Raw genomic sequence first — 72089 nt, 5'->3', positions numbered from 1 at the left:
ACTGGAATGAAAAAACAGATTCAATCCATGAATAAAAGATATGAATCTAAGCAGAAAGCGTACCGAACCGGGAGTCAAGAGACCTAGGTTCTAGACATGTGTGTTAGTCACTTAGTTGTGTCCGACTCTTTGCAACCCCTTGGACAGTAGCCCACCACGCTCCTCTGTCCATGGGATTCTCCAGGCAAGAATACTGGAGTGGGTTGCCATTTCCTTCTCCGTGGTTCTAGACATAGCTCCATCCAATCAGTTGGGTGATTTGGGTTTCCCATGAGCCCTCCTAAGCCTCAGTTTCCCTTTATAAAATGGGGCTATTGGACCAGATGACTGCTAATGGCTCTCCCTAGTATGGCAATGTGTCCCCAGTTTAAAAACGCATCAAAATCAAGTCTTTGAGGGCAGTTCTGCCTGAACTCAGAGGCTTCACACAGATGACCATGGATTCCTCGATGGGTACTCTCTGTCCTGAACCTAGCGATTCGTTTGGGGGCAGGGGGCAGTCTCCGCATCTGAGGCACCTTCCCCGTTGTTTCTGGTTTTGTCACAGCATGCAGAACTCTTTCATCAGGAGAAAGGGGATTTAGATCTGATGCGGGAGGAGTGTCCCTGGCGAGGGGCAGTGGGTCAGAAGACGCCAACAGCTGGAGGAGGGGGGAGCTGAAGGAAGCGGCGAGTCTGTCCTGTCATCTCCCCCTGTCCTCGGATGGCTCTATCAGAACACTGGGGAGCAGGACAGGACGGGCATGTCATCGCTGTGAGGGGTGTGGGTGTCCCCGCCTTCCTGCTAATCCCCTTTATGATTATCCTCTCCCTAGACAGAAACAAAACCTTGTCGGTTGTTTCTGTCACATCACTCTTCACAATTTGATAGACAAAAAAAAAAAAAAGACATTTCACTGTTACTTTAATTTGTATCTATTTGATCAAGAAAAAGATCTGGGCTTTTTCTTATTTAACTATTTGTAGTTTTACTTTTGTAAATGGATTATTTGCAGCTTTTGCTTTACTTTTTTTTCCTATTAGGAATATTTATCTTTTCTCTTTTGATTTTCTGAGGTTACATACTTAATATGTGGGCTTTCCTGGTTACTCAGTCGGTAAAGAATCTGCCTGCAGTACAGGAGACCCAGGTTCAATCCCTTGGTCAGAAAGATCTCCTGGAGAAGGAAATGGCAACCTACTCCAGTGTTCTTGCCTGGAAAATCCCATGGACAGAGGAATCCAGTGGGCTACAGTCCATGGGGTTGCAAGAGTCGGACACAACTTAGCGACTAAACCACCACCACTTAATATGTGGGCTTCCCAGATGGCTCAGTGGTAAAGAATCTGCCTGCCAATACAGGATACAAAGGTTCGACCCCTGAGGCAGGAAGATCCCCTGCAGAAGGGAATGCCAACCCACTCTAGTGTTCTTGCCTGGAAAATTCCACAGACAGAGGAGCCTAGTGGGCTACAGTCCACAGGGTTGCAAAGGGTCAGACATGACTGAGAATGCATGAATACATGCCCTTAATGTGTAAATATATCTTTTGTTTTGTCAAGCTTTTACAGAATCAAACAAAACTCAGTGTAGCAAGAAAATGTTAATAGCCATTTTACTTCCTCTGTAATAATGAACTCCAGAGGAAGCCACTGATAAATAACATTTGCTGGGTAACTGCTGTTAGTTTTCTGGATTTATACAAATTTATTCAAATATATATATATGTGTGTATCTATAATTTTTTTTATAAAAGTGGAAACCCATTACATCTTTTAATCTGAAAATTGTTTTTAAAAATTCTACATTGTAAAACTAAACTAGCCCTCTCTTAGATTCCTATGTCTCTTCTCTATTTCATAAACTCTTTTGTTATCCCCACTTCAAGAGTTAGGCAAGAATTGTTAGCCAGTGTTACAGATTAGAGAAACTGAGACCCAGGGAGGAAGTATAACTTACGCAGATCCTTCAACAACTCAATATTGGGACTGAGAACCCCAGGATGAAATCCCCTGATTCTGGAGGCAGATGCCTTCTCTATATCTTCAGTGAATCAGAACTTCCATCCCTAAAGTCACCCTCCTGAGGGAGACAGGCTGGAGTTGGGGGGTTAGAGAAAGTGTAGATACTAAGAGAGTCCAAGATAGCAGAGAAGTTCAAATTACCCCCCGAGACTCTACAATTCTTCAAGTACTAGGTGACCTTGGGGCCGGTGGTCAGCCCTCTCTGGGCTCCCTATGCTCAGAATGAAAGCTTTGGCCCAATCGAAGAATTTCAAACTGTGCTCTTTGGGGCACAGGGAGAGCCCCCCACAAGTTACTGTTTCTCAAAAGTGAACACAGGGGTGGGAGGACATGTTCAGAGATGCTCATCACACACCGCATGTGTTGGTGAGAAGTTGGAAGCAATTGCCAGTAGAGGATGGGCTACACGCATCAGATCATGCTTGCATTCATCTTTTCTTTCATTCATAGCTATTGAGTAATACCTGCCAGGCCCTGTTGTAGACACTGGGAATCACCAGAGAAAAGGATAGACCAAGTCTCTGCCCTCTTAGAGCTTATCTGAAAGACTGGACCACCAAGCCGTGAGCTGAACCCCAGTTAGGTGTAATGAGATGAGTCTTTATGTCCCAGCATAGATGGGTTCCCTGGCCACAGGGCTGAATGGTAGAAATGGTACCCAAATCTGGGTAGGCTGATTCCTTTGATATAAATCCCTACCTCCTGCAGAATAAATCTAGATATCTGGCTACAGGTGGATAGATACATAAAAAGGTGCTGAGGAAGGTTTGGGAGGTGAATCTCCAAATGATAGTGCTGCTTCCAGAAAGAAAGGGGAAGTAGTCCAGGACTGAGGGTTATAAAATAAGTTCATAAAATAAACTTGAGTCCAGAGAGAAGGGAAGGACAAAAAGAAACTTACAAGTTTCAGTCTCACAGAGTCCTTCACAATCTAACGTGTTCAGGCTCTACGATCTACCCAAAGCTAGGAAGCATCTTGGTTTGGGGATCAGAGATTTTGAATTAAACGAACCGATGACTATTATTACCTGAATCCAAGACCAAGCCAGCTTCATCACTGAGTCAGCACCCACTGTGTTCAGTGTGTGCAGCCCCAGCTGATTTCCCCTTAGGTATTATATTTAAAATCCCATCTTGGCATTGCTGGATGGGAACACCTCCCCCATGACTTATTTTATAAATGAGGAAACTGAGGCCAGACATTTCTTTTTCTTTACCTTTTTAAAAAATGTATTGAGGTAAATTAATATTAAAAAAAAAGAAAAAATGTATCGAGGACTTCCCTGGTTGGCTCAGCGGTCAAGAATCTGCCTGCCAATGCAGGAGACATGGGTTTGATCCCTGATCAGGGAAGATCCCACATGCCACAGAGCAACTAAGCTCGTGTGCCACAACTACTGAGCCTGTGCCCTGGAGTCCAGAAACCACATCTACTGAAGCCCGTGCACCCTAGAGTCTGTGCGCCACAGTAAGAGAAGCCACCACGACGAGAAGCCTGCGTAGCACAACTGGAGAGCAGCCCTGCTGGCCGCAACTAAAGCGAGGCCCGAGTGGCAGCGAAGACCCAGCACAGCCAAAAATAAATAAATACATTTTTTAAAATGTATTGAATACCTTTGACCTATTACATTATGTAAGTTTAAGGTGTACAACATGTTAAATGATTTCTTTTTTTTGCCAAAGACTCCATTAATGGTAGAGCCCAGATCACAAAGCAGGAAGCTGGCCTGCCCTGCCTCCAGATCATGGGCCCAACTTAGGGGGAGGGAGAGGGTGGGATGGAGGGGGACGCCATCCTCTGAACTCCTACTGGAAGCTCCAATGATGAGTTCTAGTGTCCAGCACATGCTGAAAGGAAGCCTTGTCAACATGGAAAGAGATCAAGGTGGCCTGGGGGTGCTGAAACCTCCTGTCGGGTCCAGCATCTCTGAGGAGATAGGGACACTTGGGACGCTGCCGCTGCCCCCTCCTTGAGCTCTCTCCACTCGAATTCCGAGGGGCTTTGGAATCACTAGACTGTCTCCCGCTCCCAGGAAACCCTAGGCTTCAGTGGAGCCAGGCGACTGGCCATCCATCATCCTTATCTCCCAGCTCTGGCGGCCCCAGGTCCCTGGCCTGGATGGGCCCAGGGGGCCAGGGGGGCGAGGGGGTAGGATGGGGGCAGGGAGGGCCTTGATAACAAGAAAAGCAGCTGTTCCCTGGGGGAACTTCAAAGTGCCCACAGATGAAATTTATGGGCAGAGCTGTTCACATTAGGGGCCAGATGGCCATTCATCCCACAAATATTTATTGAGCACCTACTGTGTGCCAGGCACTGGGTTGGGGAAATCTTATGGGCCCAAAGAGATTTTGCTGTTTGTTAACATGTCTACCTCAGTGGACTAAGTCTGATGAATGGATTGGTTAGTTCATTCATTAAGTATTTATTAAGCACCCACTGTGTGCTGGGGGCTTGCTGGAAATGTTAAATGAATATACCTCCTATTGTCGCCAGAGTCTGAGATCCACTAATTCAGTGGTCCAGAGCTTCAGAGTCAGGCAGATGGGCAAGTTACTAAACCCTCCTGGGTCTGAATTTTCTTAGCTGTAAAACTGGGGTAATAACTGCACTGATCCTGTAGGGTTTGGGAGAGGAGGAACTGAAACAAACAAAAAAAACCTTTGGGTCAAAATCTTCACCCGAGCCTGGTAGATGATCGTCTTGCAGCAAAGGTGGCTATTTTTGTGACTACTGCACGTGACAGGCCCCTCGTTTGTTTATCATGTGTGTGTTGAGTGCCTGTTGTGTGTGCTCAGCAGTTGCTAGTTGGGCAACTGGCATGTGGGTTTGGGAGGGTTTGTCAGAGTCCAAGTCCTCCTCAGGACTCTCCTTGGCTGAGCCTTTGAGATGTTAAAGAGGAGCTTCTGCACGGGGCCCTGAAGAGGCATTTGGACCCCTTAAATTGCTTTCACTCCCAGACTCTAAGGGCTCATGATCTTCCCTCCTGGCAGGGTCATGGATGGGACCTCCCCACCCTCCAGGCAGCCCATGAGGAAGACCTTCCTTCTGCGGAGCTGAGATCTGCCCTCTGGAGATTTCCCCATTAGTGTCCCAGCTCTGTCCTCTGGGGCCTATGCCAAGTCTTTGAGCTTCAGTTTATTCATCTATAAAATGGGACTACCAATTATTCCTATTCTATAGAATTAATGGGGGGTTATAAAATGAGATGAAGATGGTAAAGCACTTGGCACAACGTCTGCACAATGAACTCTGAGACAAGGGGAAGCCTTGTCAACAATCAATAAAATAACAAACATCAACAATCAATAAAATAACAGTAGCTTCTGAGAATCAATAAAAGAAGGGGGTGGGGGAAGAGGAGGAAGAAGAAAGGGTACCAGAGCTGTACTTTCTGGGGTAGGAAGTGGCTCTTGCTTCTCATAAAACTTGAATTTGGCAAAGGAGAGCACATGCGATCTCCAAAGATGTTTCCCAGCTCAGAAAGTCTGGTGAACACGGAAAAGAAAGCACTTGGAGTCAGTGTCCTTCTCCACCCAGCGGGGGCAGTGTTTCCACTTCAACTCGCAGAAGAGCAAGTGAGGGCTCTGGAGGGGACTTGGTTTCCCAAGGCCAGGGGGCAGGGTGCCCTGAGCATTCCCAGAGCCCAGTCTCTTCCCTCACTCCCTGCAAGGCAGCAGCAGAGGAAGGTCCCATGACAGTGCTGTGGGGTGAACTGTATCTGCTCCCTAAAATTCATATACTGAAATCCTAACTCCCAGCACCTCAGAATATGACTTTAGTGGGACACAAGGTCTCTAGAGAGGTAGTAGAGTTAAAATGAGGTCATTAGGGTGGGTCCTTATCCAATACAACTGGCACCCGTATGAGGGGAAGTTTGGACACAGAGTGGTGCAGAGACAGAAGACAGGGAGAAGACTGCCATCCATGACATGGGCGAGAGGCCTGGGACACATTCCCCCACAGCCCATAGAAGGAACCAGCCCTGCCGACACCTCAGGTTTGGACTTCCCAGCCTCCAGGGCTGGGAGGACACATTTCTGCTGTTTAAGGCCCTCAGTCTGTGGCACCTTGTTACAGAAGCCCATGGAGGCATGTGGCATGCCCCCCGGAATGCACTGAGGGCTTCCCTACCTGTCCTGGGGGGGCAGCATCTCTCCAGAATCCTGGGGTATTGGTCAGAAGCTACAAGGCAGGCTTACCTGATCACCAGGCCAAGGCTTTTGCATTGATCTCCCTTCCTCTTGTGGCTCCCTGAGAAGTGAAAACCCATTTTTCTGGTGCCTTGCTGGATTAACTTCTCCCACTGCTGTCCTCAGTGAAGACCCGTCAGGCTTACTCTGGTTTCCTTGGGACTGGGGATTAGTCAGGTATCCTGGGAATTACCGAGCCAGGCGCATCCATTTCCTCCCCTCTCTGTCATCTTTGCCCTCTTCCCGCCTTCCTTCTTTGGCTCCCCTCCTCCTGGACGGTGCTCACTCCACTCCCACCCACATCCCACTGCAAATCTGCTTCCTCCTGATTCCCCATCTTCTAGGACACCTTCACTTGTGACCCTCATCAGAGCAAGGGAGCCCAAGGTTGCTCTGGAGACAGAGACAGGAAAAGTCTAAACTCACTTCTTTGGAGCCGAGAAGAGATTATCCAGAGCTGGTTTCTCCTCCCACCTTCCAGGGAGCCTTGGTCTTGTCCCCGGCCTGGATACATTATTATATTTTGCCTTAATTGCATTAAAGCAAATGACTATGTCACCCTGTGGTTTCGATCAGGTCAGGGATCTGATAATCGATCCTGGCACAGTCTAGACGGGAGTCACTTTGAAGCTGTTTTTAGCAGGATAAGAACAAACAATTTTTCCAACATGGTCCCATTAGGCAAATGGGTTGGTGGGTCATCTCTTTGGGAGGAAGCGTGCCCAGGCTCCAGGCGGCCTGCTGACTGATTCCTAGGCCCACCATGGGAGGAGAGAGGAGGGCACCCCCTAAACAAAAGGAGCTTGAAGTAGAGATGCCGCAGGCTTAGGCCTCCCAAGATGTGAAACTTGGTCCAGTGCCTCTTCCAGGAAGCCAGTCCTGACTGATACCACCTGGCTCAGGGTGGAAAGGTAGCGTAGTGAGGTGTGAGATGGTTGGGTGGAGACGGAAGAAAATGGAATTCATACAGGGCACTGCTAGAGGTGGAATCACGTCCTGCCAAATTATTCTCTCTTCTACTTTCTTGCAATCCTTTGGATTTCATCGAGAGGAAAGTCTCAGTGTGGTCTAGTGTTAATGTTAATCGCTCAGTGGTGTCCAACTCTTTGTGAATCCATGGACTGCAGCCCACCAGGCACTTCTGTCCTTGGGATTCTCCAGGAAAGAACACTGGAGTGTGTAGCCAATCCCTTCCCCAGGGGATCTTCCCAACCCAGGGATTGAACCCGGGTTTCCTGCATTGCAGGGGGATTCTTTACCATCTGAGCCAACAGGGAAGCCCACAGTGTGGTCTAGTCTGTCTCTAATGTGTCTCTAATGATCTCCCCTTTTCACAAGGAGACCAGGCCTTGGGTTCTGTAGATGTGCTAAGATCTGGCTAGATTTCAATAACACTGTTTTGTTTCAGTTTTATTTATTTCCTATAGTCTCTTTCCCTGGTGACTTCCCTGGTGGCTTTCAGATAGTAAAGAATCTGTCTACAATGCAGGAGACCCGGGTTGGATCCCTGGGTCAGGAAGATCCCCAGAGAAGGGAATAGCACCTTACTCCAGTATTCTTGCCTGGAGAATCCCATGGACAGAGGAGCCTTCACTTCACAGTCTCTTTTAAGCAATACTGATTTTCCCTTGACAGAAAGTGAGCCATTTTTCGGACACAATAAGGTGAAGATCCTGAAGGTGGGTGCTAAAGGACTTTGGGAGACAGTGCTGGGGATCTCACACATAGCACCCATGCTAGCTCCACACTCATTTGCTGTGACTTCAGACAGGTGACTTGGCTCTCTGAACCTCGGTTTCTCAGGGTAAAATGGAGTTGATGATGTACTGCTGTGGGGCCATAGTGAGGATTTTCTGAGATTGTATGCATGTAAAGCATCAGATGGTGCTTGGCATGGGGTCTGCCTGGTGGCCTTGTTCCTTACACAAAGCCAGTTTCAGAGCCTTTGCTGGTCCTACAGCCAAAACTGACTTGGTTGAGTAGAAACCTGGAGCCCCTAACCATGCTCTCGCTGAGCTCCCTGGCCCTGGGCTTGGCCCATCCCCATACTGGGCCACAGTTCCCCCCATTAACAGAGGCTCTGACCAAATGATTTTAGGATCCCTTGCTCTGACATGGGAATATTTTGGAGTTACAAGTCCACAACAGAAGAATCTCTGTTTTAACGAATATATCTTGTGTTCCTCCCTGCTTGCAGACTTGGCCATGGATCAGTGACATTGGCCTCACCTGGGAGCAGGTTGGAAATGCAGACTCTCAGGCCTCATTCAGACCTCCTGAATCAGTATCTGCATTCTAAGAAGATGCCCAGTGCTGGAAAAGCACTGACTTACATCACCCAGCCTGAGATGAGAGTTTTAAATATTTTTACATCTTCAAATAGATTTCTCAGGGATTTTAAAACACAATGAATATGTCAACTTCTCCCCCCCCACACACACAAAAAATTTCCCCCAGCTTTCAAAGCTGTTATGAAAATGTTAAATGAAATCAGGCCAGTTTGGATTTATGCAAATACGGTGAACAGTTTTTCCCAGAAAATTTTGCTTCTAAGTAAGGTACGATCCCCTACTTCCCAGAGATTGGCCTCTTCCCTGCAAGTGTCTCCCTCACACCCAATTCCTGGAGGAATGTTTGAGACAGAGATAGTGGGTACGCGTGTGCACGTGTGTGTGTGTGTGTGTGTGTGGTGTGACGTGACTCTGTCTTGTAGCTGATCCACTGAGCAGGGACTTCGGCCAAGTCAGCAAAACCAGGATGGAAAAAAACTAGATTCCTAAGGGCTTCAGGGTAAGCCTAGGGAGCTTGGGCAACAGTCCTTCAGATAAACCGAAGCAGCGTGCACTGTGGATTAGTCAGGCATCCTGGCTTTCCAGTTGGGCCCACCTCCTAGAGGGCTTCCAGCCTCACCCTCCTGTCCAGCTGGGTGCCTCTGTTTCTCCTCATCTCCAAAACAAAAGCCCAAACCCCATCCCATCCACTTTGGAAATCTATCCCAAAGAAGCAATCTCGATGTGGGCAAAGATCTTGCTACAAGAATGCTCATCACGTGCTGTTGATAAGAGTAAGAAGCCAAAAAAAACCAAAACAACCCAAGTGTCTAAGAATAGGGGCCAGGGGTCACATCGTGATATATTTCAATCCTGCAGGCTGTGCCTGGGAGTGGGTGAGCAGTAATGGGCAGGAGTCAGCAGGTCTGGACTTGAGGGATATTTTAAGAAGGTTATGCAGTCTCTTTAAGCCTCATTTTCCTCAGCTGTAAAATGGGGGTGATAATAAACCAGATTTGTTCTCTTATTTTGAGGATTAAATGAGGACACACATAGAAAACATTTAACACGCTGCCTGGAGTACAGTAAGCGCTCCATTTACCACTGGTAAACGATGGCTTGCTGTGTGCTGGTTCAGATATAGACAAATGTTGGAGATGAATATTAATGACAAGGAAATACATATAATGGGACAGTAGAGGTGGGAAAAAAAGCAGATTATAACTCAGCATGGTCCATTTTATAAGCACGTGTTGTTTTTTTGTTGTTTAGTAGCTGATTCATGTCTGACTCTTTTTGTGACCCCATGGACTGTAGCCCCCCAGGCTCCTCTGTAGGTGAGATTTCCCAGCAAGGATACTGGAGTGGGTTGCCATTTCCTTCTCAGGGGATCTTCCTGACACATGGGTCGAACCCATACTTCCTGCTTGCCAGGCAGATTCTTTATCACTTAGCCACCTGGGAGCCAAAGCATATGTGTATATATTCACATTTAACCTGGTATGGAATTGATAAACATGAAATAGAGGTGTGGTTGCTACAAGAACAGAAAATATCCGGCCCTCAGGTAACCCTTTCTCATTTCTCAGGCTCTCTTCCATCATCTTTGCCTGAGAGTGCCAGGGGAAATCAGACTTGGATGGATCTTTGATAAGGACCATAATGAAAAGACAAAAATGGTACCAGTTGAGTGCTTTCTAAGAGCCAGGCACCTGCTAGGTGTACTACTAGCTCATTTATTCTTCACACCTACCTATGAAGCAGACATTGTTAATATTTTCATTTTACAGACAAGGAAACTGAGTCACAGAGAGGCTGAGTAGCAATTTGTCCAAGGTTTCACAGCCAAAAAGAGATTAGAAGATAGTTTCAAACCCAGGCTCTTAATTACTATGCTATCCCACCTCCAGTCCTTTCACTGGCAAAGAAAGAATCTAAGGCCCAGAGAAGCAGAACATCTGGCCCAAAGCTACACAGAAAAGCAGCATCAAAGGAGAACCAGGACTAAACATCTTGAGGCTTTGAGGCTCTACAGTGCCCCCTTCGGGTAGCCTGGGGCTGCACTGGCTACTTGATTCTTGGGGCTGTGGAAAGGGCACCTGGGCAGCTAGCGTTTGCTCTTTGCACACAACTGGGAGATAGGGAAGTATAGGTCTTTGGCGAGCAAAGGAGACAACCCACAGACTGCCTGCACCTTCGCCCTGAAGCACTGCTTTCGCCCTCTAAATCCTGTGCCCTTCAGGGCAAATGTAATCCATATGGCTCTGATTCATTTACACTTAAATCTTCAAAATCTAAGAGCTGTTACTTACAAAGCCTCAGTTCGGTTCAGTTCAGTCGCTCAGTCATGTCCGACTCTTCGAGACCCCATGAATTGCATCACGCCAGGCCTCCCTGTACATCACCAGCTCCCAGAGTTCACCCAAACTCGTGTGCATCGAGTTGGTGATGCCATCCAGCCATCTCATCCTCTGTCGTTCCCTTCTCCTCCTGCCCCCAATCCCTCCCAGCATCAGGGTCTTTTCCAATGAGTCAACTCTTCGCATGAGGTGGCCAAAGTATTGGAGTTTCAGTCTCAGCATCAGTCCTTACAAAGCCTCAGAACCTGTTAAATAAGATTCAGCTCCCTGACTCCTCCCACTCCCAACTTTAGTACAGTCTCCCTTTACTTCCCCCATCTGAAATGGAGCTCATACCAGCATCTGAGTCAGAAACTCAGACTTGGAAAGGTGTATGTGAACACAGGACCAGTTATCTTGATGTTCAGAGCGGCATTGTTTGTAATCTCCAAAATTGGAAACAATGTATATGTCCATCCATGGGAGAATGGATGAATAAACTGTGGCAAATTCATAGAATGTGACATCACACAGTAGTGAAATGGACAACCTCAGAAACATTTTTGGGGGCAAACAAAAAACCAAGTTACAGGTGAATTCATAATATGACACCAATTATTCAAAATGTTAAAACACTGAAAATCATTATATGAAATATACAAACTACCTTGGTAAAGCTGATTTTTCAACCTGGTAGTGGGTAGATGGATGTTTGTTCTAGCATGTACACATTTTTGTATAATTTTGAAAAGCTGCATAATAAAACTTTTAACTCCCACCCCTAGATTTAGCATCAGCAAAGAAAGTTATTGTATGTGTTTTATATTGAGTTCAATTCTCTCATTTCACAAAAGGGGAGAAGGAAACAATCTAATATTTGTTGACTACTTAACACTGAATACTCACTTGCTAAGCACGCTCTCATTTCATGTAAGTTCTACATCCCTGCATAGGAGGATGTGCTATTAACATTTTCATTTTACAGATGAAGCAACTGAGGCTCAGCAACTTCCTCAATGTCGTGCAGCTTAATAACCGCAAGGCTGTAACAAAAGTCACGGCCTCTAGCTCCCAAGCCCACACAGCAGATCACAGGGTGCTGAGTCCAGCACTGTTATCTGATCTTCCCCGACAAGTCTCTGAGTTAGGTTTCATTGTTACCCGTTTTTCAGATGAGGAAACTGAGGATTGGCGCACTCAAGGGATTTGCTAATGGTTGTTCAGGTAGTTACTCTGAAGAGACCAGACCAGGGAGCTTCCTAATGTCCACTCCAGTGTTTTTTTCTATACCAGGTTTCATCTGGAAGGCCTGAGGGTGGGAGAAAATGGCTGTGTTTACTCTTACCTTCCACTGTTTAGAAGTTCTGCACAGTTCAGGTACTTCCAAGGGGAATCAGGTTTGAGGCACAGAGTTGTTCAGAAGAAGAGGTCCTGGTTAACCTTGGTTCTTGCAGCCAAAGGAACCATTCTTTTCATTCATGACTGGCATCCAATCTGTCAATCAGGTCCCTGAAGGAAACAGGGGGCACACACAGAGTGGTTGTTTTGAGGGGAATTTAATAAAGGAACTATCCACAGATTTACAGGCAGAGTTAAGAAAAATGCTACCAGTTACAGCATAGTACCCTGCGGCTGGCAAGAGCAGGGGGTGGTCACCGCTCAGGTCTGATGGGCAAGGGAAGGAGCCATTATCCACCCCTAAGGAGTAGCTTTTCTGAGTGGGCTGCCTGATTAGAGCTGTGCCCTTGGTAGAGGGCTCAGCCAAGCCTGAAAGGAGGAAGTCGAGAAAATGTACCCCAACCTCACTCTCCTCCTTCCCTCAGATCCCTTGCCAGTACTGTTTTTGGCTAAACTTAATGGGAAACTCCTCTGGCCAAACCCAATGGGAAACAGAGAAAAGAAAACTCTTGATGGAGTTCATAGATCTCAGCCTCCCCGGGCATAGAGCAGTTGGAGAGAGTCAGAAACTGAATCTAAAGGGCCTGGAAGAAGATACTCTCCCCACTCCCATGAAAGCATTGACTGCCCTTCAGAGAGACTCTGACTGTTTAGTACCACCTCCATGGCTAGCCCCTGCTGTGAACCATTGTCACTCTTCTGTATTTCTACTGTAGACTTCTGGGTGATCTCCCAGCTTCTAGAGTCTGTGATCACAGTCAGCGACTCTTATAAATTACACCTCAAACCCTGATACTCCTTTGCTCAAAATCTTCCAAAGAAGAATAAAAGCCAAATTCCTTACAAAACCTCACCAGTTCCTGCACAATCTTTCATCCGCCCCTTGACCTCATCTCATTTTTCTCCAGTACTCACTCTGCTCCAGCCACACTGACCTTTCCCTTCTTTGATAGAAAGTGAAAGTGAAGTCACTCAGTCGGGTCCTGCTCTTTTCGACCCCATGGACTGTAGCCTACCAGGTTCCTCCGTCCATGGGATTTTCCAGGCAAGAATACTGGAATGGGCTGCTATGATATACCAAGATAATTCCTGCTTTAGGGCCTTTGCTGGTCCCCCTGCCTGGAATGCTTTTCCCCCTCCATCCTTCACTTCCATCAAGTCTACTCAAGTGTGCTCAGTAAGACCTATTCTGACCTAAACTGCCAACAGTCTCCCCCATCTTTCATCCCCTACTCCTAATCCCCATCAACCCATTCTAGTATTTTTTTTTAATTTAAATTTATTTATTTTAATTGGAGGCTAATTACTTTACAATATTGTATTGGTTTTGCCATACATCAACATGAATCCACCACGGGTGTACACGTGTTCCCGATCCTGACCCCCCTCCCACCTCCCTCCCCGTACCATCCCTCTGGGTCATCCTAGTGCACCAGCCCCAAGAATCCTGTATCCTGCATCGAACCTGGACTGGTGATTCATTATACAGAGTGAAGTAAGCCAGAAAGAAAAACACCATTCTAGTTTTATACTTGTCATCTTTTAACATGCTGTATAATTTACCTGTTACATTTATTATCTGTATCTCTCCACTAGAATAGAGGCTCTGCAAGCACAAAGCTCTGTTTTGTTCATCAGTGTGTCTCCAGAACTTGGAGTTTAGTACATGTTCAACACATATTTGTTGAATGTTGTGGAATGACTGACATGGGAGTGAGGGATGCTTGGAACTTTCCAGTTAGAAAAGGGTGGAGGACGGGTAGAGCCACTGAGAAGGTTAACAGGGCCTATATGAGGAGAAGGAAGAGCCCGTGTGCTGCAGTGAAGACCCAGTGCAGCCATAAATACAAATAGTTTAAAATTTTTAAGTAAAAAATAATATTTATAATAGTTCTAAAACACATAAATTTTTAGGAATAAATGTATCAAAAGATGTGGAATACTGCCATACTGCTAAGCTGCTGCTGCTGCTAAGTCGCTTCAGTCGTGTCCAACTCTGTGCGACTCCATAGACGGCAGCCCACCAGGCTCCCCCATCCCTGGGATTCTCCAGGCAAGAACACTGGAGTGGGTTGCCATTTCCTTCTCCAATGCATGAAAGTGAAAAGTGAAAGTGAAGTCCCTCAGTCGTGTCCGACTCTTTGCGACCCCATGGACTGCAGCCTACCAGGTTCCTCCGTCCATGGGATTTTTCAGGCAAGAGTACTGGAGTGGGGTGCCATTGCCTTCTCTGACTGCCATACTAAAAGCTACAAAAAAGAAATCAAAAAGACCTGAACAAAGGGAGAGTTATACCATGTTTATAAATTGGAAAGCTCAATATTGTTGAGATATTAATTATTTCCAAATGTATGTATAGATCCAACACAATCTCAAAGTTATAGCAGGGTTTCTTTAAAGTACAAATTAAGTCTAAATTTTATATGGAAATGTAAACAACCTCAAATACTCAAATCAATTTTGAACAAGGTTGAAGGACTTATCCTACTTGATTTCAAGACTTACTGTAAAACCACAATAATCAAGAATAGAAAAAAAAATAGATATACAGATGAATGAAACAGAACAGTCTACAGAAACATCTACACCTATATAGGGCCAACTGAGTTTCAACAAAAGTTCCAAGGTAATTCAATGGGGAAAGAAAAGACTTTTCAACATACTGTGCTGGAACAATGAGACATCTGGGAGGGAAAAAATGAATCTCAATCCCTACCTCATATTATACCCCAAATCAATTCCAGATGAATCAAAGAGCTACTTGCAAAAGCTAAAGTTATAAAGCCTCTAGGAACAGACAGGAGAATATTTTCAACCTTGGGGTAGACAAATATCTCTTGGAGAGATCTCAATAGATAGGATTTACAAAGAGAATGAGAAGACAAGCCATGGACTAGGAGAAAATAATTGCAAGAGAGATATCTGATAAAGAACTATTATCTACTCATTTCTCCAGCCCGAAGAAGATGGCTAGGATCTAACAAAAGGTTTCCTGTGGCTCAGAGTATAATCTCTCAATGATTGATGTGGAAACAAAATCACAAAGAAATTAAGACGTAAAGATCACACAGCCAATGTATATTGGAGCCAAATTTTGAATCCTGTGTGAGATCTCAGAGCTGATAACCTAGTGATCAGTCCATCAGACCATGCTGGAGGTGGTTTTTAAATTACTACTCTACTTTTGCCCAACTTTGCTTTATACTTCAGAGAAAATAATACAGAGATAGTTTTCTTCAGCTGGCCTTATCTGAAGCAGACAACCTACTTCTTCTAGGACAGGAAAGGGTACCCAGGACACAGACCTCTTCCCTAGAGACAAGAAAGGACAGTTTTAAGTTCTGCTGGCCTATCATAGAGGCCAGGTCAATTCAGTTCAGTAGCTCAGTCGTGTCCAACTCTTTGCGACCCCATAAATCGCAGCACGCCAGGCCTCCCTGTCCATCACCAACTCCCGGAGTTCACCCAGACTCACGTCCATCGAGTCAGTGATGCCATCCAGCCATCTCATCCTCTGTCGTCCCCTTCTCCTCCTGCCCCCAATCCCTCCCAGCATCAGAGTCTTTTCCAATGAGTCAACTCTTCGCATGAGGTGGCCAAAGTACTGCAGTTTCAGCTTTAACATCATTCCTTCCAAAGAAATCCCAGGGCTGATCTCCTTCAGAATGGACTGGTTGGATCTCCTTGCAGTCCAAGGATCTCTCAAGAATCTTCTCCAACACCACAGTTCAAAAGCATCAATTCTTCGGCGCTCAGCCTTCTTCACAGTCCAACTCTCACATCCATACATGACCACAGGAAAAACCATAGTCTTGACTAGACAAACCTTTGTTGGCAAAGTAATGTCTCTGCTTTTGAATATGCCATCTAGGTTGGTCATAACTTTCCTTCCAAGGAGTAAGTGTCTTTTAATTTCATGGGTGCAGTCACCATCTGTAGTGATTTTGGAGCCCCAAAAAATAAAGTCTGACACTGTTTCCCCATCTATTTCCCATGAAGTGATGGGACCAGATGCCATGATCTTTGTTTTCTGAATGTTGAGCTTTAAGCCAACTTTTTCACTCTCCACTTTCACTTTCATCAAGAGGCTTTTGAGTTCCTCTTCACTTTCTGCCATAAGGGTGGTGTCATCTGCATATCTGAGGTTATTGATATTTCTCCTGGCAATCTTGATTCCAGCTTGTGTTTCTTCCAGTCCAGCGTTTCTCATGATGTACTCTGCATATAAGTTAAATAAACAGGGTGACAATATACAGACTTGATGTACTCCTTTTCCTATTTGGAACCAGTCTGTTGCTCCATGTCCAGTTTTAACTGTTGCTTCCTGACCTGCATACAGATTTCTCAAGAGGCAGATCAGGTGGTCTGGTATTCCCATCTCTTTCAGAATTTTCCACAGTTTATTGTGATCCACACAGTCAAAGGCTTTGGCATAGTCAATAAAGCAGAAATAGATGTTTTTCTGGAACTCTCTTGCTTTTTCCATGATCCAGCGGATGTTGGCAATTTGATCTCTGGTTCCTCTGCCTTTTCTAAAACCAGCTTGAACAGCAGGAAGTTCACGGTTCACATATTGCTGAAGCCTGGCTTGGAGAATTTTGAGCAGTACTTTACTAGCATGTGAGATGAGTGCAACTGTGCAGTAGTTTGTGCATTCTTTGGCATTGCCTTTCTTTGGGATTGGAATGAAAACTGACCTTTTCCAATCCTGTGGCCACTGCTGAGTTTTCCAAATTTGCTGTCATATTGAGTGCAGCACTCTCACAGCATCCAGTAGTTGCCAAAAACAAACCAACCAGCTGATTTCCTTGGGCATGGAATATTTCAAAATCCTCTGTCCCAGAGGAATGGATTAAGAAGATTCAGTACACACACACACACACACACACACACACACACACACACACACACATACACACACATACACACACACACACAATATTACTCAGTCATCAAAAAGAATTTGCAGCAACATGGGTGGACCTAGAGATTTTCATACTGAGTGAAGTAAGTTAGACAGAGAAAGAGAAATATTGTATGATATCCCTTATATGTGGAATCTAAAAATAAATGATACAAATGAACTTATTTATAAAACAGGCTTAGAGAACACACTTATGGCTGCCAGGAGGAAGAATGGGGGAAGGGATAGTTAGGGAGTTTGGGATAGACATGTACAGACTGCTGTATTTAAAATGGATAACAAACAAGGACCTACTGTATAGCACAGAGAACTCTGCTCAGTGCTATATGGCAGCCTGGACGGGAGGGGAGTTTGGGGGAGAATGGACCCGTGTACATGTATGGCTGAGTCCCTTTGCTGTCCACCTGAAACTATCACAACACTGGTTAATGGCTATGAAAGTGCAAGTGAAAATACTAGCTGCTCAGTTGTGTCTGACTCTTTGCAACCCAGTGGACTGTAGCCCGCCAGGCTCCTCTGTCCATGGGATTCTCCAGGCAAGAATACTGAAGTGGGTAGCCATTCGCTTCTCCAGGGGATCTTCCTGATCCAGGCATCGAACGCTGGTCTCCTGCATTGCAGGTGGTTTCTTTACCATCTGAGCCACCTGGGAACCAGTATCTTAAAGCACTGTCCTTGATTAATCAACAGTCTTCTGTCCCACAATAATCCCCTAGGATGGAGGTCAGAGTTAGGAAAGAGTAAGGATACTCTTCCTAATTATGAAAACCTATACCAATTTTGTGTATCCATGTAAAACTTTAGTCTCATAAATTGATCTGTTCATTTTCACACTGTGTTTTTGTAGAAAGTAATAACATGTTTTCAAAGAGCTGTCTAATCCACATACATAAAATATGTCATATGTGCATTTATAAGTATACATATTAATATAATGCTTAAAAAAAATCATTCTGAATTTTTGAATAAAAAAAGAACTATTATCCAAAATGTACAAAGAACATTTGAAACTCAACAACGAGAAAATGAACAACATGATTTTAAAAAGATGAGCCAAGATCTGAAAATATACTTCACCAAAGAAGATATACAGATGGCAGATAAGCATATGAAAAAATGCTCACCATCATATGTCAGTAGGGGATTGGAAATTAAAGCAATAATGAGATACCAACACATCTATTTGAGTGGTCAAAATCCAAAACACTAACAACACCAAACGCCAGCAAGGATTCACTGTTGGTGGGAAAGCAAAATGCTACAACCACTTTGGCTTTTTCCTATAAAACTAAACAGGCTCTTATGTGTGTATGTTAGTCGCTCAGTCGTGCCTGACTCTGCAATCCCAGGGATCGTAGCTTCTGTCCATGGAATTTTCCAGGAAAGAATACTAGAGTGGGCTGCCATTCCCTTCTCCAGGGGATCTTCCTAACCCAGGGATCAAACCTGGGTCTCCCACATCGCAGGCAGATTCTTTACCATCTGAGCCATGATCCAATAATTGTGCTCACAAGTATTTACTCAAATGAATTAAAAACCTATGTCCTCACAAAAAACATGCACACAGATGTTTATAGCAGCTTCATCCATAATTGCCAAAACTTGGGAGCAACTAAGATGTCCTTCAGTAGATAATGGATAAAAAAACTGGTACATCCAGACAATGCAATTAGTACCGAAAAGGAAATGAGCTATCAAGCCATAAAAAGACATGGAACAAACACAAATACATATTACTAAGTGAAAGAAGCAAATCTGAAAAGGCTACATACCGTATGATTCCAACTACATGACATTGTGGAAAGCACAAAACTATGGAAATAGTAAAATTACAGATCAGTGGTTGTCAGGACTGGGGGGAAGGAGGGATGAATAGACACAGCATAGAGGATTTTTTAGGGCCATGAAACTATTCTGAGAAACTATTATGATATATGTCATTATACATTTGTCTAAATCAACAGAATGTACAATATTCAGAGTAAACCTTAATGTAAACTATCAGGTGATAATCATTAATATGTAGATTGTAACAAATGCACCGTTCTGGTGGGAGATGTTGATGGTAGGAAGATGATGCCTGTGTGGGGCAGTACTGTCTGTACTTTCCACTCATACTTTCAGCTCAGCTTTGCTGTGAGCCTAAAACTACTCTTAAAAAATTGTCTATTAAAAACTGATAAATTAGACTTCATAAAAAATGTAAACTTTTGTTCATTGAAAGACATCATTAGTAAATGAAGAGAGTAGCCCACAGGTGGGAGAAAATATTTTCAGTATGTATACATCTGACAAAAGACTTGTACCCAAAATATATAAAGAACTCTTGTAGCTCAACAATGAAAAGATAATCAATCTAATTTAAAACAAAAAGGGCAAAAGACTTGAGTAGACACTACAAAGTGTCATGTTCTCATGTTCATCATAACTTCTCCTATTACAGAACTTCATACAAATGGAATCACACATTTTATGGCTGGCCTCTTTCACTTAATGTGTTTTTCAGATTTATTTATGTCATTGCATGTTAATTGCAATGACATACTGCAAAACAAATTGCATCAGTAATTTGTTCTTTTTTATTACTGAACAAAGAGATATAGAAATTGCCAAGAAGCACATGAAAAGGCATTCGACATTATTAGATACAAAGGAAAAGCAGACTAAAACCAACATGAGATACTATATACCAAAATGGTTAAAATTAAAAACACAGACAATATTAAGTATTGATGAAGACATAGAACAACTGGAACTCTCTTACATTTCTGGCTGGAGTGTAAAATGGTAAAACCACTTTAGGAAACCCTTTTGCAGTTTCTTTTGAAGGTAAAATACACCTACTCTTTGAGCCAGCAATATAATTTCTAAGAATGAAATGAATATATATGTTAGAATATTGTATTTTATATAACAAAGATTTTATATTTATATAAACATACACACACACACACAAAAGGCTTGAATGTGAATGCTAATAGTGGCTTTATACATAAGAGCCAAAAGCTAGAAACAGTTCTGACATCTATAATTTGGTGAATGGACAAACAATTTCTTACAATGCTGTATGATTCAGCAATAAAAAAGCACACATTACTGGTACATGCAATGACATAAATAAATCTGAAAAACACACAGAGTGAAAGCAACCAGCCATGAAATGTGTGATTCCATTTATATGAAGTTCTGAAATGGAAGAAGCTGAGCTACAGTGATGAACATGATAATGGTATTTGCCTTTGTGGGGGTTGAGTGGCCAGAAGGAACTTCCTGGGGTGATGGAAATGTTTTATATCTTTAATGCAGTAGTCTTACATGTGTGTACACACTTGTCCAAACTCATCCAACTATACATTTAAAGTTTGCACAATTTTTGTGTATATAACTCAGTAAAAGTCATATAAAGCTTCTCTCTGGAGTGTAATGAAATGTCCAGTAATGAGTTGTGAGATGTCTATGGTTTTGGGGTGACTTTGGGCAGCCTGTATTCTGAAGCTCAGGGCTGTGTTCCTTTGTTGCTGGAGAATTTGCTTGGTATGTATTGCCCTGGAACTTGTTGGTCCTTGTGTGGTGCTTGGTTTCAGTGTCGGTATGGAGGCGTTTGATGAGCTCCTGTCAATTAATGTTCCTTGGAGTCAGGAGTTCCCTGGAGTCAGGGTTTGGACTTAAGCCTCCTACTTCCAGTTATCGGTCTTATTTTTACAGTAGTTTCAAAACTTCTCCTTCTATACAGCACCATTGATAAAACATCTACGTTAAAGATGAAAAGTTTCTCTACTGTGAGGGTCACTCAGAGAGGTTCACAGCGTTACATGGAGAAGAGAAGTGGGAGGAGGGAGTTAGAGGTGACCCAAATGAGATGAGGTGGAATCAATAGTGGAGAGAGTGGGCTAGCCAGTAGTCACTCCCTTATGTGCACTCCACATCTGGACCACTCAGAGATGTTCACGGAGTTATACAGAGAAGAGAAGAAGGAGGCAGGAGACAGAGGTGGCCAGAAGGATAAAAGGGGGAAATGAAAAGGAGGGAGACAGATCCAGCCAGTACTCAGTTCCCTAAGTGTTCTCCACCGTCTGGAACACACAGAAATTCACAGAGTTGGGTAGAATAGAGAGGGGTTAGGGAGGAGATACAGGCGACCTGGTGGAGAAAACGGAGAGTCCAAAGGGAGAGAGAGCAGTCAAGCCAGTAATCTCGTTCTCTAGTGAAAAATGGGTCCTGAAGATTGGGTTCTTAAAGGTACAAAATTGGTAACAAATACATAAAAGCAAAAATTAAAAATCTAGAGTAGAGTTTGGAATTTCAAAAATGCGATGTTAATGAAAAGAAGAAGGAAAATAAAGAGAGAAAAAATGAACAAAGGAAAACAAGGTTGCGAAAATTATAAAGAAACTACAGGTACAAAATTGATAACTAATACCAAAAAGCAAAAATTAAAAATCTAGAGTAGAGTTTGGAATTTCAAAAATACAATGTTAAAAAGAAAAAAAAAGAAGAAGAAAAAGGGAGAAAACAAACAAACCAACAAAAACAATGTCACAAAAATTATAAAGAAAATACAGGTACAAAATTGATATCAAATACCAAAAAGCATAAGTTAAAAATCTTGAGTAGAGTTTGGAATTGCAGATATACAATGTTATATAAAAGAAGAAGAGAAAGAAACAGAGGGGAAAAAAAGAGAAAAAAAAAGTCACAGAAATTATAAAAAAAAAAACTATATGTACAAAATTGATAACATATACCAAAAGGCTAAAATTAAAAATCTAGAGTAGAGTTTGGAATTTCCAAAATACGATGTTAAAGAAAAGAAGAAGGAAAAGAAAGAGAGAAAAAACGAACAAAGAAAAACCAACAAGGTCGCAAAAATTATAAAGAAACTACAGGTACAAAATTGACAACTAATACCAAAAAGCAAAAGTTAAAAATCTAGAGTAGAGTTTGGAATTTAACATCGACACAAGCTTCCCTAACCAGGAAACCTTGACAAGCCACATGTACAAACCCACACACAGCGAGGAAACGCCACAATAAAGAGAACTCCACAAACTGCCAGAATACAGAAAGGACACCCCAAACTCAGCAATTTAAACAAGATGAAGAGACAGAGGAATAGCCAGCAGATAAAGGAACAGGATAAATGCCCACCAAACCAAACAAAAGAGGAAGACATAGGGAATCTACCTGATAAAGAATTCCGAATAATGATAGTGAAATTGATCCAAAATCTTGAAATTAAAATGGAATCACAGATAAATAGCCTGGAGACAAGGATTGAGAAGATGCAAGAAAGGTTTAACAAGGACTTAGAAGAAATAAAAAAGAGTCAATATATAATGAATAATGCAATAAGTGAAATTAAAAACACTCTGGAGGCAACAAATAGTAGAATAACAGAGGCAGAAGATAGGATTAGTGAATTAGAAGATAGAACGGTAGAAAAAAATGAATCAGAGAGGATAAAAGAAAAACGAATTAAAAGAAATGAGGACAATCTCAGAGACCTCCAGGACAATATTAAACGCTACAACATTCGAATCATAGGGGTCCCAGAAGAAGAAGACAAAAAGAAAGACCATGAGAAAATACTTGAGGAGATAATAGTTGAAAACTTCCCTAAAATGGGGAAGGAAATAATCACCCAAGTCCAAGAAACCCAGAGAGTCCCAAACAGGATAAACCCAAGGCGAAACACCCCAAGACACATATTAATCAAATTAACAAAGATCAAACACAAAGAACAAATATTAAAAGCAGCAAGGGAAAAACAACAAATAACACACAAGGGAATACCCATAAGGATAACAGCTGATCTTTCAATAGAAACTCTTCAAGCCAGGAGGGAATGGCAAGGCATACTTAAAATGATGAAAGAAAATAACCTACAGCCCAGATTATTGTACCCAGCAAGGATCTCATTCAAGTATGAAGGAGAAATCAAAAGCTTTTCAGACAAGCAAAAGCTGAGAGAATTCTGCACCACCAAACCAGCTCTCCAACAAATACTAAAGGATATTCTCTAGACAGGAAACACAAAAACGGTGTATAAATTTGAACCCAAAACAATAAAGTAAATGGCAACGGGATCATACTTATCAGTAATTACCTTAAATGTAAATGGGTTGAATGCCCCAACCAAAAGACAAAGACTGGCTGAATGGATACAAAAACAAGACCCCTACATATGTTGTCTACAAGAGACCCACCTCAAAACAGGGGACACATACAGACTGAAAGTGAAGGGCTGGAAAAAGATTTTCCATGCAAATAGGGACCAAAAGAAAGCAGGAGTAGCAATACTCATATCATATAAAATAGACTTTAAAACAAAGACTGTGAAAAGAGACAAAGATGGTCACTACATAATGATCAAAGGATCAATCCAAGAAGAAGATATAACAATTATAAATATATATGCACCCAACACGGGAGCACCGCAGTATGTAAGACAAATGCTAACAAGTATGAAAGGAGAAATTAACAATAACACAATAATAGTGGGAGACTTTAATACCCCACTCACACCTATGGATAGATCAACTAAACAGAAAATTAACAAGGAAACACAAACTTTAAACGATACAATAGACCAGTTAGACCTAATTGATATCTATAGGACATTTCATCCCAAAACAATGAATTTCACCTTCTTCTCAAGCGCACATGGAACCTTCTCCAGGATAGATCACATCCTGGGCCATAAAGCTAGCCTTGGTAAATTCAAAAAAATAGAAATCATTCCAAGCATCTTTTCTGACCACAATGCAGTAAGATTAGATCTCAATTACAAGAGAAAAACTATTAAAAATTCCAACATATGGAGGCTGAACAACACGCTGCTGAATAACCAACAAATCACAGAAGAAATCAAAAAAGAAATCAAAATTTGCATAGAAATGAATGAAAATGAAAACACAACAACCCAAAACCTGTGGGACACGGTAAAAGCAGTCCTAAGGGGAAAGTTCATAGCAATACAGGCACACCTCAAGAAACAAGAAAAAAGTCAAATAAATAACCTAACTCTACACCTAAAGCAACTAGAAAAGGAAGAAATGAAGAACCCCAGGGTTAGTAGAAGGAAAGAAATCTTAAAACTTAGAGCAGAAATAAATGCAAAAGAAACAAAAGAGACCATAGCAAAAATCAACAAAACCAAAAGCTGGTTCTTTGAAAGGATAAATAAAATTGACAAACCATTAGCCAGACTCATCAAGAAACAAAGGGAGAAAAATAAAATCAATAAAATTAGAAATGAAAATGGAGAGATCACAACAGACAACACAGAAATACAAAGGATCATAAGAGAGTACTATCAACAATTATATGCCAATAAAATGGACAACGTGGAAGAAATGGACAAATTCTTAGAAAAGTACAACTTTCCAAAACTCGACCAGGAAGAAATAGAAAATCTTAACAGACCCATCACAAGCACGGAAATTGAAACTGTAATCAAAAATCTTCCAGCAAACAAAAGCCCAGGTCCAGACGGCTTCACAGCTGAATTCTACCAAAAATTTAGAGAAGAGCTAACACCTATCCTGCTCAAACTCTTCCAGAAAATTGCAGAGGATGGTAAACTTCCAAACTCATTCTATGAGGCCACCATCACCCTAATACCAAAACCTGACAAAGATCCCACAAAAAAAGAAAACTACAGGCCAATATCACTGATGAACATAGATGCAAAAATCCTTAACAAAATTCTAGCAATCAGAATCCAACAACACATTAAAAAGATCATATACCATGACCAAGTGGGCTTTATCCCAGGGATGCAAGGATTCTTCAATATCCGCAAATCAATCAATGTAATACACCACATTAACAAATTGAAAAATAAAAACCATATGATTATCTCAATAGATGCAGAGAAAGCCTTTGACAAAATTCAACATCCATTTATGATAAAAACTCTCCAGAAAGCAGGAATAGAAGGAACATACCTCAACATAATAAAAGCTATATATGACAAACCCACAGCAAACATTATCCTCAATGGTGAAAAATTGAAAGCATTTCCTCTAAAGTCAGGAACAAGACAAGGGTGCCCACTTTCACCATTACTATTCAACATAGTTTTGGAAGTTTTGGCCACAGCAATCAGAGCAGAAAAAGAAATAAAAGGAATCCAAATTGGAAAAGAAGAAGTAAAGCTCTCACTGTTTGCAGATGACATGATCCTCTACATAGAAAACCCTAAAGACTCCACCAGAAAATTACTAGAACTAATCAATGACTATAGTAAAGTTGCAGGATATAAAGTCAACACACAGAAATCCCTTGCATTCCTATACACTAATAATGAGAAAACAGAAAGAGAAATTAAGGAAACAATTCCATTCACCATTGCAACGGAAAGAATAAAATACTTAGGAATATATCTACCTAAAGAAACTAAAGACCTATATATAGAAAACTATAAAACACTGGTGAAAGAAATCAAAGAGGACACTAACAGATGGAGAAATATACCATGTTCATGGATTGGAAGAATCAATACAGTGAAAATGAGTATACTACCCAAAGCAATCTATAGATTCAATGCAATCCCTATCAAGCTACCAACAGCATTCTTCGCAGAGCTAGAACAAATAATTTCACAATTTGTATGGAAATACAAAAAACCTCGAATAGCCAAAGCGATCTTGAGAAAGAAGAAGGGAACTGGAGGAATCAACCTACCTGACTTCAGGCTCTACTACAAAGCCACAGTTATCAAGACAGTATGGTACTGGCACAAAGACAGAAATATAGATCAATGGAACAAAATAGAAAGCCCAGAGATAAGTCCACGAACATATGGACACCTTATCTTTGACAAAGGAGGCAAGAATATACAATGGATTAAAGACAATCTCTTTAACAAGTGGTGCTGGGAAATCTGGTCAACCACTTGTAAAAGAATGAAACTAGAACACTTTCTAACACCATACACAAAAATAAACTCAAAATGGATTAAAGATCTCAACGTAAGACCAGAAACTATAAAACTCCTAGAGGAGAACATAGGCAAAACACTCTCTGACATACATCACAGCAGGATCCTCTACGACCCACCTCCCAGAATATTGGAAATCAAAGCAAAAATAAACAAATGGGACCTAATTAACCTTAAAAGCTTCTGTACATCAAAGGAAACTATTAGCAAGGTGAAAAGACAGCCTTCAGAATGGGAGAAGATAATAGCAAATGAAGCAACTGACAAACAACTAATCTCGAGAATATACAAGCAACTCCTACAGCTCAACTCCAGAAAAATAAATGACCCAATCAAAAAATGGGCCAAAGAACTAAATAGACATTTCTCCAAAGAAGACATACAGATGGCTATCAAACACATGAAAAGATGCTCAACATCACTCATTATCAGAGAAATGCAAATCAAAACCACTATGAGGTACCATTTCACACCAGTCAGAATGGCTGCGATCCAAAAGTCTACAAGTAATAAATGCTGGAGAGGGTGTGGAGAAAAGGGAACCCTCTTACACTGTTGGTGGGAATGCAAACTAGTACAGCCACTATGGAGAACAGTGTGGAGATTCCTTAAAAAACTGGAAATAGACCTGCCTTATGATCCAGCAATCCCACTGCTGGGCATACACACTGAGGAAACCAGAAGGGAAAGAGACACGTGTACCCCAATGTTCATCGCAGCACTGTTTATAATAGCCAGGACATGGAAGCAACCTAGATGTCCATCAGCAGATGAATGGATAAGAAAGCAGTGGTACATATACACAATGGAGTATTACTCAGCCATTAAAAAGAATACATTTGAATCAGTTCTAATGAGGTGGATGAAACTGGAGCCTATTATACAGAGTGAAGTAAGCCAGAAAGAAAAACAGCAATACAGTATACTAAAGCATATATATGGAATTTAGAAAGATGGTATCAATAACCCTGTGTACGAGACAGCAAAAGAGACACTGATGTATAGAACAGTCTTATGGACTCTGTTGGAGAGGGAGAGGGTGGGAAGATTTGGGAGAATGGCATTGAAAAATGTAAAATATCATGTATGAAACGAGTTGCCAGTCCAGGTTCGATGCATGATACTGGATGCTTGGGGCTGGTGCACTGGGACGACCCAGAGGGATGGAATGGGGAGGGAGGAGGGATGAGGGTTCAGGATGGGGAACACATGTATATCTGTGGCAGATTCATTTTGATATTTGGCAAAACTAATACAATTATGTAAAGTTTAAAAATAAAATAAAATTTAAAAAAAAGAAAAAAAGAAAAAAAAAAGAAATAAAAAGAACTGAGTTATCAAGTTGTGAAAAGACATGGAGAAATTTTAAATGCATTTTATTGAGCGAAAGAAGTCAGTCTGAAAAGGCTATTATACTGTATGGCATTCTAGAAATAGCAAAATTATAAAGAAAGTAAAAAGATCAGTGGTAGTCAAGGGCTTAGAGGGAGAGAAGGATGAGTAAGTGGAGCACAAAGTATTTTTAGGGCGGTGAAAATGTTCTGTATGGTACATTAATGGTACATACCTGATACTCATTTGTCAAAACCAGGAGCTGTACAACACTGAGTGAACCCTAATGTAAATGCTAGTAGACTTTAGTTTAATACAAATGTATCAATATTGTTCCTCAATTGTAACAACTGTACCATAATAATGCAAGGTGTTAATAGAGGAGAATTGTGGGGAGTGGGAGAGTATATGGAAACTTTGTACTTTCTGTACAAATTTTCTGTAATCCTAAAATTATTCTAAAAAATAAGTTGTCTTAGAAAAGAAAAAAAGTTGGGGAGAAATGTTCATGGAACAACTAATAAATTATCTTAATCTTTAAAAAAAAGTCATATAAAGCTAAAAAGTACACAACATATGGAAAAAGAATATAAATATATAAAAATTAAGAATTTTAAAATGGAGAATAATATAGATGTAGAGAGATTGTAAAGAGATGACAGAACGAAGGAAGATAAATCGCATGGTCAAAATCTAGCAAGAATAAAAGGAGTTCTTGATAATTGACAAGAAAAACGACCCTTAATAGAAAATTGGCCAAAGGTATGAGTTGGCAGTTTATGGTTCTTAGTCAAATCAAGTGCTTAGATGCGTCCAACTCTTTGTGACCCCATGGACTGTAGCCTGCCAGGCTCCTCTGTCCATGGAATTCTCCAGGCAAGAATTCTGGAGTGGGTAGCCATTCCCTTCTCCAGGGCATCTTTCCAGCCCAGGGATCAAACTTGGGTCTCCTGTATTATAGGTGGGTTCTTTACCATCTGAGTCAACAGGGAAGCCCATCAAATCAGGAATGCATTCATATTATCTGATCATTTCATTCCTAGGTGTAGAGTCTAGTGAAATTTTCACACAGGTCCATAAAGGACATGTTCTACTATGTTGGGGTGGTATTTTTTGTGGGACAAAGGCAATCTGGAGTACAATTCGATGGTGAGGAATTATATTAACCCTATCCTCTGTACCTAAAGTATCACACATAAGCACACACGCATACATTTATTCAGGACATACTATATTCCAGTTATTGTTGCACATTACAGAAACTAAGTCACTTACAGTCTGTATTAAGGAAGTCAGGCTTCTCTGGTGGCTCAGACAGTAAAGCGTCTGTCTGCAATGCAAGAGACCCAGGTTCGATCCCTGGGTTGGGAAGATCCCCTGGAGAAGGAAATGGCAACCCACTCCAGTACTCTTGCCTGGAGAATCCCATGGATGGAGGAGCCTGGTAGGCTGCAGTCCATGGGGTCACAAAGACTCAGACACGACTGAGCGACTTCACTTTCACTTTGTCACCACTTCCCATCTGAAAGACAGAGAAACCAATGCACAGAGAGGTTAGGTAAGGTTCTGAAGGTCACACAGCTTGTTACTCATAGAACCAAGATTCCAACCAACGAAGCCTGAAGCCCACATTGCCAAGTGCTCACTCCGCCTCTCCGTGTTTCCTTTGTGTGAATACCGACAATGACACTCAGAACTTCAGACCAAAGGCCCAGGGCTGTCCACCAAGTAACGTGAAAGTCCCTGGAAAAAAGGCTAACCCAGAGCCAGCAGGATCTGTGCCTTCAGCCGAAATAAACATCCCACCAGCATTTCCTCGGATTGGGCTGCTGTTGCAGGGAGAGAGCCAGGTGGGAGCCCATGTGGTTTTGATAGACACCCATTCAAGCGGAGCTTTAAATGTTAGAGTGGCACTGTTGGTGCAGTTAAATGTAAGGATCTGTCAGCTTATGATGAATTTTTATTTTTAAGGGTTTCAAGTAAGCTGTAAACATTCACTCCAGACTGAAATTCCCCCCATTTGACACCTGGAAGGGGCAGAGCGGAGGAGCAGTGGGTTGAGTGGCTGGGAGGTAAGGAGGAAAGGGGTGAGAAGAGACTGGGCACTGGAGTGGGGGGACTCTTCTCACCAGAGTGGGGTGACCAATATCTCTAAGGAGGGCTTGGGAGGGGCTGCGTGCCCTGGAATGAGGGAGGCCGACAACTACCCCAAAGGGCACGACAGGGGCCGCTGTTTTTGCAATGCAGTTCAGTTTTCCTTTTCCTCTTTCCAGCAAAGCAGGACTGTAATGGGCATTTAAGAAACAATCCTTTGGGAACTCTGTGTGATCCACTACTGGAGGAAGGAAGGAAGTCGGCATGGTATGCATGGTATGGACATAATTTTTTTTAATACATCTGTATATATATGTAGAAAGAAGGCCAACATATTATAGGAATTTTTTTTTTTTTTTTTGCATTTTGGGTTTTGTAAAAAAGATTTGTTGAATAGTAAACGCTTACATTTTTTTTGATCACCAAAAATTTGTTGCTAAACAAAAAACAAGCTACAGTGAAAAACGTGCTACCAGCCATGGCTGACCTTTTCTGTGGTTTCACTCTGTGCCGGGTCCCGGGTACCCCCTCTTCACCTGTTCTCCCATTTAATCTTCATCCTACTCTCAGAGGTGATTATTATTTTTCATCCCCATTTTGTAAACAAGGAAACTGAAGTTTAGGGAAGCAAAGTATTTTGCTCAGGCATATACAGGTAGGAAGTGGAGTTGCTGAATCATAGGTATAGTTGATTGAAGTATAATTGATTTACAATATCATGTAAATAGAGGAATCTTGTTAAGACTCCCCTGGACTCCCCATGTCCCTGACCACACCGTGTGGTTTGCAGGATCTTAGTTACTGACCAGGGGTTGAACCTGGGCCCTTGGCACGCAGAGCATGGAGTCTTAACCACTGGACCACCAGGGAAATCCCTACTGAAGATTTTTAAACAGCCATTCAGCTCGACTGTGAGGCAGCATGTCATTCTCATCTTCAGAGGCATGTAGGGGATCACCTCCAAGAGACAGGGAGACAAAGCTGGGTCCCTTGGTCTCCTCCTGAGGCTACCTGCTGGGGAGAAACCTTCTCTTACCACTTGCATGTGCCCTGCTCGCCTCTCCCACAGCTCCATTTGCCTGGCAAGGATTTGGCCTCTTCATCCTCTCGGAGACAGAAGGGTGTAGAATAAGTGACACAGGAAAGAGTCCCTTAGTGAATCTTCTGAATATGGGGGCCAAAATTTCACACCAAAGTGTGTATGTCTGTGGGGGAGAGACTGGGACTGGGACTTTACCTTGGAAAATGAAAGAAAACATTGCATAAATATGTTTGATTGATTTTTTGAAATGTTTTGGTATTTTGGCCACAAGGCATGTTCCTGAACCACAGATTGAACCCTCAGTCCCTGCATTTGAAGGCAAAATCTTAGCCACTGGATCACCAGAGAAGTCCCTAATTGAACTTTTATTAATTATGACTATGTGCTAATTCTTAGCATGAATAAAGAAATCATGTGCTGCTTGTTTTAGCTCTGGTGGCACAATTTTTTCCTAATCAAGTCTTATGACAATGTCTTTCACTTTACTTTAGTCTCCGCTTGATTTATGAAGAAAATAATTATTGCAAAGATATTCAAGGGTTTATCAATCTCCCAAAGGGTTTCCAGTAATCCTCTAGCAGTCAGCCTGTTCTCTTATGAAACCCCAATGTCATTTCCTCTTTTACAGTGTTAACTGACCTAACTCTGATGTGTCCCACATTATCCACAGCACTGCAAGGGTTTGGGTAGTTCAACACCATTATTTTCACAGATTTTGTCAAATCTGTATTTTTTTTTTTTTTTTTTACAATATTTACAATTTCACTCAATGACCAAATTGTACTATTATTTTGTGTCTTTGTAAAGACTAGGGAGAAAGAGTTGATGTAATGGGTGGAGATAGAAATCTGTATTAAAGAGGCATATGGGGAAAGGTGCCTAATTTTTTAAAGTATCAGCTCCATTAGTGAATTGTTTCATGTTTCAAAGCACTGTTGGTTCCTTCTGCAAACTTGTAATTCTAGGGATCCTGGATAATGAATATTCAGATAACAGGGGACTCCCTGAATACTTATTAAATATATAGTATGCTTTTAAGTATTGAGCATGTACTGATTAAGTACAGTGGCAGGCATGGTGGGTGATGGTTTCTCTTTGCAGGCAACAGCACTAGTTCTGAGGGCTGAGTTCCAGGCTTGCTGCCAGTGAGGGGAATCACTTTGACAAGTGCCAGGAGATAGAGCCCGAACTCATACTCTGCCAGTATCATTTCTAATCTTCGCAGCAGTGCTGTGAGATAGGTATTATAGTTGTATCATTTGGAATTCTCTGATTAAAAATGTCAGAAAAACCAACTGGGATTAATTTAAGCAAATAAAATAAACCTATTTAGCTATTGCTCCATAATAAAATGCCTCCAAATGCAATGCTTAAAATAATTACTAACTGCTCATAAGTTATTGGAGAAGGAAATGGCAACCCACTCCAGTATTCTTGCCTGGAGAATCCCAGGGACAGAGGAGCCTGTTGGGCTGCCGTCTATGGGGTCGCACAGAGTCGGACACGACTGACGCGACTTAGCAGCAGCAGCAGCTCGTAAGTTAACTGGGCGGGTCTTCTGGTGCCTCCAGGCTCAACTTTGGTGGTCAGCTCTGCTGATCTTGGCTGGACTCTCTCATGCATTTCCAGCCAGCAGGACGTAGGCTGGTACAGGATGCTCTTGGCTGGGACAGTGGGCTCTTCTCCACGTGTTTCTTTTCCTTCTGCAGGCTAGCCCAAGGGGATTTATAGATCCAAGACAGTGAGTATAAACGCGTAAGACCCCTTAGGCTTGGGCTTGGAACTGACCCACTGTCACTTCTGCCGTGTTCTGTTGGCCAACACAAATCACCAGACTAACCTAGATCCAAGGAACAGGGAGAAAGATTCTACCTCTTGAAGGGAATTGCCGCAAAGCCATGTTACAAGAACATGGAAAAGAGAGGGGTTAGGAAACGTGGCCATTTTTGTAAATAATCTACAAAGTATGTATTGGCTTGTGTATCTGAAAAGTCAAAAGAGGTTGGCTTCAGGCGCAGCTTAATGTAGGCACTCAATATCTCCATTTCCTGGCTTGGCTCTGCTCTGGGGTTGCTCTACTTTTAGATAAGCTTTTCCTTCATGATAGTGTAACAACAAAAGTGACTTGGTAGCCCACATTCTCACAGCTTTACACCTACCAAAAAGAGACAGCAGCTGTCCCTCAACGCTGGACTCTCACTGTCTGGAACTGGGTCACGTGCACACCCCTGAACCAATCACTAAAGAGAAGGGTGAGGGAAGTGTGGGTAGCTGAGTCTCTGAGCAGAGGGTGGAGTTGCTTCTAAACCATATGGGCTGAGGGTGGAAGAGAAATGGTGCCCTACAGGAAACTGAGGCACCAGGTGGAAGGCTGCTGGACAGCAGAAAGCCTCACTGTGCATTGTCTTCACTACTGCTTTACAGAGGAGAACAGGGAGGCTCCAGAGGTTAAGTGCCTTGAAGCAGATGACCCAATGTCAGAACAGGGCTGTAATCCATGTACCCCAGAGCCTGTATGCTTTCCCCAAGACCCGGATGCCTTTCAGTCTAGAGGGAGAAGATTCCTTAACCTGGCTGCTGCTAGGTCCACTCTCCAACTTTGGGTCATCTCTCTGCCCTGATCTCAGAAAGCAGCAGTCAGGTTGAGGAGGGAGCTACAGCCCACATGGATTGGAGAATTGCTGAAGGCATTGAGTGGCTTGGAGAAGATGTGACTGAGGACCATCCCCAACATCACAGCGCCATCCTAGGAGAAGCCCAGGCAGCTACAAAGGGCAGAGCTGGGACCAAGGGATGCAAATCACAAGGAGAGAGATACAAGAAGAACCAAGGCATAGGGAGGACCCTCTTAGAGTGAGGGGATAGAAGGGAAAGGGGGCCAGGATGAGGAAAAGAAAGCAGGGAATGAAGACAGGGAAGGGAGGGATGGGGATAAAAGGAGCAAACCAGGGTCCACTGGGTACCCTGAGCTTCACCACTTGATTCTGGGCATCTTGTGCACTGGATCCTTATAGTCACCTCTGTGACGTGGGATTCTCAGACCATGACTGAGCTAAGTCAGGGGCAAAACCCAGGCAGAAAGAGTCATCACCTAATCCTCCGCTTCCAAGCCACTGCCTAAATTCCAGCCCAAGTGACTTCTAGGGAGCCCCAATGACAAGAAGGAGTAGTGGTGAGACATCAGCCTTTGCCTCTGTCAAAGTGGATTGAATCCCTCCAGGATACTTGCCAGCCATGTGAGAGGGAACAAGCTGCTTCAGTTCTCTGAGCCTCTGGTTCCTTATCTGGAAATAAGAGTAATTCCAACCTCCCGGGGCTGCTGCGGGAACCCCACGAACTAATGTGGGCCCACGTAGAGTGGAGCCTGATGAACCTGGAGCCACGGTGCGCCTGCAACCCTCAGGATCCTCCCCATGTCAGGCCCTGCACAGCACCCTCCACTGATCCAGAAACGGGATCCAGGTGCCACTGGCAGGAAACCCAGAGGCCCCGAGGGGGCCCCCTCCTCTAGCCCGCCTCTGTCCTCCCCTTTGCCTCCTGGTGCCCACCGACACACAGATCTCTCTCACCTCCAACTGCAAGAACCCGGCAGCTGATTTAGGAGTGTGCTTGGGGCCCAGAATGTAAACCGTTTCTCACCAGGAATGTGTAAACAACCCATAAAGCAAAGGATTTGGGGCTTGGTCACGTGGCCCAGCTGCTCATAAAATCAAAGCATTGATCTCCACTCTCCAGCAAGCCTCTAAGCCATGGGGATGATGGAGGGGCTGCATCTTAGGAACCTGTAATCTCCCACCATACATCTGAGGTGGCGTGTTTGAAGTCCCAGGATGAGTTATTTATATCATTTTTGCAATGTGTACTGAAAGGGCATTACCCCAAACTCCTGGCAGTGGGGCTTTACAGGAAGCTGGCCGCTTAGAAATATAATGGGGAACAAGGTATCCCTCTGGCAAGTCACTCAACAGCCACCGTTTCTCTGGGCAGCCATGTAATCAGAGCCAGATCATCTGGCCCAATTTTCCCTACGGCCAGCTATTCAAGGACCACCTTCTCAATTTCTGCCACTTCCTAGCACCATTTATTATTTATTTAATGGCATTTACTTTAAATCATTACCTTTTCACTTAGCTACATTCCAAACAATATCCATGAAGTCATGCGTCTGGTATCTGAGTTTTATTTTTTCCTCTTATACATTAAAATTTACTCATAACCTAAAATGATGCATGTTCACTTTATGCCATGTAAACTGTCCAGCTTACTACCGGTGTACCACGGCTGGGGAAACGTTGACCTAGTCATGCACGCTCACTGTACAAACTGGGAAGCTGAGGCACATAGAAAAGGTCCCCAATTTTGCAGATGAGGGAGCTGAAGCCCAGAGAGGTTAAATGGCTTGTCCGAGGCCACACAGCTAGTCAGTTGCTAAACCAGCATTTTAAGTTAGGTCTGCCTGACTTCAAAGTCTGGCTCTTAATCATCAAAGGGAAAGAGGGAAAAGAGAGAGAAAAGAGGGAACGGTGTATTTATTAAGTGCTAGCAACCTTTACATCTATTGCTGTGTCCTTCTCTGTTCACCCATTCAAAGTGTCCTTGTCCCATAAAATCATCACCACAGCCTAGAGTTGCCACAAAGAAGAGTGTCTTGCCCCCAAAGTCTTTGGGCAAAGGAACAGATGTTTAAATTCCAAGGCCCCATTGGTGGATGGCCTTCAATTCTCATCCCCTCCATAGCCCCCTGCAGAGCTGTGGCCGTGGGTGCTGTGTGCATGCTTGGGGAAGTTGGGCTTTGGGTCAGGCAGATAATGGCAACCTACTCCAGTACTCTTGCCTGGAAAATCCCATGGATGGAGAAGCCTGGTAGGCTGCAGTCCATGGGGTCGCTAAGAGTCGGACATGACTGAGCGACTTCACTTTCACTTTTCACTTGCATGCATTGGAGAAGGAAATGGTAACCCACTCCAGTGTTCTTATCTGGAGAATCCCAGGGACGGGGGAGACTGGTGGGCTGCCATCTATGGGGTCGCACAGAGTCGGACATGACTGAAGCGACCTAGCAGCAGTAGCAGCAGCAGACCTGAGATAAAATCCTAGTACCTCTGCTCCCTAGTTAAGGAAATTGGGCCTCAGTGCCTCATGCATTCAATGAGAATGTTAACACCTACCTCACAGGATTTTACTGAAGGTGAAAGCACTGTTGGGTATAAACTGCTTAGCATAGTGTCTGAGTCATGGCGTTTGCATGCTCAGTCACTTTAGCTGTGTCCGACTCTTTGTGATCCTATAGACTGTAGCCTTCCAGGCTCTGTCCATGGGATTCTCCAGGCAAGAAAACTGGAGTGGGTTACCATGTCCTCCTCCAAGGGATCATACCCACTCAGGGATTGAACCCCTGTCTCCTGCATTGCAGGCAGATTCTTTACCCACAAAGCCATCTGGGAAGCCTGAGACATGGCACTTAATAGTCTTTAAAAAGAAAAAAGGGATCAAATGGGGGAAAAAATGAAGAATGACCTCCATCTCCTCTGGGACCTGAAAGGCGGTGTACAGCAGGCCATGAAGCTGTTGCCATCATGTGGACCACAATCAGGGCGCTGGACCAGAAGATGCTGAAGCATGGAGAACAAGAGCACAGACTGGTGAGCAGAGAAGATGGGCCGGGCACCCAGCTCCACCACCAAGGAGCCCGTGTTTTGCACCAGTCACAGATTCTTGCCAAGCCTGTTTTCTCAAGTGCCAGGTGAGCATCATCAGGGTTTCAAGGTTTTTTCTTTTTTTTTTTTTCATTTTGAATTAATTTTTTTTTTTTTTTGCCGCTTAGCATGTGGAATCTTAGTTCCCTGACCAGGGATTGAATTCATGCCCCCTGTACTAGAAACATGGAGTCTTAACCTCTGGAACACCAGGAAACTCCCTGGGTCTCAAGTTTAAATGACCATCTTTATGTTTATGGAATTGATTGAGTCCATGGCTTGTCAGGGCCGAAGGTGCTGTCTAAGGCCATCAGGACCAGGGGCTTCCCTGGTGGCTCAGTGGTAAAGAATCCACCTGCCAATGCAGGAGACATGAGTTCGAACCCTAGGTCATGAAGATCCCCTGGAAAAGGAAATGGCAACCCACTTTGGTATTCTAGCCTGGGAAATCTGACGGACAGAGGAGCTTGGTGGGCTACAGCCCATGGGGTCACAAAAGAGTTGGATACCACTTAGCGACTAAGACCGTCAGGACCAAATGCTGATTTTACAAATTTGAGAACTCTTCATGAGCATACATACAGAGTGCCATGTGTATGTGAGGGACGGCACTCAAGGGTTTGGGGTTCTGATCTTTCCTGTGCTGTATTATAGAAATTGCTGGCCTTGCTAAATCTTGGAGTTTCCCCAGGTATGAAATGGGCACAAATTTAAAAAAAAAAAAAAAAAGCCTCTTCTTAAACTGTTTTGATGGTTACATGGATGAAGATTATGGAGCACTTTGTAAAGTGCCTGACATATGGTAAAGGTTTAATACACAGGCTACTACTGTTTCTTGTTTCTGAGAAACACATTTTCATAGCCTGATTTGGGAAATAAAATAACCAGGAAATGTTTGCTGGGTTCTTGAACAGGGGAAAATAAAAACGTGGATTTTACCCGAAACATGATTGGTTACACTTCCTTTCATTCGACACATAGCTTTTTGAATACTAAGTGGAGGCGCAAGCTGCCTGGCACTAGGGTAAGAGCCCTGAAGATGCCACCCTTGTCCCCAAGCTGCTCAACCCTCTCAGCTAGACAGGAAGACATTGGGCACTGTTAATAACCTTCTGTCAATGAGGGTGCTGGGAAAACATGAATAATTCCAGCCAGCAGGATCTAGTAAGCAGGAAGCAGTCTTTGAGTTGATCCTCTAAGAATGGGAAGAATTTCCTTTTTTTTTTTTTTAAAAAAAAAGAAAAGTTAAAAAAAAAAAAAAGAATTTGCCCATGGCTACATGTCTGAATTCCACTCATCCTTCAAAAGTCACCTCCTCCCAAAAGCCTTCCAGGAGCACTCTTTAATGGAAATGTCCCCTCCCTCCTCTTTTGAAATTCCATGTATCTGCCCAGCTCACTTGGCCCAGGCTCCTCCCAGAGTGATCTGGGCTCTGTAGTAACAAAGAAAAAGTGGGACCCTATCTCCCATCATGCTCTGGGCCTTCTCCAAACCCCTCCTTGCCTCGATGATTAGAGCATCCCAGGCCCTCAGCCTCTGCAGGGTGAACTCCTAGAGCATATGGTCTACAAGATGGCAATGAGACCCTTCCAAACAGGCTCTGGTCTTTAGATGCCTGCTTCCTGGCTGAGTTACTTGGGAATGAAAGAGGGTGATGTGCATTTTATATGGCCTTTCATTTCATCCCCACAGTTCTGTGAAACAGGTGGTATCATCACCTAGTGTCCAGATTGGGGAATGGAGGAATTCAAGATCACCCAGTTAGTAGCAACCTGAGGATCTTCTTTATATATAATTTATTTTTTCTTAATTTATTGGTGGTGGTAGGTCTTGCTGAGCACAGGTTTTCTCCATTTGGGGTGGCTACTCTTTAGTTATGGTACACAGGCTTTCCACTGTGGTGGCTTCTCTTGCAGTGGAACATAGGCTCTAGGGTGAGCTGTCTCAGTACTTCCGGTTCCCAGGCTCATAGGCTCAATAATTGTGACGCATGGGCTTTGTGGCTCCATGGCACGTGGGAGTTTCCCAGATCAAGTATCGAACCCATGTTTCCTGCATTGGCAGGTGGATTCTTCACCACTGATCCACTAGGGAAGCCCAAGATTTTCTTTCTATTGCCAAATCACAAACCAACCCATTCCCTGTCTAGGCCATTTATCTGCTGGGTGTGTTTCAAAGTCCATCCTTTTGTCTCTATGCTTACTGTCAGGTTCTGGTCCAAGCCATCCTCTCCCTTTGCTTATCAAAAAGCACAGCATCTGGTGGTCCAGTGGTTAACACTCCACACTTCTAATGCAAGGGATGTGGCTTTGATCCTTGGTCAGGGAACTAAAATCCTACCTGCTGTGTGGTGTGGCCAAAAAAAAAAAAAAAAAAGGCATAGCCTCCCAACTGGTCACCCTGTCACCAGGCTGTCCCAATAGTATAGCCGGTGACTTTTTGCTTTAAAAATCTTTTAAATTTGATTTCGTTTTGCATATGCCCACAATACATACACACATACATACAAATGTGGTGGTGGTGGTGGTGGTGGTTTAGTTGCTAAGTTGTGTCTGATTCATGCAACACCATGGACTGTAGCCCCTCAGGCTCCTCTGTCCATGGGATTTCCCAGGCTAGAATATTGCAGTGGGTTGCCATTTCCCTCTTTAACATACAAATATACACATGTATAATTTTATGTGAATACCTTAAAATGATCAGAAATACACTTCATTTAGTCAATACAGTTTTCTTTCTTTCCTTTTTCATTTCACTCCTCTTTTTCCATCTCCTCCCCTCACCATAGCACCCCACACTCCATGCCAATAACCTAGTATGTGTCCTGTGTTTTTGTTCACCCATTCAATCCTAAACAGACTCATTCAATTCTAAGCATGTACCTGTATGCACATTTACATATACAGAGTTTATTTGTCACTGTTTCTTTTTTAAAAAATGGGATCATATTATAGTTTTTGCTCCTTGCCTTCTTCACCCAACATTATTCATAGATATCTTTCCAAGTCAGCTAGTGTAGCGCTAATTCATTCTTTTTAATGGCTGTCTAATATTCCGTTATGTGGATGGATGAGTTTATCTGGTTGTTGCCTTGCTGATGTTCATTTCTCACTTCCAGTTTCTCACCACTGGGAGCAATGTTGCAGAAAATGTTAGGTACTATTCTAAGATGTCATGGCAGCTCATCTTATTTGGCCTGGAGGCTCAGTTTCTAGGATTGAAGCCCTAAACTATACCACAGAATAGTATGATGAATTCACCAGCTGTGGTCTCACCAAGCCTTCCCCTCACACCACCCTATGTCAGTCTTCACCTAGAATTCCACTTTTCAGCCCCTCAGAGACAGCCCCTGGTGCTGTGGCCACCAGAGCTGGGCTCCCTTTTTGCCTCCTGCACTTGCACAGAATAAGACAAATCTCACTAGGAGTATCTGATTGGTGGAGCCTGCTGGGATGGCCACATTCCAGCAGCAACTCTGAGATTCCTAAATTGAGAAGGTGAGCTCCAACACAGGCATTTCTCCAAACGTCAGAGAAAGGCTGTTTGAAAGATAATGGGGACTTCCCTGGCAGTCCAGTGATTAAGAATCCGCGTTCCAGTGCGCGGGATGTGGGTTCGATCCCTGGTCGCATAAGATCCCACATGCCGCAGGGCAACTAAGCTCACTAAGCACAACTCCTGGGCCTGTGCACTCTAGATCTCATTATCCACAACAAGAGAACCCCCAAACTTCAACAAGAGAAGCCGTGCACTAAAGCTAGAGAGAAGCCCCTGCACACCACAACTAAGACCCAGCACAGTCAAAAAATAACTTAAAAAAAAAGACAATGAGCAATCGCCAAGTATGACAGCGTTTATATAACACTCTTTTTTTTTTTTTTTTTTTTTAATGCTGCAAAAAGCTTTATTGTTTCCATTCGGTCCAAGGCTTGAGAGAGGGCTCCAGGGTGTTAAAAAGCTGCCTAGTGGCTGCAGAGAGGGGCTTCAGGCAGCCCTGATGTTAGGTGGGTTCTTCAATGGCCACTGGTCTCCAGAAGCTCCTAGTCATGCTTGAGGGTGAGCCTTTCGAAGAGATACTCGCCCAACCCAGCCTGGGGACCAGCCAGCCTGCGGAGGTTGGTCAGGTGGTCCCCCATCTTCTTGATGAGTTTCATTTCCTCATCTAGGAAGTGGTTCTCCAGGAAGTCACAGATGTGGGGGTCTCCGCGGGCAGAAGCCAGGCTATGCAGATCCAACAGGGCTTGATTCAGGTTCTTCTCTACGAGAAGGGCGGCTTCCATAGTGTCCTGGGTTTTACCCCACTCATCTTGAGACGGCTTCTACACGTCCAGGAAGAGAGCGTGGCCGCCACGCTGGTTTTGCAGTTTCAAGAGACGCCCCACGCCCTCGTGCTTCTCCTTGGCCAATTTGCGAAAAAACTGACCCACACCCTCCAGGGCCACATCGTCGCGGTCGAAATAGAAGCCCATAGAGAGGTAGGTGTAGGAGGCCCGCAGTTGCATGTTAACCAGGCGGTTGACCGGGGCTTCCACCTCGGTAGAATACTTCTGACGAATCTGGGAGCTCATGATTGGTTTGTAATAATAAGGAGTTAAAAAATGGTGGCTGGTCCCGGGGATCACAGACAGCTGAGTAGCTGACTCTGGAGGCTGCGACTGGAAAAAAGGTTGGAGGGTGGTCGGAGGCTGGAGCAAGGGGCATCCCTGGGTCTGTTGCATCCAAGCACTGTTGAAGCAAGAGACAGATCCCCGGGGCCGCCAAGCGCACTTCCTATATAACACTCATGGCACATAAGTCTTTCCTTATGAAGGTCTGTATTTCTATGGGGTAGAGATTCCCAAGAGTTTAATTGCTGCTTTCCAAACAGCAGTCACGCTTCCTGTTTCTACCAGCGCTAGGTGAGTACGACTTTCCCTACTTACCCACCAGCAGTAGGTATTACAGCTCCGATAGACACAAAACCATCGTATTACCAGATAGACTTTAGGTTTTCCTGACTACTAGCGTCATAATCTTTTTTTGGGGGTGGTGGGCACCTAATTTGTTCAGTCATTAGCTACCTCATCATCCCCTTTACCCAATTTTCTTTTGGGATGTTCTCTCCTTTCAATCTGATGGTGGCTATCTTCCATCTGCCCCTCCAGATCCATGCTGTCTGCCTTTCTCCATCTGCTCTGTGGCTGTCACACCATAGGGATTCTAAAGAGCTTGCAGTCCTCAGCTTCTGGTTGGGTTTGGCCAAATGGAGGCACAGCTGGAGGTCACTGGGCAGGAGGAAAGAGAGACTGGAGTATTTATTCCCAAGCTTTCCCTACCCCTCCCACTGGGTACAGGTCCTAGGTAGAGATGATTCCTTTCTGATACCAGCTCTCATGCACCTCCCTGGGTGTGCTCCTCAACCCTGCTCACACCTTTGAAAACAGTCTCTCCATACTGTCCCTTGAAGACCTCTCCCTATACTACTCAATTTGGGTGTGCTTCCCACCTCCTACTGCGACTCTGACTGATACAAGATAGGAATCCTTTCTCTGTTGTCAGTGTTACAGTTGTTTCTTCAAGGTCTATTTTTTTGCCCAATGACTTTATTTTTAGTATCTTTGCCATACTAAAGATTACATATATATATAATTTAATATATATTACTTATAATGTTACATTATATATAAAAATATCCTATGGTATATCACATTTTATTTATCCATTTATCATCGAGGAACATTTGGGTTGTATAGATTTTATATGTACTATATAATCTTATATATGTCTTATATACATATCTCTCACATATCAAATATATATATGACATATGTGATCATATATATAGTCAAATTTAATTTTTAAATAATATCTCTTTTCTTTTATAACTTCTTCATTTTCAGCCTTGAAAGGAGAGGTTTTCCCATTTTTCCTCTAAAAGGCCAAGTAGTATGTATATGTTTCAGATTTTGTCCGATTCTGTTGCATACTCAGTTGCAATCTTCCCATTTTTCCTCTAAAAGGCCGAGTAGTATGTATATGTTTCAGATTTTGTCCGAATCTGTTGCAATTACTCGGTTGCAACTACTCAACACTGCCATTGTAGCAAGAATGCAACCATAGACAATATAGCAGCAAACATGTTCCAATGAAATATTATTTACAAAAACAAGCAGTGGTAATTCTGCTCCTAGGTATCTGCCCAAGAGAAACAAAAGCATAGGTCCCACCAAAAATATGTACCTGAATTTTATAGCAGCATTAATCATAATAGCCAGCATGTAGAAATAACTCAACTGCCTATCAGCTGATAAATGGATAAATAGTCATGCCATGGAATAGTATTCTGCTATAAAAGTCCTGATCCGTGCTGCAACATGAGTGAACCTTGGGAGCAGTGCGCTAAGTGAAATCTGTTAGACACCAAAGGCCACATACTGTATAATTCCATTTCTATGAAATATCCAGAATAGGCTAATCGATCAACAGAAAGTAAACTGGTGGTTCCTAAGGGCTGGGAAAGGATAGGTGATAGGAGGTTGATAACTAATGGTTACAGAGTTTCTTTTTCAGGTTATGAAAATTTTCTTAAATTGTCTTTGGCAATGGTTGCCCATATCTAAAAAAATACTAAAAACCATTCAATTGTACACTTCATTTTTTGGGGGGAATCAACGGAGAATATGTTTATTTAAAAGCAATTTTAAATATTAAAAAAGTAGAAATTAACACATACCATACTAAAAAACTGTCACATTAAATACATGTGAAATGATGAGTGCACTGATGTTTGAGCGTAACATGCAGAATTGGAAATTTAACTCCTGATGCTGTGGCTTCCTATACAATATGTTTAATTTCTAGGAAATAAAAAATAAATAGCAAGTGCTTTTCAACAGTAAAATAAAACTCACACTATTTGCGGAACATAACGTTCACCTCTGGGGGAAAAATAACTAGTTAGCTATTTTTTCCAAAATAAGTGAATTCTACCGTATGTGAATTACATCTCAATAAACCTGTTATTAAAACAAAAGGGAAAGGCAGCATGGATTCGATCCATGGGCAGCAGTTAGCTGACCCCTGCTCTACTTTGCACATGTAGTCTCCTGGAATCTTTTACAATGTTTTGTATTATTTTCATTCTTACGTTAAATTTTTTGACACACTTGAAATGCAGGTGGTGTAAGATGGGCGGTTGTTTTTATTTATCTCAGTGGGCTACATAATTTGTGAAATAAGCCATCCCTTTTTCCACTGGGACGAGATACCTCTTTTGTCCAGTATTGACACCTGTATCCTGGAGTCTAAATCTGGATTATTTACCATGTCCCATGGATCTATTTGTCTATGCCTTTCCTGATATCAGACTGATCTGATTTTAGTGACTTTATTGCATGTTCTGGTTTCTGTAAAGGAAGTCCCCCCTCATGTTCTTTTCTTTAACACTTGACTTGTAGCCAGTGAGCTTATCAAAATGGATATCACGCCCCTGCTTAAAAGCCTTTAATGGATTTCCACTGCTCTTACGATTATAGCCCAAATCCTAACTATCGCTTGAGTGCTGCACGCTTGGCACTGCCTAGCTCTGCAGCTTCACTTGGCTAAGGACACTTCACTTGGGACTCTATACCTCAACCACACTAGAGTTACCAAGGGCTCCTGCTCACTCCTACCCCAGGGCCTTTGCACTGGCTGTTTCCTCTGCCTGGAATACTTTTCCATCCCCTCTGTAAAGTTAACTCCTCCTCTTCCTGAACCTCAGTTTGATCATCACTCCTGGTCAACCTATGCTGACCTCCCTGACTGGAACAAATCTCCCTCTCCACATCATGAACCTACGCCATGCTGCACTTGTAATATCACTTTTTTTTTTAATCAATATATGTATTTTAGACTAATTTCTGCCTCTTCCAGCTCCCCTTTACCTTCTCAACATTTTATACTATATCCCACACATAGTACTAAAAGAAAAAAACTGTTGAAGTGATGACCTGGAGGGGTGGAGTGGGAGGGAATTTAAGAAAGAGGGGAGAGATATATATATATAATTATGATTGATTTGAGAATAAACAGGTAGACAACCTCCCACCTTCTCTGAAGCCCACCCTTTCCCCTTCCTCATGCTGTGCTCTGCCCTGAAGCAAGCCCAGGTGGGAGGACAGGAGCCCTGGGCTCTGGACTCAGCTCTGCCTCTGCTGGAGTGAAAAGTGAAAGTGTTAGTCGCTCAGTTATGTCTGACTCTTTGTGACCCCATGGACTTTAGCCCACCAGGCTCCTCTGTCCATGGGATTCTCCAGGCAAGAATGCTGGAGTGGGTAGCCATGACCTTCTCCAGGGGATATTTCCAACCCAGGAATCAGACTCACGTCTCCTGCATTGCGGGCAGATGAGCCACCAAGGAAGCAATGCTCTAAATCTGTTTGCAAGGTGCTCTCCCCTTCCTGCCTCTGTCTTGCAATCCTCACAGCCACCTTTGGAGGCAAGCAATATGGGGATAGATTTCTCCCTGATTTTATTTAATTTAAAAAAATTGGGGGGGCATGCCATATAGCTTATGGGATCTTAGTTCCCCAACTAGGGATCAAACTAGGGCCCTCAGTAGTGAAAGCACAGAGTCTTAACTAATTCCCATCCTTGATTTTACAGTGGAGAAATGTGAAGTTGGGGATGAGATGACTAGCCCAAGATCACACAATCAGAGGCAAAGCCAAGAGCTCTGCTCTCTGGGTCCCCAAGCAAGTGTTTACCTCAGGAAAGACCCTTCCCTTTCCTGAGCTGGGCCTCAGTTTCCCTAATTGTAAGACGGTGACAAGGGGTTGGGACTGAATGGTGTCAAGAGTGTCACAAACAGCAAGCAACCAAGGTGTTGTCATACCTGAGTTCCACCCATATTATTATTAACTTAAATTTTTATTTAAGGAGCTTTTTTTATTTAAAAAAAAAAAGACTTAATTACCTTTGTTTTTAAATTTAGTTTTTGGAAAAGAAACTTCTAAATATAAGGAAAAAAATTTTTATTATGTCTGTTATTCCATTGTAACCACTGGTCACATTTTATCTGAGACACATTTTGTGCACCTTAGATAAATGTGTACAGACCCCAGTCAGCCTGGCTCATCTGGGAGCTATCAACAGTCCTCTCGTTTCTGTGGCAGGGGAGGGTCTGTGCCGTGGGAAGCTATGGTCAAGGGCACCCCCCACCCCGAACATGAGGCTTTCCTGTGTTCAGTCAAGCAACGAATGTCTGCTTAGGGCCACCATGTGCAGAGCACTGGGCCAGGTCCTGCCACTAAAGTGGGGTGAGGGGCCTGGCCTGGGGCGCTCTCAGGGAGGCGGCGGGGGGCCCAGCTGCGTGCTGTGTGGCTGCTGCCCATGTTGGAACATGAGCGCCTGCCGTGTCTGTCTATGTGAGCGCTCACGTGTTTCTGTGCACATGCCGGCCCCCACGCCCTCTTCCCTGGTCTCCCACCACAGCCTTCTGTCCAGGCCCAGCTGGGGTCAGCCCACGTGACCGCCCCGGGCAGGGTCTGCTTTCTCTCAGGGCCAGAGCTGTGGAGTAAGTAAGACAAGGGGGGCCACCAAGGCAGGCTTTGCTCCAAGAGATCTTGGAGCAAAGTGGGCCCCTCAGGAGTTCTTGATGGGGACCAAGCCACTCTGAGACCTAGGATTCTGGAAAATTCCTGGTCTCACCCGCTCATCCTACCAATGGGGAAATAGGTCCTGACTGGGGAGAAGACTTGCCGGAGACACTGACCATGCAAGTGGCAGGGCCAGGCCTCTGGGATCTCTCTGACCCTCTGTGGCTTCTCCACACACTCCCAAGGAGTCAGCCCAGCCCTGTCCACTGCAAAGATGACTTGAAAACAAGTCATCTTCAAGAAAACAAATATTAATATTGCAAAATAATTCAAAGGAAAGCTCGTCTTTATTTACCACTCTATTCACTTGATGGCAGGCACTGCTATAAGCACTTTAAATACATTAATGCATTTAGTCTTCAAACAACTGTAAGAGGTGGATATGACAGACATTGCTATCCCACTTTCCAGATGAGGAAGCAAGGCACAGAGAGGTTCATTAACTTCACCAGGGTTGCACACTGATGAGTTGGCTTCATGGCAAACATCCTTTGTTTCTACAGTAGGCAGAGAAGGGGTAGAGGCTTATGGATAGAAAGACATCTTTCTTCATCAACACAGCACTGAGAATCACTGGAGCCCTAAACCCTTTCCTTCCTGCCTGGCATCACATAGGTGAGGAGACCAAATTCAAGGAGGCAGAGTTGCATATGCGCTCAAAACCACACAGGCGTCCTGGGTCCCCTCCCCACTTGCCATCATTGTGCTGAACACTTTCCCTGCTTCATTTAATTTAATCCTCACAACTCTGTACATATGAACTACCATTCTCCCCATTTTATGAATGCGAAAGTAGAGGCTCATAGTGGTTAAGTTACTTGCCCAAAGTCACACAGCTAGCAAGTGGCTGGGGCAGCACTTGAGTCCAGGCCCCTCTGATCTGAAGCCTGTGACCTTAACCACCAGGGTCTCCTGTCTTACGTGTCCCTGTATCTCATAACCTCCATGCCTGTGCAAGGAGGGCCAGGCAAAGACAGTGCCCCATCTTACAGAGGAGGCAACAGGCAACTGGCCTGCGAGCATACAGCCAGTGAGCATGGGACTGGGACTCAGAACTCCAGGTCCACCGACTCCCTGGCCAGTGCCCTTTCCTTTCATCCTTTAGGAACACTCCAGAAAAGGCCCCAGCTCTACGTATGTCTGTGGTCAGTGGTGCACGCCATGCTTTCCGCAGTGACTTCTCACGTATTAGCCCCCAAGTCCATGAAGTCCAGAGTATGCTCCATTTCACAGGTGGGCAATTAGAGGCCCAAGAGGGAGAGAGCCTTGCCCAAGACCTTGAACTAGAGTCCTTGACTCTCAGTCCAGCGAGGGAGGACCCAAGGAAGGAGTCAGGCAGGCTTTAGCTAGCTGGTCTCTTTACTTTGGCCAGAGGCAGAATGATGAGGTTATAGCCTCATCAGGCTAAATGCTGCCCTGAAGTCAAATCCTGCCCCTTGGCTGAAACCTGCAGGAATGATCTCGAAGATGCAGTAACAGGAGCTGTTGTTGTATAGATGGGGGGTGGGGGTGGGGGGAGGGAAGGAGACAAGCGGACCCTCAAAATTCCCCTTGAAGCAGTTTGCTTCCTCAAGGAAGGAAAGACATTCCTCCTTCCTGGAGGAAGACATTTCTTGAGCTTTCTCTTAGGCAGGACTGGGTTTTGCCGCTTCTGTGCACAGGTTATTGAGATGCGGGCCATTGTAACAGAAACAGCACTAAGATCGTGTTTCCTATAAACAGACAAAACAGGGCTGCAATACATGCAGGTGGTGGTCATTTCTCTCTGACGCACAGGAGTTGGTCACTGATAAGAGTTGAGCAACAGAGCTTGAAAAATGTTCCCTGTGGAGCTGGGAAAAGCCCTTAGGGGCTGGTGTTGGTGGGTCATGGGTTGGGGTAACATAACCCTGGATGTTAAAGAGGGACTGCGAATCAGAAGGCGATCATGACGCTCATGTAACAGCCAGCATGGATTTAATGTGGCCAATGTTCCTGGCACGGTGGGCTTTATAAATGGCAACATTTTTGCACCTTGGGTGCTCCTCTTGCCTCACCCTAGAGCTGGCCCTGTTGGTGACTCTCTTTCCCTGTCTGAACTCCAGTTCTGTCCTCAGGATGAGGATGAGAGTAACAGCTCCTGCCTCAGAGGGCTGTGAGCAGTGAAAAGAGACAGAGACAGTGCTTAGCATGAACTGCTGCAGCAACGTGTTGAATGCCAGCCATGCACAGTTTTTACCCAGGGTAAGGGGCTGTGCTGTGTGCTCAACAGAGAACAAGGCTGTGATGGACTGTTTGTGTCTCCTTATCCCAAATTCATATACTGAAATGATAGTACTAGAAGGCAGGGCCTTTCAGAGGTGATGAGGTCATAAAGGTGGTACCCTCATAAATGGAATCAGTGCCCTTATAGAGAGACCCCCAGGGAGCTGCATTGTGTGAAGCTATAGTGAGAAGTCAGGAGTCTGCAACCTGCAGCCGGAAGAAAGTTTCTCACCAGAACCTGACCCTGCTGGCACCCTGATCTTGGACTTTTGGCCTCCAGAACTGTGAGAAATACATTTCTGTTGCTTATAAGTACTTTGGTACTTGGTTTTAGCAGCCTGAACAGACTAAGAGAGAAGCACACCAAGTCCTTGACCTCATGCTGCTTACAGTACAGCCAGGAAGACATCAGGGCTAGACTGTGATGAAAGATGATGAGGGGGGAGGCAGGAGCCAGGGGAAACATGTCAGTGAGATGAGAAATGCGATCAGAAAAAGAAACACATCCTATCCCAAAGATGGTTCAGAACCACAAAAAGTGTTTTCTCACTCTGAACATGACCAAAACTAGGATGGCACCCTACATCTCAATCAACTTGTCCTATTTAACGCTCAAAACAATTTGAACTATCCCCACTGGATGACGGGGAAGGCAATGGCACCCCACTCCAGTACTCTTGCCTGGAAAATCCCAGGGACAGAGGAGCCTGGTAGGCTGCAGTCCATGGGGTCTCGAAGAGTCGGACACGACTGAGCGACTTCACTTTCACTTTTCACTTTCCTGCATTGGAGAAGGAAATGGCAACCCACTTCATTGTTCTTGCCTGGAGAATCCCAGGGATGGGGGAGCCTGGTGGGCTGCCGTCTATGGGGTAGCACAGAGTCGAACATGACTGAAGCAACTTAGCAGCAGCAGCAGCAGCCACTGGATGAATAAAGAAACGGCGTCTCAGAGAGGTAAACTGATTTGCCTCAGGTCACAGTTTGGGAGTCAACTCAGGCCTTCCTGACTCCTCTACAGCTTGACTCTGCTGCTAGCTGGATGTATGATCTCAGGCAAGTTACACCTCTCTTCCCAAGCCTCAGCCCTGTCCCCTGGGTGAGGCTCACACAAGGCCACCGACATGGAAGTGCTTTGGACACTGCAAGCTGCTCTCTGTGACTGAGAATTATTAGTGTAGGTGACGTGGCAAGCAGCAAAAGGCCCCCTTATCTGTGATGGACAGCCTGGGGCCCCCTTTCTTCCTTTCTACATGGTCTTTCTGTGAGTCAGGGTGCCCTCCCTTACACCTGCCCTGCTCTTAGGAACAAAAACATGTGGGAACATTTTAATCAGCAGTGTGATTACCACCTCCCAGCGGGAAAGTGTTGTTGGCTCCCATTTAACAGATGAGGCACAGAGAGGTTGCCTCATTGCCCCAGGGGACACAGTTTATGGCCCAAGAGGATCCTGGGAGCACAAGCCAGTCCCTAGATAACCTTTGCGGTGGTTTCCAAGTGAGCAAGCTGGAGGGCAGCACTTGGACAGGGAGCCAAGGTACTGTTCTGCCCTGGGGTGGGGGGTGGCGGGGAAGATAAGCTTCGATAAGCCTTCCAGCTCCTTCCTTCCTTCCACCACCCCCTCCGTGGGGCTGGAGATTTCTTGGCCAGCCCAGCCCCTCCCCCACCATGTAAATACGTAACTACCTCCGGTTTCAAGCTTCCTTCTCATCTGACTGTGAACACTTGAACCCCACATCTTGGTTCCTTTCCTATGGGAGAGAGGAGGAGTGTGGAGTAGAGGGACAGACAGATTTAGGGATGGGTGCAAGATGGACGAGGCTGGGCATGGGGAGTGATGAAAAAGGACCCCAATCTAGCCAAGAGGATATCCTCGTTAAAAAACAAACAAACAAACAAACTCCTGAAACTCAGAAACAGGCTCAAAGTCTCACAGTAAATCGGGGCCTGAGCCTACTATCCTAAGCTCCAAGTTCAACGATCCTGCCCTCCCTTGCTATGGGCTGTGACCTTCAGACGGAGGAAAGAGGCACTGAAAAATACTTGTTGTACATGAATGAATGAATGAATACTGGTCCCACCTCAAGGGAGAGTATGGGGGTGCGATGTTGACTCCTCTGTGGGACTCTGCTTGGATAGGCAGGGCTTAACCTCTGTAGTTATGACCAACCTAGATAGCATATTGAAAAGCAGAGACATTACTTTGGCAACAAAAGTCCATCTAGTCAAAGCTATGGTTTTTCCAGTGGTCATGTATGGATGTGAGAGTTGGACTGTGAAGAAAGCTGAGTGCCAAAGAATTGATGCTTTTGAACTGTGGTGTTGGAGAAGACTCTTGAGAGTCCCTTGGACTGCAAGGAGATCCAACCAGTCCATTCTGAAGGAGATCAGCCCTGGGATTTCTTTGGAAGGAATGATGCTAAAGCTGAAACTCCAGTACTTTGGCCACCTCATGCGAAGAGTTGACTCACTGGAAAAGACTGATGCTGGGAGGGATTGGGGGCAGGAGGAAAAGGGGACGACAGAGGATGAGATGGCTGGATGGCATCACCGACTCGATGGACATGAGTCTGAGTGAACTCTGGGAGTTGGTGATGGACAGGGAGGCCTGGCGTGCTGCGATTCATGGGGTCGCAAAGAGTCGGACACGACTGAGCGACTGAATTGAACTGAACTGAACCTCTGTAAAATCATCTCTCCCTTTGGATTTTCACCAGGGTTCCTTCCTTTCCCCAGAGAGTTGTGCGCCACCTAGAGGAAGCCGGGAGCCCAGCAACCTCATCCCATGGGGAGACTGACAAGCACTTTTAAAGTGGTCCCTGCTGCTGCTACTGCTGCTGCTAAGTTGCTTCAGTCGTGTCCGACTCTGTGCGACCCCATAGACGGCAGCCCACTAGGCTCCTCTGTCCCTGGGATTCTCCAGGCAAGAATACTGGAGTGGGTTGCCATTTCCTTCTCCCATGCAGGAAAGTGAAAAGTGAAAGTGAAGTCGCTCAGTCATGCCTGACTCTTAGCAACCCCATGGACTGCAGCCTACCAGGCTTCTCCATCCATGGGATTTTCCAGGCAAGAGTACTGGAGTGGGGTGCCATTGCCTTCTCCAAAAGTGGTCTCTATCAGCTTCCAGTCTCGTACCTGATGCCATGAGGCATCATTCTGGTCTGGCTCAGCTTCAATAACCCTCTAGTGAATGAGTGCATTCTTACAGCAGAAAGGACTTACAGTAGACTAAGCCACACACATTCCCAGCTCTGTGTTTCCTACTCAGAGGCCACTGCTAACAACTTTCTCGTTTCTCTTTCTCATCTCCTTAGTTTCCTTACCTTAAAAAAATATGCAGGACTTCCCTGGTGATCCAGTAGTTAAGAATCTGCCTGCAAATGCAGGGGACACAGGTTTGACCCCTGGGCCAGGAAGATCCCACATGCCCCAGGGTAACTAAGCCCTTGTGCCACAGCTATGGAGCGCATGTGCCTAGAGCCCGTGGTCCACAACAAGAGAAGGCAGTATAATGAGAAGCCCATGCACGGATGCACTACAACTAAAAAGTAGCCCCCGCCTGCTGCAACTAGAGAAAGCCCACACACAGCAGTGAAGACCCAGCACAGCCAAAAAGAAAGGTACTAAAAAAAAAAATGCAGACAGAAGAAACAGCATCACATCTGTGGTGTTCCTTCTGTATAACCTGAATCTAATCGGAGAAGGCAATGGCATCCCACTCCAGTACTCTTGTCTGGAAAACCCCATGGACGGAGGAGCCTGGTAGGCTGCGGTCCATGGGGTCGCGAAGAGTTGGACACGACTGAGCGACTTCACTTTCACTTTTCACTTTCCTGCATGGGAGAAGGAAATAGCAACCCACTCCAGTGTTCTTGCCTGGAGAATCCCAGGGATGGGGGAGCCTGGTGGGCTCCCGTCTATGGGGTCACACAGAGTCGGACACGACTGAAGCGACTTAGCAGCAGCAGCAATCATGAGATGAAACCCAATTAAGGGATGTTCTACAAAACAATTGGCCTGTAATCTATGAAAGCAGCAAGGTCGTGACAGTCAGAGAAAGGCTGAGGGTTTGTTCCAAGCTGAAGGAGACCTAGGAAACACAACAACGGTTGCCACATGGGATTCTAGCTTGGGGCACAATCTCAGATGGGATCTTAGGAGTCTATGGTCAGAGTGTCAGTGGTACTCGCCCAGCAGTGATGCTGTGTTATGGTTGGCAGGAGACAGTCCATATTTGTTGGAAATAATAAACATAAAAGTGTTCAGGGGAGGTGGGGCATCATATTAGCAACTTATTCTCAAGTGGTTCAGGGGTAAAAACACCTATGTACTTTACTCCCAACTTTTCTATACATTGAAATTTTTTCAATTTTAAATATATATAGCATTACAAGTAAATCAAATTAATGTAACACAGAAGAAAACGCAGACAGTAATACCTTCTTCTTTGGTTGGAATGGTGGTAAAATGAAAATCTGTAATTGTGATATCATTTATTGAGCTCTGATTAAGGGCTTTCCATACAGCACCCTGTTTACTTCTCATTGCTCTGTGAGGTAGGTATCATCACCTCCTTTTCTAGGAAGAGAAAATGAGATTCAGAGGGTTGAGGTGACCTGGCCCATGTGGATGAATTTGCAGCCCTGAGGCACAGAACCACACTGTGCTGCTCTCACTCGAGCTCCCTCAGCCGGGTGCCTGCCCCACACCAAGCATGACCCCTCTCCTTTTCTCATCTCCCCCAAAATCGTCCTACTCATCAAGACTGGGCTTTAGTGCCATATCTCCAGGAAGCCTCCAATCCCCCCTATACACCTGTCCATTTCTGAGATCAATCCTTCTCATAGTCAACTATTCATTCACTAGAGAAACATTAGTTGAGTCTTCCATGCAGCAAGCACTGTGCCAAGGGCTGGGGATGTGCTATATATAAAGTAGATGCTGTCTCTTCCCCTAGAGATATGGAGACTGAAATGATCAACAATCAAATGCACATATAATCCCAAATGGATGGAGGCCATCATGGAAAGAAAGGCACTATGACAGCAGGGTGACTGGGGGCCTCTGGGGAGGGGACCACCACGGGCACGAAGGAGGCGGGGAACGTGCTGCGTCAGGCGCGTGGCCCTGGGGAGGGGACCACCACCGGCACGAAGGAGGAGGGGAACGTGCTGCGTCAGGCACGTGGCCGGCTTGCTGGAAGGGCCGGGAAAGCAGTAGCTGGAGGATGGAGGTGCCTGAGCAGAGAGAGGTCTGGGAGAACGGAGGGCAGGGGTGAAATCCCACGGGGCTGAGGCCATTTTTAAGGAACCTGATTTTTACCAAACTGTCAAGGAAGCCACTGGCGGGTTGTGAGGGACCGAGGGGTGGAGATTCACATGTTTAAAAGACCACTCTGGCGCAGCTGTGGAAGATCAGAGGGGACAAGAGTGGAAGCAGATGGGTTCTTATCTCTCCCTCCCTGTTTTCTGGTCGAGTTCGGGTCTTATCTTGCTTTCTAGAGAGCCGCTTGAGGCCAGGGACGGCGTCTGTCTCCGAGGTCGCCGAGCCCAGGCTGTTCTGCTGAGGCCCGGCTGGAAGGCTCGGTCTCCGGGCTTCAGCTCTGTCCCTGAGGACGATTTGGGACATGCTTGGCTCTCGGCTCCCCGGGGCTCTGCGGCCCCAGCATGGGTGGAATGTTTGACAGAGGAGTCCACGTGTTCTCCAAACAGACTTTGATTCATGTTTCCAGGAGAAAGTAGCAAACAGATTTCTGCCGGCTGCATCCATCAGAGGGGAGATGGGCTCTGTAAACAATGGCCCGCAGCCTGTCTCCAGCGGACACGGACACACAGACGCCCCTCCCTGCAGGTCCCTGGCGGCAGAGCCTTGCCCTGCCCTGCCTCCTGGGGCCACACTCTCTGCCAAGCCCTGCTCTAGAGCCACAGAGACGTACTGCCCCTCACTGCCCGCTTCTGCAGGTAAGAAAACAGAGGCTCAGAGATGTGACATCAGTGGCCCAAGGTCATGCAGTCAACCGTGCTAACCAGCACTCTCTCGTGTTCTGCTAAGCTACACTAGTAATGAAAATAATAGCAATTTAAAAAAGAAGACTCCATCTCCCCAAAGTAACTGCAACTCACATTTACTTATATATAATCATGTGCGAGCACTGCTCCAAGTGCTTTATCAGATTATCATCCTCAAGACAACTCTATGAGGTAAGGGGTCTTGCTTTCCCATTTTTCATACGGGGGAAACCAAGGCAAAGTGAAGGAGGCTGGCTGATGGTCCAATATCATGCTGAGAGTCAGTGGGGAAGGCGGGTTTGAACCCAGGCACCGTGAGTCCAGAACCCACAAGATTCATTGCACCCACTGCTCCCCTGGCCTCTGGGAGCTGAGGGCAGGCCCATTCCTCTCCTCACTTCTGTCTCCATTTGAGAAGTAAAGAAGCTAAGGCCCAGACAGGAAGTTTCTGTGTTCCAGCCACCCAGCTTCCACTGCAGTGGGGCTGGGAGCTGGGGGCTGTGGGTCCTCGTTCTCACAGGCCAAGATGGGAGCGGGGGGCCTGGTTCTATGCTCAGCAATGCCAGTGCATTGCTATGTGCCCTGTGCCAAGTCACATGCCCTCTCTGAGCCTCGGTTTCCCTATCTGCTCAATGGGAATGTCAATTCTGGCCCTTACTCATATTATAAAACAAGTCAGTGAAGGGGTGGTGGGACGGGATGAGTTTTCTGGCCTGGATTCCTAGCCTGTGAGCCGAATGTCTGAGCAGCTGTTCATTCTGGGGTTGAAAGCCCCAGGGGTGGGACTGGGCTGGGCCGCCTGCATTGTGAGACCCCCCACCTTGGGCTCCAGCCCAAATTGCCAGACACAGACCTGAGAGAAGGGCCCCCCTCCTGGAGGGGTGACCAGGAGCCAGCCGGCTGGCCATTTGTCCACAGATGGGTGTGCAGATAACGGGCGTCTGGAGATAAGGGAGGGCCTGCTGAAGCCTAGAGGAGAGCCAGGCTGAGCCCCTGATGGCTGGGGCCGAGAGGGCTGGACCCCGGTCCAAGGCCTGGGACAGACTCTGCCTCCTATCCTGGAGCACAGCGCTAGGGCCCTCCACTCCTCTGGACCTGACCCCACTGCTCACCAAGACAAAACAGAATAGAACAAACATAAAACAACAACAACAAAACATACTTTTATCAGAAGTGTGGCTTAAACTAGAGAGAGAGCCCTGGATTCCAGTCTAACCCTGCCACTGACTTCCTGGGCAGCCTGCCTGCATTGAGTCGCCAGGCAATTCCAAGTCTTAGTCTGCTCATCTGGGCAGTGGGCACAAGGATGCTGCTAACTCTTCCTCATAAACACAGGAAAACACTGGTAACAATAAGCAGCTAACACTGTGCCTATGCTGTGAAGCAAGTACTGTTATTATCCCCACTCTACAGATGAAGAAACAGGGGCGCCAGTCATGCAGTTGGTAACTGGTGAGGTCAGGATTCCAGGGTAGGTAATCTTGGACTCTAAATACCTAAAATGTTCACTGCTAATTTTATTAAAGGAACAAGGTAAATTGCAATTTGTGCCCATTTGGGTTTAAAAAATACATATATTTTTATTTGTTTATTCATAGACATTTTAGGGAAAATAAACCTGCAAATATCTATAGCATCCATCTCTAGAACAGGGCTTTCAACTTCGGTTCTATTGATGTTATAGGCTGGGTAATTCATTGCTGTGAGGGCTGTCCTGGGCACTGTAGGGTGTCAGGCAGCATCCCTGGCCTCTATTCATTAGATTCCAGTAGTGGCAACACCTCCCCTCCCACCCCCTAGAAGATACAACAGCCAGAAATGTCTCCAGATAGTCTTAAGTGTCCCCTGGGGAACACTCATCCCACCCCACTGAAAACCACAGATCTAGAGGATGTAACCTAAGAGTGATGCTCACTTTCTAAGTCCTACACTGGAAGTGCGGCCATGTGCAAGCAAAACACACTGGAATGAGAAGAAACAACAGTAAAGGTGAAAAAAATAAGGAAAACTCATTGGAGGGTGCATGGATGGGTAGAAGGATAAATGAATGCTGCTCGAAGGAACCAGGTGAAAATCAGAGCCTGGGTGTTCTCAGGAGCATTTTGAATCTAGTCAACCCCTGCATTTTACAGAGAGGAATGGAGGCCCACCAAGGGATGAGGCTTGTCTGAATTTAAGAATGAGCTGCTGCAGGGGCCTGACCAGAGGCTGGAGTGTTGACTCCTGGTCCAGTGCCCTCAACCACAGGATGTTAAGGAGCAAATGAGAGAACAGGCGAGCCAAGAGACTGCCCCGATTTTGCAGCCGGAGGCTCCCGAGACTTGAAGGCAGAGCTGCCACCCAGCTGGTGATGCCATCACCAGCTCTCAGGTGGTGGCTGGGACATTCCAGAGGCAAATGACCCGGTCCCTCTACCTGTGACCTGGCCTCCAGGGGGCCCTTATGTGTATGGCAGACACATGCACACACCCAGCAGCTTGTGCCAAGGATCAAAAGATGGGAGGGAGTCTGTTCCATGGCCCAGGGTGACCACAGAGTGAACAGGAGACTGAGAAAGCCTGTGGTCACCAGAAGCCCTGGGAAACACCGGGGGGGGGGGGGCCTCGGGCTGCTGAGAATGGGATGACCCAAGGGGTAAGCTGAGGCTACAGTTTTTTTTTAATCAATTAATTTTTTGGCCATGCTGGGTCTTCATTGGTGTGCACAGGCTTTCTCTAGTTGTGGCATGTGGGCTCAGTAGTTGTGGCACATAGGGTCTAGGTGGCGGGCTCGGTAGGTGTGGTATACAGGCTCAGTTGACTCTTGGCATGTGGAATCTTCCCAGACCAGGGATCACACCCCTGTCCCCTGCACTGAAAGGTGGATTCTTAACCACTAGACCACCAGGGAAGTCTGTGGCTACAGTTTTGAAAGGAGAAGCTCTCCTAGAGATGGCCTCAGTAAGGGTGCCAGCTCTGAGTGTTCACTGAACACTTCCTGTACGACCACTGTGTCCCCAGGATGGGAGGCAGGATTTAAACCTGGGTCCCTCTGGCTCCAGAGCCTGTGCTCCCATCCTCGCCTCTCTCCTCCAGCATGGCCATCAAGAAGGAGGTGGAAACAGTACTCATGACAACAGCCAAGAGGTACAAGCCCCTTGAGTGTCCATGCACGGATGGATGGAGAGCAAAATGTGGTCCGTACATAGAGTGGACTAGGATTCAGCCTCATTAGGAAGGAAATTCTGATACATACCACAACACGAGTATCCTGTGAGGGCATCATGCTCAGTGAAAAGTCATAGAATGACAGATTCTGTGTGATTCCACTCGGAGGAGGGACCTAGACAAGTCTGGTTCATAGAGACAGAAAGGGGAGTGGCGGTCGCCAGGAGGTGGGGAAGGGGGGTAGTCCTTTAACGGGTGCAGAGTTTCAGTTTTGCAAAATGAAGAGAGTGCTGGAGATGGACTGCACAACAATGACCGTACCTAACACAACTGAACTGTACACTCAGGAATGCTTAAGGGAGTAGGTTTTATATGTGTATTTACCACAATCAAAGATAAAAAGGGGCTTCCCTGATAGCTCAGCTGGTAAAGAATCCGCCTGGAATGCGGGACACCTGGGTTTGATCCCTGGGTTGGGAAGATCCCCTGGAGAAGAGAAAGGCTACCCACTCCAGTATTCTGGCCTGGAGAATTCCATGGACTTTATAGTCCATGGGGTCAGAGAGTCGGACACAACAAAGTGACTTTCATTTTCACTTTCAAAGATAAAAAGGACGAGGCAGAACATGAGTGAAAGAGTCATGGTTTCCTCAGGGAAACAAAACCACTGTGATTTCTGGAATAAGGCTTTGTTATGGGGGAATGATGAGGGACATGGAGATTCAGGAGGGACGCTGGTAGATAAGAGGAGCCCCATGATCTGAGGGACCAGCAAATGGGCCACCCTGGGAGAGCTGGAGGAAAATGTGTCTGGATGGCTGTGTCTCTCTGGCCCACCCTCATCTTCCTGGTGGTGGTCCTGGTTGGTAAGAGGAGCTGGTTGTGAAGGGAGTGAGGAGAAGCTGCCACCACTGGGGCATTTGATTGCCATTATCTTGAGAGGGATGGCCTCTTTGCCTTCACCTTCCAGATCTCCAAAAACCCCACTTCTGGCCGACTCTAACCAGACACCTACAAGGAAGGGCGTTTGGGGAAACAAAGTTCCTAGCTTAACCAAGATGACTGAGAACAGATCACCACATGGGACGATGGTGGAATAATCTACAAGACACACCGGTAACTGAAAAACACAGAGGAAAATATGGATGGCAGACACATTTTTTTTTAAACTCTAGTAAAAGACATATAAATTTTACAGTTTTAACCATTTAAGTGTATAATTCAGTGGCATGAAAGACATCCACATTGCTGTGTAACCATCACAGCTATCCTGCTCTAGAACTTAGTCATCCTAAATTGAAACTCCGAGCACATCAGCTTTTCAGTACACACACACACACACACACACACGTACATGTGTGCACGCGTGCAGTCACAGGCATCCCTCTATGGCTGTGTGCACAGAATCTCTTGGAAAAGATACTCAAGAAAATTCCATGGTTATCTCTGGAGAGGGAGACTGGCAGGCAGGGGTGAGAAGGAGATTTACTGTTGGAGACCTAATTTTCATGTTTTATTCTTCTATGCTGTTTGAACATGTATTTTTATTCATTTTTTCCCCTGGAAGCTGCTCTCATCCCTTAATTCTGATTGTGTTTAGAAGGAAGGTGTCCTCCCCTTTATCTAAACGAAATCAGAGCGCAGTGGCTGCTGCCCCAGTACTCTACCCCCAGGAGCACAACCACCTCCGGCACAGTTAGGTGTGGGATAAAGATGGCTGGCCTGTGTGATTCACCGTGTGGCCTTAGGCCAGCCCTTTCCCTCTTGGGGCCTCAGTGTCCCTGTCTGTATGAGGAAAGGAATCGATGGCGCCTAAGAGTCTGTGACACTCGGGGATGTCTTGATTCTAATCAAAGTTGCAGAATTCGCCTGGAGGCTGGGTCTTTGCAGTAGGCAAAGCAGCAGAGATGCAGGGAGATAGAGGGACTTGCTCAGAACTACCTGGAAAGGTAGCAGTGGGGCTGGGATGAGAAACAAGAGATCCCAGTTACCTGCTGCTCAGAGACAGCCAGGGTCTGTCCGGCGCCAAACAGACTCAGCTGCAGTAATGGAAGCAGTGAGTCCCATCAAACAGTCATGGGCACTGCAGGCTCCCTTGTCACCCTTGTTTTATTTCTTCTTTTACATAGGAAAATACATTCATAACTATTAAAACAACAGATGCGCACTTTCTATGATGTACAGTCATCGGGTTTTCCATACTTGGGGAAACACTGATCTGGCCAAATGTGATCACTGAACAGTGAGTATGTCTGGGGCCCTGGAGATGGAAGTACTGGGCGTGGGTAATACCTTTGGATTTAGGCCGACTACCATTTTAGCTTGCCCAGCACGTGGTAAATGCTGCCTTAGTGTTAGCCATTACTATTATTGCGTGCTATAAAATGAAAACATCACACACTGTAATATTAAAACAATGAACTTATAATCTTGTGTTTAAAAACTAAGATGGATATCATCTCTACTAAATTAGGCAGCGAGAACCTTCAGAAAGATTCTTGGGACACTGAAATTCGTGGGCTGCCTCTGGAGACGGGGTTGGGGGTGGGGAGTGTGCTGTACACTCTGTACTTTCAAGAATGGCTGGACTTGTAAACCTTACAACTGTACAGCTTTTTAAAACAAATTAATAGGCTGATTCCAGGCCAGGGGCAGAAATGTACAAGATGATCATGCAACATTTTATAATTAATACTACAGAGCAAGGAAGCTCTCAGAGACCACTGGGGTCACGCTAACCTGAAGAGGCTCCCACTGCCTGCAGACAGGAGAGGGGTGGAAGAAGTATTAAAAAGGATAAACAACTGTAATACATTTAGAGTTCATTAAGAATCATAAACCAACAAATACCTCACAGGTCTCCTGTGGAAGATGCTGGGTCTGGCTAATGGCAAAAATGGACCCAATTCCTCATCCTTTCCTAAATCTATGGGGAATTCTGCAGCTCCTCCCACTGGGAGGTGCAACCTCTCTCTCTGCCAATTGAAGTTGGGTTATTCGATTTGCTTTAGCCAATAGATGCTAGTGAATATGACCTAGCAGAGTGGAGATGTGCTTACATGGTTGGGCTTGCCCTTTATCTCCTGTCCTCAACACGCTGATATGTCCTAGGGTAGTCAACTGGCCCCAAGAGAATACAAAACTAAACACAGAACAGCCCGGAACAGATCTGAGCAGAATAGCAGCCTATGGCCAAGCCCCTCCTAACTTTGACCAGCTGCTCCACCCACATGGCAGAGAACCATATGCTTGTCTTCTATGCAACTGAGCTTGGTTTGCTTTGTTACTCAGCATTACTGTGGTGTTAGTTGACTGATACAGACGTGATAATGGTATTGTAGTTTACTTTAACAGAAGACCCTACATTTTAGATTTACAAAATATTTTCAAATTAAAAAAATGAGTTCATTTTCAGAGAAAAACCATACCCTGTCATCATATTATATGTTTAGCCATGTGTCCCATCTTGAGTTTACTCGAGTCTCAGTGCCCCTGAGGCATGTGTCTTCTCTCCCGTAGTGATTCCAGGGGTCTGGAGTCCTGGAGGGTCACAGTTAGGAGGGACTGTGGATCAATCTGTCTGTGTCCTCATTGAGGGAGTCTATAGACTGTAGAGGTGAAGGGACTTGCCAAAGGTCCCTGTGAGCTGGGACTCCCACCCTGGACTCCTGACACCTCAGAGTCGGACACGACCTACTGACTAAACAACAACACAATGCTGCTAAGAGCAGGAGGCCACGCCTGACTCTGGGCATCTCCTCCCCTTCACAGGCTCCATCTCTGACTTGACCCAGAAAAATCAGAAGTGCCAATGAGCACAAGGAGATAACTTCCAGTCTTTACCCTGTAACTGAGCAGAAGTCCCATGAAAAGGCCTGTCTGGATCCCCGAGTGCCTGGTGCAGACTCAGGACACAGGAAAGGAATGCAAAGGGAAAGCTGGTTCTTAAGCCTAAGCCCAGCTGTGTCTCCCCTATTCCTCTATCCCCCCAAACCCTGAGGGGCCCAAACCATCACTGTAACACCAGCCCCTCCACATGTTCTAGGCTTTTAATACACACAGACACATGTCCATTGGGACATTATTCCAGCTCCATGTGACTGGAGGAGCCAAATTACAACTCCCTCCCACCCGCCCCAATTTGTAAATGAGGATACAGAGGCCCCAGGGAGCCTTTCCAAATCTCTTGGGTGTCAGAGGCTGTCCAACCAACTTCCATGCGCCCAGGGCAGCTTGACAGGAGCAAGTGTTCACTGTCCATGGCTGGGCAGTTTGGGGTCCACTGACCAGTCTGCTCTGAGTATCCTCTCCCGACATCTGCATGGGTGACTTGCTCACATCCTACAGGTCTGTGTCCCAAAGCTGCCCTACTGTGAACCTTGCAAATATGATGCTAAGGGAAAGAAGCCAGACACAAAAGGCCACGTATCATATGATCCCATTTATATGAAATGTCCAGAACAGGCAGATCCATAGGAACAGAAAGTAGACCAGGGCTCCCTTTTGTCTACTGAACTCCAGCCTCATGGATGCCTTTTAGGTCTTTGAACTTGAAGCCCTCTCTCTTGCTGCTGGTCTCTGCACACTCTGTGCCCTCTGCCTGGAACACTGGTCCTGCACCCTACTTTCCTTCAGGGCTCAACTTAAATGTGGCTTCCTCCAGGAAACCTTCCTTGATCTTCCAGACTCAGTGACACCCCAGGAAATGCTGTGCACCCCTGCTTCGCTTTCTGTGCTGTGTCATCTGCTTATTTGTCTGCCCCACTCCTTGTAACTAGGGGGGTCTTGTCCAGCACAGGGGCCTGCTAAGGCCTGCTGTATAGCAGGTGCTCATGAAACATTCCCATCAACAAATGAAAGAATGAATGCATGCACCCTTTCGTCTAGGCCTTCCTTCATGCCTTTCTTCCTGTCTCCAGTCCCTCCTTCCTCCTTCCATTCTTTCCCAAACCTGCCCATTTGAGCAGGTATAGTGAGAGTCCCACCTCCTCTGGAAGCCTTCCCTGATGACACTAGCAGAAATGCAACTGTGTCTCTCTCACTGCAGAAATGCAGTGCCTGCCCAGGCACTGAGGGAGCACACCCTGAGCACCTGTTCTGTCCACCCCTTCACATTGCGAGCTATGCGGCCAGCCCCAGGCCCAGAGGCTTGGGGCTCAGGGAGGACACAGATAAAGCACTAAGTGCAGACGGTGCTTGGGAGACAAAGAGGAGAATAGTGCACAAGAGTGTGTGCTACCCGAGTTCAGAGTCAGAGGGGCTGATAGTCAGTGCAGATCTCAGAGCCGTGCATTACACCTGGCCTCCCAATGAAGGGATTTTACTAATGATCATGGAGCACTCACTATCTGCCAGGCCCCCACTGAATTCTTTATCACAGCATCTCATACAATCATCACAGCTGCCTATGAATCAGGTACTACTAACACCCTCCTTATACATATGGAGAAAGTGAGATTCAGAGAAGTATAGTAATCTCCCCTGGGTCACACAGTGAGCAAATACCAAAGGAGAAATTCTTAATTTCTCTTAATGACTAAGGTATATGCCACCTAGACAGCATCGGCCACAAATGAATATCCAGACTCCACTTGCATCCCACTTGTCAGAGAGCTCACTATACATGAGGCCATTCATTTATTCTTTCCATTAATAAGCATTTATTAAACACCACTGCATTTGTCACTGGGGATGAGGGATGCATGAGACATCCGCTGTCATGGAGCTTACAGTCTAAAAATGAGAAACAGAGAACAATGGAAAGTAAAAATGACAGTGATAATTCTAGGCAGAATTAAAATAGGCTGAGGTAACAGGTTTTCTTGTGCAGTGATTGCTTGTTAGGGACTTGGAGGACAGAGTTTGAGTCTGTGTGACCCTGGATGGGTACCTCCATCCTCCCTGGGTCTCATTTTCCCTATCTCAACCTAAAGGAGCTGGAACTTGTTCTCTAAATGTTTCCCTGGCCTGAAATGTGAGTCCCAGCCTCCACATCAGGAGTCTTGGCCCCACACAGGACTCAGGGAGGTGGGCAGAAGCACTGGGGAGATCACAGCTGCCCCTCTCCCCAGGGCCTCTGCTCCTGGGACTGGAAGCAGAGATGCAGGAAGGACCACCCTGTGTTATCAATGCACCCCACTCTTGCTGGCTCTGTTCTGGAGGGGATCTTCCCCCAGAGTTGCCAATTCATTTTTCTTAACCAAAACTGAAAAGAAGCTGGTGAGAGGTTCTGCTCCTACCTGATGGATAATCTCAGGCAGGCCCAGATTCTCTGGGACTGTTTCCCCAGCTCAGAGATTCCTGGCACCCAGGAAAGGAGCTGGGTGGCAGCTGGGTCACCGTAGTGGCAGGCTGACCGGCATCCAGTGGCTCCAACATGCAGGGTGATGGTGCCTGAGTGGGGCCCTTTGTCAGGGGGCAGTCAGCAAGGGAGGCCTACATAGGGAATGTGCTTTACCCACAGGAGCAGGCCCAGGTCGGGTTGCAAGTCTGGTTAATGCCTCCCTGCATTAGGCCTGTCGCCTGTTGACAGGATTTTTTGTTTAATTGGCGGCATAAGAAAACAATAACATCTGTCGGCATGAGGAAAGTGGCAGGAGCCCAGCAGAGAGAGCTCTCAAGGAGGAGGGTATGGGGGAGTCTGGGCTCTGCTATCCTGGCTGGGTGACCCCGGGCAAGCACCTTTTCTGTGGGCCTCCATCATGCTCACCGGCGATGAGCAGGCTGGACCACAGCTGGCTGACTCCAAGCATTGTCCAAAGAGCACCTGCCTCAGGATTTTCCCAGGAGCATGCTAAATTTGGATTCCCAGGCCTGGTCCCCCTCCACTGACCCGGAGTCTCCTGGGGATGAAGCCGGTGAAACACCATGTCCCGAGTGTGACTTGGGAAGCCCTGCATCGTGGGGCAAAAATTAGCACTGTGGTTCCCAGATGTCAGCACTGAGTCTGGCACACAGGAAGGGTTAGCTGTCTCCATGAGCTAAAAGTCAAAAGGATACACGCCAGAATGTTAATGGATGGGAATTCTAGTAAATTAAATTATTTCCTTTTTTTTTTTTTAACTTTTCAGCACTTGCTGATTTTCCTATACTGAACATATACAGCAGTGTAACTGATAAAAATAATTATGGACCAAGGAAGTCAAAGACTTACATGCTGAGAACTATAAAACACTGATAAAGGAAATTGAAGATGATTCAAACAAATGGAAAGATATCCCAGGATCTTAGATTAGGAGAATTAATATTGCTAAAATGGCCACGCTGGAAAGCTCCCCTGATGGTCCAGTGGTTAAGAATCCACCTGCCAATGCAGGAGATACTGGTTTGATCCTTGGTCTGGGAAGATCCCACATGCCTGGAGCAACTAAGCCTGTGTACCACAACTACTGAGCTTGCGCCCTGGAGCCCATGAGTGGCAACTACTGAAGCCCACGTGCCATAGGGCCCATACTCCCCAACAAGAGAAGCCAATGAAGTGAGACGCCTGCACACCACAGCTAGAGAGCAGCCCCCGCTCTCCACAACTAGAGAAAACCTGTGTGCAGGAATGAAGACCCAGTGCAGCCAAAAGTAAATAAATAAATACACATATTTTTTAACGGCCATGCTGGGACTTCCCTGGTGGTCCAGTGGTTAAGACTCTGTGCTGCCAATGCAGGGAACATGAGTTCAATCCTTGTTTGGGGAACTAAGGTCCCACATGCCTCATGGCATGGCCAAGATTTTTTAAAACAAATAAATCTATTCTCTAAAAACAATTTAAAATGGTCATACTACCCAAAATAATAGACAGATATAATGTCAGTTCAGTTCAGTTGCTCAGTCGTATCCGACTCTTTGTGACCCCATGAATCACAGCACGCCAGGCCTCCCTGTCCATCACCAACTCCAGGAGTTCACACAAACCCATGTCCATCGAGTCGGTGATGCCATCCAGCCATCTCATCCTCTGTCGTCCCCTTCTCCTCCTGCCCCCAATCCCTCCCAGCATCAGAGTCTTTTCCAATGAGTCACTCTTCGCATGAGGTGGCCAAAGTATTGGGGTTTCAGCTTATGATCAGTCCTTCCAATGAACACCCAGGACTGATCTCCTTTAGGATGGACTGGTTTGATCTCCTTGCAGTCCAAGGGACTCTCAAGAGTCTTCTCCAACACCACAGTTCAAAAGCATCAATTCTTCGGCACTCAGCTTTCTTCACAGTCCAGCTCTCACATCCATACATGACCACTGGAAAAACCATAGCCTTGACTAGACAGACCTTTGTTGGCAAAGTAATGTCTCTGCTTTTGAATATGCTATCTAATGTGATCCCTATCAAATTACCTGTTTTTCACAGAACTAGAATAAATAATCCTAAAATTTATATGAAACCACAAAAGACCCAGAATTGCCAAAGCAAACCTAAGGGAAAAGAACACAGCTGGAGGCACAACCCTCCCAGACTTCAGATAATACTATAAAGCGACAGTAATCAAAACAGTGTGGTACTGGCACAAAAACAGACATATAGATCAGTGGAATAGAACAGGCAGCACAGGGACTTCCCTGGTGGTCCAGTGGATAAGACTGTGTGTTCCCAATGCAGGGGGCCTGGGTTTGATCCCTGGTCAGGGAACTAGATTCCATATGCCGCAACTAAGAGTTCGCATGCTGCCAAAGACCTGACTCAGCCAAATAAATAAATATTAAAAAAAAAAAAAAAGAATACAGAGCACAGAAATAAACCCACACACCTATGGTCAATTAATCTTTGACAAAGGAGGCAAGACTATACAACTGAGAAAAGACAGTCTCTTCAGCAAGTGGTGATGGGAAAGTTGGACAACTGCATGCAGATCAATGAAGTTGGAACACACCCTTACATCATACACAAAAATAAGCTCGAAATGACTTAAATACTTAAATATAAGACATGATGCCACAAAAATCCTAGAAGAGCATATAGGCAAATCATTCTCTGACATAAATCAGCAGTGTTTTTTAGATCAGTCTGCCAAGGCAATAGAAATAAAAGCAAAAATAAATAAATGGGACCTAATCAAACTTACAAGTTTTGCATAGCAAAAGAAACTATAAACAAAAGGAAAAGACAACCTATGGAATGGGAGAAAATATTTGCAATGATGTGACCAAAAAGAGCTCAATTTCCAAAATATACAAACAATTCATGCAATGAAATATCAAAAACCAACCAATCAAAAAGTGGTCAGCAGACCTAAATAGGGGGCTTCCCTGGTGGTTTAGACAGGAAAGAATCTGCCTACAATGTGGGAGACCTGGCTTCCATCCCTGGGTTGGGAAGATCCTCTGGAAAAGGAAATGGCAACCAATTCAGTATTCTGGCCTGGGAAATCCCATGGACAGAGAAGCCTGGTGGGCTACAGTCTGTGGGGTTGCAAAGAGTTGGACATGACTGAGCAACTAACACCTACGCTTACTTACTTACTTAAACCTAACTAGACATTTCTCCAAAGAAGACAGACAGATGACCAACAGGCCATGAAAAGATGCTCCACATCATTAATTATTGCTGTTGTTATTCAGTCGCCAAGCTGTGTCTGACTCTTTGTGACCCCATGAACTGCAGCACACCAGGCTTCCCTGTCCTTCACTATCTCCTTGAGTTTTAGACACATGCAAATCAAAACCACAGTGAGGTATCACCTCACACTGGTCAGAATGGCCATAATCAAAAAGGTCTACCAACAATAAATGCTGGAGAAGGCGTAGAGAAAAGGGAACCCTCCTACACTGTTGGTAGGAATGTAAATTGGTGCAGCCACTATGGAAAACAGTATGGAATGTCCTTTAAAAAAAAAATAAAACTAAAAATAGAAATGCCATACAATCTAGCAGTTTCTCCGGTGGCTCAGCAGTAAAGAATCTGCCTGCAGTGCAGAAGACACAGGAGACTTGGGTTCAATCCCTGGATTGGGAAGGTTGCCTGGCAGCCCAGTTCAATATTCTTGCCTAGAGAATCCCATAGACAGAGGAGACTGGTGGGCTATAGTCCATAGGGTTGCAAAGAGTCAGACACAAATGAAGCAACTTAACATGTATGCACACACACATGCACAATCCCAATCCTAGGCATATATCCAGAGAAAACCATAATTCAAAAAATATATGCATCCCAGGGTTCACTGCAGCACTATTCACAGTAGGCAAGACATGGAAGCAACCTAAATGTCCATCAACAGAGGAGTAGATAAAGAAGATGTGGTACATATATATAATGGAATATTAGCTATAAAAAAATGAAATATTGCCATTTGAAGCAACATGGGTAGACCTAGAGATTATCATACTAAACGAACTCAGAGAAAGACAAATATATATTACTTATATATGTAATATAAAAATAATGACACAAATGAACTTATTTACAAAATAGAAACAGACCAACAGACTTTGAAAACAAACTTATGGTTATCAAAAGGAAAGTAGGGGAGGGATAAATTAGGAATATGGGATTAACAGATACACACTACTTTATATAAAACAGATAAGCAATGAAGACTTGCTGAATAGCACAGGGAACTATATTCAATGTCTTGTAAAAACCTCTAATGGAAAAGAATCAGGAAAAAAAGAATATGGATATGTACTATATATGTGCATAACTGAATCGCTTTGCTGTACAGTTAAAACTAATACAATATTGTAAATCAACTATACTTCAGTAAAAAAAAAATAATAATTATAGGTGCAAATGAGATGGCTTTACAGGATTATAGTAAGTCTTGGTAGGCAGTACTGTAAGTGTATTTTTTTTTCTTAATCGTATGACTTTCAGATCACAGCAGCAGTGCAGGCTTCCTAAAAAGTAAAACGACAGAACACAAATGTATGCACATGGAGGAGTTCCACGGTGGCCCAGTGGTTAGGACTTGGCTCTTTCACTGCCGTGGCACAGGTTCAGTTCCTGGTTAGAGAACTAAGATCCCGCAAGCTAGGCAGCGTGGCCACACATACACACATGTGTAGGCACATGAGAAGTTGTTATCTAGCCCTTCCCCATCCCTACGCCTGAGGTAACCAATGCTAACAGCCAGTGGGGATCACTCCACACTGTTCCTCTGGTTCACACACAGACATGTACACCCTGGCACACGGTCTTTCAGGGATTTGTATTGCTACTGTTGCCTTCACAGAAATCAAATCCTCTTATACAGTAACCTGCAACTTATTTTTCTCTCTTGACAATATTTCCTGGACATTCCTAGAAGGAAAGAAACAGCTTTATTTTTTCAGATTTGCTCAATAGGTATTTAATTTTCTTAACTTCCCTGGTGGCTCAGACGGTAAAGCGTCTGCCTACAATGCGGGAGACACAGGTTCGATCCCTGGGTCAGGAAGATCTCCTGGAGAAGGAAATGGCAACCCACTCCAGTATTCTTGCCTGGAAAATCCCATGGACGGAGGAGCCTGGTGGGCTACAGTCCAAGGGGTCACAAAGAGTTGGACATGACTGAGCGACTTCACTTTCACTTTCTTGCCTCTAAAAACGGAAATAAACAAAAATAAAAGCTACTCTGAAACTTGTAGTTTTGAGCTTTGAGCTGGACCCATTCCGTACTCTTACCCTTCAACACACACACACACCTGCCTTCTTTCCTCGCCATGCGTTTCTGATGAACATGAAATCTCACCCCACGAATCCCTACCTCCTTCTAGAGCAGAAAGTGGGTCTTAACAACCTGGGTTCGACTCCCAATATGAAGTCAGACCTTCTCTCTAAAGGAGTGTTGAAAACCAGCCAAAGGCAGAGGCAGTTCCCAGAACCAGCTCCACCTTCAGGCTCTGGAGAAGAATTCTGCTGATTAGGGGAGAAGGCAGCCTTCGCTTTCACATAACTATTGACCAAAGCCTTCGACCCAGAGTTGCAAACAAAGGCTACATTCAGCCACAGGTGGACTGAGTTTGGCCTAATCAGCATTAAAAAAACGTGCCTAAAGTTAAAAACTTTAGAAACTAGGAAATTTCACATAATAACCTAGACTCTCTGCTTTTCTTGAAAACTCCAAGATTTGGCTGCTTTGGGCCTAAATTCCCAAATGGCTATAAGCAGCGGATTCTGATCATTGCTACCTCCTTAAGATGGAACATGGCCTCTGACTCCACGCAGCCCCTCTAGATCCAATCCAGTCACCTGTGCCAATTGCCTGGTCTCTCAGGCCTATAACACTCTGCAGGCCCTTGGTGGGGGGGTGGGGATCCCTCATGGTCTACCTGGGATAAGGACAGAAGGCCCAAGAGAACACCGGGAGCCCAAAACAAAGTCCTCACCATGGGGCTCCTCTGGCCCTTCACTGGCTGAAATACATTCCAAATCACTTCTGTATGACAGTAAGTGGCAACACAACAGCAATTACTAACAGCTACCATTTCCTGAGTGCCTACTACATACTGCATACCAGGCTAACCACTTCACTTTTAGGACCTCTTTTAATCCCCCCAAGATCCTATCTGGACATCATGGCCACCATCGAACCAATGAAGAAACTGGGACTCAGAGAGCTTAGGTAACTGACCCAATTGACACCATTACCAAGAGGCTGAGCTTGAATTCCAACCTAAGATCCAAACCCAGGTACATAGTCTGCACCACCCTACTACCTGGAGGATCAATGGTGACTCGTTCATTTGCACGTTAACCTAACCAAGAGGAGGTGTGGAGGGCTGTGGCTCATACCAGCTTGCTCTTCCCCATGGAGATAGCACATCAGAATGGTTAAAAGCAGGGCTTTGCTGTTAGATCTGAGCTCCTAGTAATACCATTTACTAGCTGTGCGACCTAAGGCAGGTGACTATACCTCTCTGAGCCTCAGCTTCTTATGCACCTAGGATGATTGGAGGATCAAGATGGTGCATTTATGTGCCCTATCTGTACAGTTCTTTGGTGGCGGGCATAAGAAAGGGAGTCCGGCTAAAAAGTGAGTAAAAGGGAAAAGAAGGATGTGGAATACTCAGAAGAACCAGAGGAGCTCCAGAAATCAAAACAGCAGGAATAACAGACAACCTGATCAGAAAGCCAGGTTGCAAGGCGCAACAGTAAAGTGCTAACTCTCTCACTCCCGTCCTTTATTCAGTGTCTTGAGAGACTGGCCACCTTGGGTCACACTCCTACCTGTGTTATGCAGTGCTCCCTTGAAGCAGAGCTTGAGAAGTGGATTCTTGTGCAATGGAGTGTATTTGTTGAGAGAGGGCTGAAGCGGGTAGGGGGAGAAGGTGGTCAAAGATGTGGTTTCAGGAGACGTCTAGTCTCAGCTGATCCCAAGGGCCGTGCTGGAGCATGGATTACACCTCAGAGTTTGTCCCCTCTTGAGGCCAAGGAGGCTGCGTTTACCCTGTAGTAGTCAGCCATGGACCACGAGCAGCTCCAGGTAACTTACCTGGAGCAATCCCCCTCACGACAAGGAGGCAGCTGTGAGCTATTAGCATCCAACACTCTGGGAGAGGGGTACCATGCACATCTGCTGTATACCCCAACAGCCCACACACAATGAGGGAGAGGCAACGACCTGAAAAGAAATCAGGACGCTGGTTGCAGAAGAAGGAGAAATGAATACAGAAAACTGAAAAAAAGAAAAAGAAAAAAATTCACTACAAATGGTCAGCCCTGAGCCTGCCCTATGTATAGTAAGCATCAAATCAAGGTGCCCATTCAATCCCTGGGTCTGGAAGATATCCTGAAAAAGGCAATGGCAACCCACTCCAGTATTCTTGCCTGGGAGAGCCCATGGACAGAGACTAGTGGTCTATAGTCCTTGGGGTCACAAAGAGTTGGACATGGCTGAGCGACTAAACAATGATTATTATGAGTGTAATGAGATATTAAAATGGAAATGGAAGCTGAGAAGCCGAGATATAACAGATGGCACTTCCAGGGCAAGGTGCAAGCCTGTGGTACACAATTTACAGAGGGGACAAAAACTGGCTGTTCTCAATCCCTCTGTGGGTGGGTTTTAAAGGACTGAGAGTAGTTGAGGTTAAGGGAGCAATTTTTAAGAGAGCGGTTGGTGTGCTGTAAATCTTCCTCCCTTCAAAAAGGAGTAACTGGGACACTTCCTCTTTCATTTCAAAATAGGAGGGGCGGTACTGTGAGTAACATATCTTCAAGCTCAAAATGTATCTCCTATATCTCAGTGTACACAATAGGCTGCTTCTTGACCTCTGCCCATCCCATTTAAAGGGCAACCTTTGTGCTGGCCGACTGCTTTGACCATGGAAAACGGGAGCCCAGCCTGAGCCGGGTAGCTCACTCTCAGAATTGATAGGAGCAAAGGCTCTGCTGTCTGCGGGGAGGGGGCACTCATGTGGGACAGCTAGAGAGGGGGCCAGCAGAGGGACGGGGGATGCCTCGGGCTGATGAGGGAGAGCCGCCAGGTGGTATGGAGTTGCATTCACCTTGCCAAGGACCTGCAGGTGAGCAGCTTCATAGATGGGGAGGGCGGAGCGAGTCTCCAAAAGACGCACAGGAGAGGCCCCTGAGGGAGTCTGCTGTAGACACCTGCCCAGTCCACAGTGCCTAAACTCAGCTACCTCGATAGGACTCATCAAGTAAGTCCTCTGGCCCCTGCTCCAACCCTAGAAGAAAGAGAAATCAAGCTTGTCAAGTTCTGAGCAGAGGGGAAGGGGGGGTGATGCGTGAGGCAGAAAATAAAGAGAGAAGAGACCAAATATGCTCCCTCCCCAAATGCAGCTTCCTGTTGACTTGTGACAAACCCAAGCTGCGGTAGGGGCTGCAGGGAGATGAGTTCAGTGTGAAGACGTGACAATTTGGGGCGGGGGCTGAATGAGGCTATATTTAGTAACTGGAAGTAGTTGTAGGACT

General features: G+C 45.2%; 1 protein-coding gene and 2 long non-coding RNA genes across 3 annotated transcripts; 2 read left to right on the top strand and 1 right to left on the bottom strand.

Moving 5' to 3' along the window:
- The first annotated feature begins 29375 nt into the window (after positions 1-29375).
- Positions 29376-30935, top strand: LOC129642260 (uncharacterized). The gene is made up of 3 exons (XR_008709578.1): positions 29376-29474; positions 29676-29772; positions 30287-30935. It is a non-coding gene; the product is annotated as an uncharacterized LOC129642260 (long non-coding RNA).
- Positions 30936-40124: 9189 nt separating this feature from the next.
- On the bottom strand, positions 40125-41160 carry LOC129642259 (ferritin light chain-like). Its single transcript, XM_055566811.1, has one exon. It carries the CDS (start codon positions 40950-40952, stop codon positions 40554-40556), a length of 399 nt encoding a protein of 132 aa, XP_055422786.1. The 5' UTR covers positions 40953-41160; the 3' UTR covers positions 40125-40553.
- A 12394-nt stretch (positions 41161-53554) lies between these two features.
- Positions 53555-64992, top strand: LOC129642258 (uncharacterized). Its single transcript, XR_008709576.1, has 3 exons — positions 53555-54055; positions 59379-59491; positions 64320-64992. It is a non-coding gene; the product is annotated as an uncharacterized LOC129642258 (long non-coding RNA).
- Positions 64993-72089: the final 7097 nt, after the last annotated feature.

The sequence above is a fragment of the Bubalus kerabau genome, chromosome 1 (genome assembly GCF_029407905.1).
Source record: "Bubalus kerabau isolate K-KA32 ecotype Philippines breed swamp buffalo chromosome 1, PCC_UOA_SB_1v2, whole genome shotgun sequence".
Lineage (NCBI taxonomy): Eukaryota > Metazoa > Chordata > Mammalia > Artiodactyla > Bovidae > Bubalus > Bubalus kerabau.
Note: the sequence above shows the minus strand (reverse complement) of the source record. Positions and strands in the feature narration are given on the sequence as shown.

Bases quoted from the DNA above. Each gene is read 5' to 3' on its own strand.
- LOC129642259 (XM_055566811.1), bottom strand. From the start codon at position 40,952: ATGCAACAGACCCAGGGATGCCCCTTGCTCCAGCCTCCGACCACCCTC.